We start from the raw sequence: 72,089 nt of genomic DNA, 5'->3' as shown, positions 1-72,089 counted from the left end.
TAAATCAATATTATAAATATTGAGGCCCTTCATTTTACCCTTGTTGACTGCATTTTTTAGAGCATATCCTGACCCTTAAACCATTAAGAGAAATAGAAAAGGGGAGAGAGGGTCCCCTTGTCTTATTCCTCTAAATGGGGTAAAAGTTTGTGAGGGAGTTCCATTGATAACTATAGCAAAGAAGGCTAGGATCTTGTGAACCCATTTTTCAGCAAATCCATAGGCTAGAAGTAGGTGAAACATATTTCCAGTTCAATTGATAAAAAAAATTAGAGAGGTATAAATTTATCAGTATACCAAGCTTCTTGGTGATCTTTGGAGAGTAAATTAAGTCACGGGAAAAGAGGATTCCATCAAGAATTTGTGTACCCTCAAGATATCCCATTTGTTTTAGGGAGATCATTTTGAGAAGAATAGGTTTATGTCTGTTAGTTATTAGTTTTGAGACAAATTTTTATATTATATTACAAAGTTCTATGGGCCTAAATAATTGCAGGGATTCACCTTTTTTATCTTTTGGGGCTGACACTATAAATGTAATGTTTAAGGCAGAGTAAATTGAGGTTGTTCTCCACAAGTTTTCCACTAGTTCCCATATGTCTTCTCCAATTATTGGCCAACAAGCCTAGAAGAAATCAATTATAAATCCATTAAGTCTTGGCAATTTTCATTTACTCATTTCCATTACTACTTGTTAGACCTATGTTTTTGAGATTTTGTTGAGCTAGAAAGTGTTTTGTTTGCATGTTATAAAAGTTGGAATGTGTGGTCCAATCTTTCTTATGGTAGGACGCCTATCTAGAGCTAGTTTAGTTAGCAATTATTTGTCGAAGGAAATGAAATATTTTGTATGTTTATGATTTTCCATTCTATTTCCCTATGAATCTTTGATGCAGGTGATCCTATTATGATGTCTATATTGAATCTTTGATTTATGGAAAAACTTTGTATATTTTCCCCTTCTATGACCCATTAGACCAATGATTTTTGTTTCCAAAGGATCTCCTCTTATTGATATCTTTTCTCTAGTTGTGTTTGTATTTTTGTCTCCTTTTTGCTAAATTCTCTATTCTCCCTTCTTTCATTATTTGATCTTGAATTTCTATCATTTGTTGATTAAGAAGGGTTTTGGTCTCTTGCATGTTTCAAACTCTTTTTTGTTCTAATCTTTTAGATGATTTTTAACTTTTTTTAGGTGCTATTGAAAGTTCTACATAATTGTTCCTTGAATGATTAGTGCTTCACTCCACCATTTTGCATCATTGTCTTTCAATGAGGGATGTCTTAACCCAAATGCTTCAAACTTGATGGATTTGTATAATGGGCTACTTTTCCAGTCTATTGATAAACATATTGGCCAATGGTCTAATTTGTGGCTTGGAAGAACTTGTGCTTTCATTTGTATACCTCTAAAAACCAACAATTGTGATATGAGAAACCTATCTAGTCTTGAAGCAATTTGAGCATTGCCTCCTCTTCTATTGTTCCAAGCGTAGTTTCCATTTGGTGTTTTTATACTTTACTAGTTTTAGCTCTTCAATTAATTCTTTGAAATGTCATGATTTCCCATCCAACCTACATATTCCTCCTATTTTTCCCTACAACAATTTTATTAAATTGAGATTGCTATTAACCAGATTTATGCTTCCAACTATGATTACAAGTTTTTGATATTTTTGAGAAAGAGCATTTTTTATTGTTGGATAGTAGGACCTGTTAGCTCTACTACAAACTTCAGCATTTGGAGAGCCAAAGTTCAGATCGGCCGTGTGTTTATGCTCAGAAAAGGTAGCCTGCAGCAGTCTTTTCTTCCATTCCCCTTCATGTCCCTTCTACTCCATAGCCCCGCTATCTCTATTTTTATCTTCTATAACCTCTTCATTCCCCGTTTAAATCCCTCCGAAATCCGTCAAAGCCCCTGTTTAGCCCCAGTCCTTAATTGTGAAGCGCAAAGCCTCCATAGGACCCTACCATATAGCCTTGGCGCTTTCATTCCTCATCGCTATCGGAGCTTTCAGCAGGTCTCTCATAAGTCGGGTGTCTAGCAATCGTCGATGGCCGATTGCCGATTGCCCCTCGGATGCGATATTACGATAAATGATTGTGCAATGGTGTATCGGGTCCGGGCCTTTATCACTATCGGCAATCGGATATGAATAAAGGCTACACCCCTTGGGTCCAGCCGATGCGATATCACAATGCCCCTTCTTCAGTCTTAAATATGGTTAAAACCTCTATCGGGTCCGTGGGTTAGTCGCAGGTTGCAATCGGAGCTTTTCAGCAAGTCTAGTTCAGCCTCATCGATTGCCGATTGCCGACCGCCCACATCAGACGTGATGTGATTATAAGCCACTGTTAATGACTCCGTCGGGTCCGTATCACCATCGCAATCGGCGCTTTCAATACGACAAGGTCTTTTCCATCATAGCGATGCGATATTGGCTGCCGGATCCGATGGAGCTCACTGATCCCGTGCATAAAGTTTCAGGTCCGCATGCCCGCCTTCGATAGTGTATTTTCCATATTGTATAGCTTTCCCCACAAGACCGATCTCCACCGTCCGTTCATTCAATCCAACGGCCTTCATTCCTCCATTCATATTACCCCCGATAGCTCCCTCCGATTCAATCTCCACCGTTCTTCTGTTGGATCTGACAGCCAATAGTTGTTTTTGTCGTATGCATGCCTCTACCATGTTGCCTATACCACTCCTGACTGTCCACTGCCGCCGAAGGAAAATGACAGCCAGCTACCTGCACCCAGCTCAATGATTCTCCAACAACCGCATTCAACTAACAGAGTGGCCGAAGATTGAAAAGGATAACCTTGAGCAGATCGCAACATTTATCAGTTATGGGGCGCCATTCAGTTAATACGCCACCTGCCCAAGCAGGACCGCAGAGCACCAGAGAGGGTCAAATCCATTTAAACACAGCCAGATTTGTATCATAGGGCGATTTCAAAATGTAAATGCGGTTGGTGACCATTTATGGGCTCCTCCACGCATGGGTAGCAGAGATATTTTGTAATGTAACACCATATATACCCAGAAGAGAGATGTAATAGATTGATGAGTGTTAGATGAAGAGAACCCTGTTGTAAGGTTCAACTTCTGGAGACTGTAACTACTTTGTAACCTACAGCGTCTGGTCTTCATTTCCAGCTAATACAAGCTTCTTTTGCTGTTTATTGCTCACTTTCCACTTCTCTTTCTTGTTCCAGGCTGTGCCTGTTTGCATTTGTTCTATTGCTATGAATGTTTAGTATCAGAGGAGCTGTCATCCCACCTCTGTGTTAGGATTTAGCATGTATCATAGAATATGTGTGCAGGTTTCTGTTGTTTAATGCATAGAGAGCTGTCATCGTGTCTGTGCATTAGAAACTAGATTTACAGACCTCTTAACTGGTTGCAGCCGGCCATCATAGGGTCCTGTGCATCTACTGGTGTGGTCAGTCTTCTCCATTATCACCTTATCCTCAAACTGTGAGTAATAGGTGGTTAAAAGCCTTGTAGTTTGGGGGTGTTCACCCATGTCTGGGGTCAATCAGAGTAGAAGTGGTTATCTGGCTTGAATATGCAACATTTGTTCCATTGATCCACCATTTATCCAACTGTATTTGGTTGAATTTATAATGTTCCTGAGCATCATTGATTTACAACCTAGGTAAGTTTCTTGGGGTGATAACATTAATGGCGTCGTTGCCGGGGAGAAGAGAATCAAAGCTCAGCTTCTCTGGGAGATGACACAGCTTCAAGCTTTGATGACAGACAAGGTTTGAACACAGATTTTGGTTGTAATCATCTGTCTGGCGACTCCATTGGAGGAAGGCCATCCTTTGGCGACTCCACATTGAAGTTCTGGTGCAGTTCGTGAAACATGCTCGGAGAAATCTTCAGAAATCACTAGCTGACCAGTTCTTGATCCTGAGAAGACCGTTAAGTAGAAGAAAATATTGCAAAAGGAGCATCAGGGTCAGGTAAGCCTTAAATAAGTTTATGTATCTCTGCTGTTGAAGTATTTCCTTCAGGGATTCATTCAGCTCCTTCCCCATTCAGTTCCCTTTCAGACCTCAGTTGAAAGAAAATTTCCATGTTGTCCATCGTATTCCTCTATTTCTGTCAACCTTTTCATTGATATCTAGGTTATCAGCATAAAAATAAATGTCTTTCCATTGATTATTTCCTCTCAGCCTACCAGTATTCTTTCATATACCTCAGTCATGGCAAGCCAGCAAGCTCCCACAAAAATAGAAAAAATCATTGCTGCTAGGTATAGACCCCTGGTCTTGCCTGTCCCATTACATGCCATGCCTGCAGGAGATTATCAAGAATACATGCCTAAGTTTACTGGTACAGAAGGAGTATCAGCAGAAGAGCACCTCGAGTCTTTTTATAATTATGCTGATAACCTGGACATCTATGAAGAGGATGTATGGATGAGGGTGTTTATCCAAAGCCTAGAGGGAGATGCTAAAAAATGGTTCAATGAACTAGCCCCTAGGTCTATTGTAGACATTGAGGCCCTAGATGAGGTATTTTTAAAGTACTGGGGGAATAAGGAAGACCGGCTCTATGATAATACGGAGTTTGGAAACTCGCAGAGGGATGGGCTCTCATCATCATCAGATCATGAGATCGACGAAATGGCCAGGATGATAGAGCTATTGGCCTTTGAAATTTCCAGGTTAAGAGTTGCGCAGCATTCAGAAGAAGAGCAGTTTGATGAGGAGGAGGAGGTCCATGGTTTGGAAGACAAGGGCAATGCCCCCTTCTTAACCAGAGCTGCTTATGAAGAAGCTTTATCCAGAGGCGCTGCTTATCAGTTTGTTGTACCTGCAGAACAACAAGCTTATCAGCGGAGGCAGCTAGCAGCAGATCCTTCCGTCCTCGAAGAGTCTGAGCCCGAAGCCAGCTCAACTTCCCATGACTACGCAGATCTGCAATTTGAGCAACCTGCCGATGTCCCCGCACCAGTAATCAAGAAGGGAGAAGAATGCTCCCCATCATCTTATGTTTCTCTGTCTGCTCAAGTAGAATTCCCTCAAAGTTGCTCCTTGAACACTGAGGCAGCAAGTAATTTAATGCTCAAGGCTGAAGCTGATCATCTCAGTCTTGATATTCTAATGTCTGCTCAGATGGCCTCCACACAGAATGAAAGGGCAGTTTATCAGAAGACAGAAGGAGAAGATGCGCAGTCTTGGGACTCCTCCTTGGATGAGGATTGTCCAAGGAAATATTCAGGAGCAGAAAACGTTTCTGTGTTCCCTACACATGAACATATTGGTACACCATCCATATTTATTGTGCAGGCCACAGAAAACAAATACAGGTACACGGTAGCCATGATTATTCAGCAGGTGTACAGAGGCTCCTGTAAAGAGCATTCAAGGAGGAGAATATACAGAAAGGGAATGAAGTGCAAACCTCTTCTACCTTACAAGCTCAAATGTCCCAAACTTTTTGAGGTAGAGGATCAAATAAATCCTGTCCTGCTGATCTATGATGAACCGGGCTGAGAGCAGGAGAAACAGTTTTGGTTGCCCTGCAAATGGGCATATTTTGAAGTTTAAGTTTTCAGGCTTGAATATTTGTAATTAAGTTCTTTTACAATTTTATGTTGTATGCTTGGCTGACTCCATGCCCAATGGACACCAGGCAAATGTTTTTTAAGCTTGTTTTGTATGAAGGCATTGGTCTACAGTTCTTGAGACCTCACAGGGAGGATCTCATCCCCAGAAGGAGCCAGTGTTAGCTCTACTACAAACTTCAGCATTTGGAGAGCCAAAGTTCAAATCGGCCATGTGTTTATGCTCAGAAAAGGTAGCCCGCAGTAGTCTTTTCTTCCATTCCCCTTCATGTCCCTTCTACTCCATAACCCCGCTATCTCTATTTTTATCTTCTGTAACCTCTTCATTCCCCGTTTAAATCCCTCCAAAATCCGTCAAAGCCCCTGTTTAGCCCCAGTCCTTAATTGTGAAGCACAAAGCCTCCATAGGACCCTACCATATAGCCTTGGCCCTTTCATTCCTCATCGCTATCGGAGCTTTCAGCAAGTCTCTCATAAGTCGGGTGTCTAGCAATCACCAATGGCCGATTGCCGATTGCCCCTCGGATGCGATATTACGATAAATGATTGTGCAATGGTGTATCGGGTCCGGGCCTTTATCACTATCGCCAATTGGATATGAATAAAGGCTACACCCCTTGGGTCCAGCCGATGCGATATCGCGATGCCCCTTCTTCAGTCTTAAATATGGTTAAAACCTCTATCGGGTCCGTGGGTTAGTCGCAGGTCGCAATCGAAGCTTTTCAGCAAGTCTAGTTCAGCCTCATCGATCGTCGATTGCCGACCGCCCATATCGGACGCGAAGTGATTATAAGCCACTGTTAATGACTCCGTCGAGTCCATAGCACCATCGCAATCGGCGCTTTCAATACGACAAGGTCTTTTCCATCATAGCGATGCGATATTGGCTGCCGGATCCAATGGAGCTCACTGATCCCGTGCATAAAGTTTCAAGTCCGCAGGCCCACCTTCGATAGTGTATTTTCCATATTGTATAGCTTTCCCCGCAAGACCGATCTCCACCGTCCGTTCATTCAATCCAACGGCCCTCATTCCTCCATTCATATTACCCCCGATAGCTCCCTCCAATTCAATCTCCACTGTTCTTCTGTTGGATCTGACAGCCAATAGTTGTTTTTGTCATATGCACGCCTCTGCCATGTTGCATGTACCACTCCCGACTGTCCACTGCCGCCAAAGGAAAATGACAGCCAGCTACCTACACCCAGCTCAATGATTCTCCAACAACCGCATTCAACTAACAGAGTGGCCGAAGATTGAAAAGGATAACCTTGAGCAGATTGCAGCATTTATCAGTTATGGGGCGTCGTTCAATTAATACGCCACCTGCCCAAGCAGGACCGCAGAGCACCAGAGAGGGTCAAATCCATTTAAACACAGCCATATTTGTATCATAGGGTGATTTCAAAATGTAAATGCCGTTGGTGACCATTTATGGGCTCCTCCACGCATGGGTAGCAGAGATATTTTGTAATGTAACACCATATATACCCAGAAGAGAGATGTAATAGATTGATGAGTGTTAGATGAAGAGAACCCTGTTGTAAGGTTCAACTTCTGGAGACTGTAACTACTTTGTAACCTGCAGCATCTGGTCTTCATTTCCAGCTAATACAAGCTTCTTTTGTTGTTTATTGCTCACTTTCCACTTCTCTTTCTTGTTCCAGGCTGTGCCTGTTTGCATTTGTTCTATTGCTGTGAATGTTTAGCATCAGAGGGGCTGTCATCCCACCTCTGTGTTAGGATTTAGCATGTATCATAGAACATGTGTGCAGGTTTCTGTTGTTTAATGCATAGAGAGCTATCATCCTGTCTGTGCATTAGAAACTAGATTTACAGACCTCTTAACTGGTTGCAGCCGGCCATCACAGGGTCCTGTGCATCTGCTGGTGTGGTCAGTCTTCTCCATTATCACCTTATCCTCAAACTGTGAGTAATAGGTGGTTAAAAGCCTTGTAGTCTAGGGGTGTTCACCGATGTCTGGGGTCAATCAGAGTAGAAGTGGTTATCTGGCTTGAATATGCAGCATTTGTTCCATTCATCCACCATTTATCCAACTATATTTGGTTGAATTTATAATGTTCCTAAGCATCATTGATTTACAACCTAGGTGAGTTTCTTGGGGTGATAACAGGACCATATACTTTGGTTATACGGTTGTTGATGTCCTTTTGAACTTAGCAGAGATGGATTTAGAAGTGGTTGGATAGTAGGACCATATACTTTGGTTATGCAGTTGTTGATGTCCTTTTGAACTTAGCAAAGATGGATTTAGAAGTGGCTGCAAAATCCTATACAATGGTCTCCCTTACATTCCACCAAATATCTATACTATTTGATCCACCCTGAGCATCAAAATATCCTATGACAACCTTTTAAAATTTAAAATTTTACATCTTAGTTATTTTTATTTTTTAATATTTAATAAATATAAAATTAAAATAATTTTTTATTAATTAAACTAAATAATACTATATTAAAACTTAACTCATTTCATAATACTAAATTTTATAATCTATTAAATAAAAATATATTAAAAACTTCTCATTTTATAATACCAAATTTTATAATCTATTAAATAATAATATATTGAAAATTTAATTATTTTATAATATAAAAAATTATATTATATTACATTGGTATCGTGAAATCTAATTCCATTAAAGTACAATAAGATTCTATTAAAATAAATCAAAATAAATTTAATAAACATTCTGCTGAATATATTAATGATTCAATTCCCTTTTCACAATTAAAATGTGTGATTATGTTGATTAGATTATGATAAAGATAAAATAATTAAGGGAATCATTCTGGGTATAAGGGGCTGAAGGAACGGTGAGCAGGGGCGAGCAGGAGCAGAGTTTCCGGGGCTGGAGGAGTTTCAGGAGCAGAGCTTCCGGGCCAGAGAATCGCAGAGGCAGGGTTTTTGGGGCGGTCGGGAGGCCATGCTCGTTCTCAAAGTGTAATTTCTTATTCGGAAGGTGGAGAAGAGAGCTATAGATCACATAGTCGCAGAAGAGAACTGATCACATTGACCGCTGACTTCTCCAACAACAATTATGCATCTTAGCGACCTTCGGAGGTCGCATAGTCGCAGCTGAAGGAAGGGCGAGCAGGGGCGAGCTGGAGCAGAGTTTCCAGGACTGGAGGAGTTTCAGGAGCAGATTTTCCGGGCCAGATAATCGCAGAGGCGCGGTTTTTGTGGCGGATGAAATTTGTCGGTTAGTGACTCCAGAGAAATCGCAGAGGCAGGATTTTTGGGGCGGAGGAAATTTGCCGTGACACAAGCGGAGGGTAGAAGTAGAAGGGTTGGAGGGCAATAGCGGAAGGGTGAGTAGACGCGGTAGGGCGAGCAGGAGCGGCGAACAGGGGCGAGCAGGAGCGAGAGCAGGAGGGCAAGCAGGAGGGCAGAAGCAGAAGGGCGAGCAGACGTGGTAGGGCGAGCAGAAGCGTGAGCAGGAGGGCGAGCAGAAGCGGCAAGCAGGGGCGGAGCGTAGAAGCGGAAGGGACGAGCAGGAGGGCGAGCAGGAGTGGCAAGCAGGGGCGAGTAGGAGGGCAGAAGTGGAAGGGCGAGCAGACACGGTAGGGCGAACAGGAGCGTGAGCAGGAGGGCGGGCAGAAGTGGCGAGCAAGAGCTGGGGTGAGGTGGCTCCCCTTGCCGCCTCTGCCCCTGGTGACGCCTCTACTCCGGTGGGTCTTCTCCTTCTCGGCGGCAGTTAGGTCTGTTGTGGCCATAGCATATCTGTTGGAGCGTTGAGGGAATAGCGGTGCCTTTGCCCTGTTTCGTGCCGCTTCTATGGATGTCCCCATTGGTCTTTTTTGCAGGCAGATGCGGCTGATTGTGGCAGCGTTCTTCCTCTGTTTCTCGTCTGAATCGGGTGGAGAGTTTGAGGGGGCAGGGAAGGAGTGGCTTCTTTTGCTGCTCTCTTCCTCATTTCATGCCTCTCCCTCCATTTTGGGTGGACAGTTCTTGCTGCTCTTTCTTCAGATGCTTATCTGCTTGGTTTCTTGGTGCCTCTTCTGCACCTTATAGATGGATTGCCCTGTCTGGGGGGCAATATTGGCCTTTCGGGGCTTTATTTGGGATCTATTTTAGCAGATTTGCATGTGGCTCGGTCCATGTTTCTGCATACGCTTCATGCATTTGCTCTATGTAATCTCCTTATATGAATGTTTATGCATATGCTTCTTGCATTTGCTCTATGTAATCTTTTTATATGAATATATTACGCTTTTTCTTTCTGAAAAAAAAAAAAAAAATAATAACAATAATAATAATAATAATAATTAAATTAAAAAATAATGTAATAATAAGAATCAATTTAATTAAAAAATATCAATGTTTTTTTTTTTGTAAGCTTGGGAGGACTACCAGTGACTTTATATGAAGGAGTGCCTTAACAACCTTCTATCCAAGTCCCCTTGGACTAATAACAATCAAAATTGAATAATATAATGAAAATGAAATTAATTTCAAAATATCATTTTATATATTCATCTTAAAATCTAATTCAAATTAAAGTGAATAAAAATGTTCCTATTAAAATTTTGGTTAAAAAATTAATTTTAAATTGGATACCATTTTACCTAATTCAAATTAAAATAAATAAAAACATCTTTATTAAAACTTTTTCCAAAGCCTCTAACCCCAAGGGAATTATGTCAAATTAAATTAATTAAAGAAAATCAACAATATATCTTATTCCATTTAAGAATATCTACCATCTATCCATCATAACATATTGGACAAACTCATTAAAATAACACAATTTAAAAAACCAATCTTTTTCAATATAAAATTTATAGGGGAGGGACGCCATTACCTGTGCACCCTCCCCTCCACCTCAGCATTGACCACATGGACACCTGCCAATGGTGTATGACACATGATGATTCATGCCTGCCATGTGTTGTGGTGGCTGGGAGAATCTATGTTACCGCCTAAATCATTGTTTAGGGTTTCATTGATATTGTTTTCTCCGATATCTACACTGCCCCGTGTTGTTTTGTTCGGGTCTGGTGATTGGGCGATGCGCTCTGCCAACGATGGCTTGGGACAACTCCAATACCTATGTGACTTGTCTGCCATTCTTGACCTGCTCACCCGACGAGGTTGCTTGCTCTGTCTCGTTAGCGATTTAGGGTTTATGATGTGGTTATTTGATTGCACCTGCCATTGCGATCTGTTCATCTAGTGAGGTTGTTTGCTCTCTCTCGTTAGTAGTTTAGGGTTTATGTTGTGGTTTTTTTATTTTTCTTGTCATTGCGACCTTCTCACCCAGCGAGGTTGCTTGCTCTGTCCCGTTAGCAGTTTAGGGTTTATGCCATGGTTGTTTGATTACGCCTGTCATTGACGTTCAGGGTTTAGGCTTTTGTTATGTTCTCGTGGCCTGTACAAAATTCTAACTAGTTCGAGGTCCATGAAGGAGCTAGTGCGAAATTCTAACCAGTTCGAGGTCCATGAAGATAAATTTAGGTAAATTCCTAAATACATGGGTTTTTTTTCCAAATTACCTGTAATTTGTTTGTATGTTTTTGCCATCTGCTAATTTTTTTGTTTTGGTTGCAAGTTTGGCGAGGTCCGAGGGAAGTTTCGACATGGTGGTGGCTTCTACGTCTATCCGATAGGATTCTAAATCCTACCAGCCACTGTGTTTTTCAACACCTAAAATTTATGTTGGGATTTTTGTTTTTTTTGCTCTTGTTGCACTGTTGTGTTTGTGAACACTTGAATTTGTTGGGAAATGAAATCTTATCGCATGTTTTCTGCAATTTCTTATGGATTTTATTGATTCTGGTAGCTTTGGAAGTGCATTGATGTAAAAATCAAGCTCTAACAGAAGAATCATTGTAAAGCCCTGTTGGGAAGAAGCTTTGGTTGGATTTTAGACCCATCTTGTTCTCCTCTATAGTAGCTACATGTTTCCCACCTTCCCACCTTCACGATGGTGAGAACCACCATTGTGCTTAACATCCATTCCCTGCAACTTCATTCATTCGGCAATTTGGTTTTTCACTAGACCTCCGATTTGTTGAATATTACTTTTCTACCACATTTTGCTCCTCATATTTTTTTCTTTTTCTTTTCTGGTGTGGTTGTCCACTTGCGCTCGATGCTACCATTTGAATCGTGTTATCACTGACTCATTGAGTAATTTGGATTTGTTTGCTCGATGTTTATATAGGAAGATACTTTAGCATTGTGCAATTTTAGAAATGTTAAGATGACTGTAGTAAAAAGGAGTCATCATACTCGCATACTCGCATGTCGTGCATTTCTTTTGAACTCTGTGTGCATTGAAGTTCCAAAAATCATGCCCACCTCTGTCAGTGAAGGTCGTAACTCATTTGAAATTCCCATAGGTTTATTTCTCCTTTCATGTATTCTCATATTCCCCTAGTTTCCATCCACGTTTCTGCATTAAAACATACAGTGCATGCAAACTCTATCTTGAGGTATTTTTGTGGAGGTTTATCCCTTTAAGTCGAACATTTGTTATTTATATGTTCTATTCCACTCTCTATGGTTGTGGCTATAGGCTATTATCGTTCATGACACCATCATCCAAGAGCCCCTTCTGTTAAATTTATACTTCATGAAATTGTTATATTAGGTTCCATCTCTTGTGATACACCGATGAATTTCTCATCACATGCCACAAAATTTTGATGTGGTTTTTTGACTTTCTTCTTCATCTCGAAAAAAATTCTCATCACAGCCATATCGTATGTATGTTATGGATGAGACTTAGGCCCTCGAGACTTCCCAATCTCGGGCTTGAACAAGGTATCTCACCCGAAAAAGGAAGCTCGACATCATAATTTGTTCATTCACCTTCCTTTCACTTAGAAAACCCCAAGACTCTCTTTTACTATAGTCACACTCCTAGTGTATCTGTTATAATCTGATTCTCATGCGTTGTTTGCTTGACCCTTTCATTGGAATTCAAAACTACTATCTCTGCAAGCTATATGGACACTAGGATGAAGTTGTTCCCATGTTTACAGATTATTTTCTTGTTGAAATATAATGTTCAAAGTAAAACAAACTCCCCTTATAAATGGAACAAGTGGAGTCTCTCTATTTATATCTTCCTCCCTGTTAGAATACACAATTGGAGTATTGACATGGAAAGTAACTTTTGTTCTATGAATATCAGAACAATTCTAGTCCATTTTATTTGAATTTGACTAATAATGTTAATCTCCATGAAAATATATAAGATGGCAAATTTGCATGTGCATTATGTTTCTTTATTTCTATTTATGGTATAATGTGCTTAAATGGGTGCTCACTAGCTTTGGTTTGGGGTCTCTCTTTTGCTTTTTTCCCTTTATCTTCGTGGCATGTTGATATCCTTTAAACTCAAGGTCCTCTCTCAGAATCCTTCTATTAGAGCCATTAAGGAATTGTCTCATGTTTACAAAATGATTAAAGGATAAATGGGTGCATTGTGTTTTTCGATTCACTTATAGTTAAAAGATGTAATTTCACTTAGTGTTTGGGTTGGAACAAATGTACAATTGAAAGATGTTTGGGTTGGAACGAATGTACTTGTGTATTGTTGTTTCATTCCTTTGTGGCATCTCGCTTGTGGAGAAATCTGGATTTTATGTCATTTTGGAAATGGTTCTGGTCAGATTTAGTATGTTGTCTTATTGAGTTGATATGAGATGGATCTAAGTTGTCCTGTTGTAAATTGACATCTTGATGATAGCTTTGTCTCCATATTTGTTGTTGTATTGAATGTTGGTTTATAAGGGAAATTCAATTCCCAGAGTGCATTGCCCATTTGTATTGTGTTTTATTTGGAAGTGCACTGATTTAAAAAGGTAAACTGATGCTGATAAAATCCTGGTCTACCAACCCATTTTGCATTGTATATTCATTTATAAGAGTCATTCAATGTCCATAGTTGGTAGAATTGGAGGTAAATTGATTTGTAAGAGAAAATTTGCATTGTGTTTGGATTTGAAGTAAGTTGGGTTTCAAAGGAAATTCAATGCCAAAAGTGCATTACCCATTTGTATTATGTTTTAATTGGACATACATTTTTTATAAAGGTATTTTGATGCTCAAAGTGGGTAGTCCAACCCACTTGCATTGTGTTTTAATTAATTTATCTATTGTTTGGAATAAATTGTGTGATAATATGGAGATACTTCACATTCAGAGGTTTCACATTTGGACTTCTTAGATAGATACTTTAAATGTAGTGACTGCATTAATCTGTGAAATTCATTTTTTGATTCACTTACAGTTAAAAGATGTAATTTCACTTAATGTTTGGGTTGGAATGAATGTACTTGTGTATTGTTGTTTCATTCCTTTGTGGCATCTGGTTTGTGGAGAAATTTGGATGTTATGTCATTTTGGAAATGGTTTTGGTTCTCGTCGGATTTAGTCTGTTGTCTTATTGAGTTGATATCAGATGGATCTAATTTGTCCTTTTGTAAATTGTCGTCTTGAGGATAGCTTTGTCTCCATATTTGTTGATGTATTGAATGTTGGTTTATAAGGTAAATTCAATACCCAGAGTGCATTGCCCATTTGTATAGTGTTTTATTTGGAAGTGCATTGATTTAAAAAGGTAAACTGACGCTGATAGAAATTTTGTCTACCAGCCCCTTTTGCATTGTATATTCATTTATAAGAGTCATTCAATGTCCATAGTTGGTAGAATTGGAGGTAAATTGATTTGTAAGAGAAACTTTGCATTGTGTTTGGATTCGCAGTAAGTTGGGTTACAAGGGAAATTCAATGCCAAGAGTGCATTACCCATTTATATTATGTTTTAATTGGAGCTACATTGATTTATAAAGGTATTTTTATGCTCATAGTGGGAAGTCCAACCCATTTGCATTGTGTTTTAATTCATTTATCTAGTTTTTAGAATAGAGTGTGTGATAATATGCAAAGATTTCACATTCAAAGGTTTCACATTCAAACTTCTTAGACAGATACTTTAAATGCAGTGACTACATTAATCTATGAAATTCATTTTCCAATTCACTTATAGTTAAAAGATGTAATTTCACTTAATGTCTGGGTTGGAACGAATGTATAGTTGAAAGATGTTTGGGTTGGAATGAATGTACTTGTGTATTGTTGTTTCATTCCTTTGTGGCATCTAGTTTGTGGAGAAATTTGGATTTTATGTCATTTTGGAAATGGTTTTGGTTCTGGTCAGATTTAGTCTATTGTCTTATTGAGTTGATATCATATGGATCTAAGTTCTCCTTTTGTAAATTATCATCTTGAGTATAGCTCCGTCTCCATATTTGTTGATGTATTGAATGTTGGTTTATAAGGGAAATTCAATGCCCAGAGTGCATTTCCCATTTGTATTGTGTTTTATTTGGTAGTGCATTGATTTAAAAAGGTAAACAAGGAAAAAATGCTTCTGCTTTACTACAAGCAATTATCAACATGTATGTTAGTATCCTTGAAAAATCAAATATACATAATCATTTTGTTGTATGTCTTCAAAATTATCAGTGATTGTTATTTTGATAAGTTGTTTTTACACTTAAAATACCATGATTGTATTTGTACTTGGAAAACTACTATCGGTTTCCACCTTCTTCTGGTACTATGAGAAGATCTGGTATTTACTGTTGTTTGAATTAATATGTTTAGAATCCTGTTTGTTATCACAATTGGATTCATTCATGGCCCACACTGTCTCACCAAGTGGACTTGCATTGTCAATCATGTAGTTTAAGTAGTGTTTGCCTTATGTTGCTTTCAAGTTGAAAAGAACTTTTGAGTAATAAGAAACTTCCATTGTAGTGGAAGTTTCTCCTGCAATATTTGATCGAGGATAGCTCTGTGTCAATATTGTAGGATTTTCTAGGTGTTTTCATATATTCTAGTCTCTGCCAACAACAATGGTCTGAGTTACCATAACCAACCTGAGAACATATTGAAGGGATTGGTTGTTTGCCTACAAAGTAATGAACTATGAGATGAGGTCAACATTTGGTATTCTCAAGGATGCACTGATGGGAGTGGGCTCATGTGTTTAGTAGGATGTATTTGAGAGTTATATTGTTGGAGGATAATGTAGTTCAAGTAGTGTTTGCCTTATGTTGCTTTCAAGTTGAAAATAACTTTTGAGTAATAAGAAACTTCTACTATGTTAGTACCCTTGAAAAAGAAAATATACAGAATCATTTTGTTGTATGTCTTCAAAATTATCAGTGATTATTGTTTTGATAACCTTTTTTTACACTTAAAATACCATGACTGTATTTGTACTTGGAAAACTATTGTTGATTTCCGCCTTCTTCTGGCATTATGAGAAGATCTGGTAGTTACTGTTGTTTGAATTAATTTTTTTAGAATCCCGTTTGTTATCGCAATTGAATTCATTCATGGCCCATGTTATCTCACCAAGTGGGCTTGCAGTGTCAATCATGTAGTTAAAGTAGTGTTTTCCTTATGTTGCTTTCCACCTTCTTCTGGTACTATGAGAAGATATGGTAATTACTATTGTTTGAATTAATTTGTTTAGAATCTTGTTTGTTATCGTGATTGAATTCATTCATGGCTCACGCTATCTCACCAAGTGGAATTGCATTGTCAATCATGTAGTTCAACTAGTGTTTTCCTTATGTTGCTTTCAAGTTAAAAAGAACTTTTGAGTAATAAGAAACTTCCATTGAAGTGGAAGATTCTCCTGCAAGGTTTGATCCAGGATTGCTAGTGCCAATATTGTAGGCTTGTCTTGGTGTTTTCATATATTCTAGCCTCTTCCAACAACAATGGTCTAAGTTCCCATAACCAACCTGAGAACATATTGAAGGGAATGATGTTTGCCTACACAGTAGTGAACTCTAAGATGAGGTCAACATACTGATGGGAGTGGGCTCATATGTTTGATAGGATATATTTGAGAGATATACTATTGGAGGATTATGTGATGATTTTGGGCTTGGATTTTATGAGGACAACACAAACATTTCCTTTCTTGGAGAAGGATAAACTTTTTATCATTAGAGACCATGGAGCTCAAATAGTGCCAATGGTGAAGAAGAGTAGTGTGGGATATCATTCAACAGTATTCACAATTGTGTTTTATTAGATAGATCCCCAGTTACATAAGTTTGAGAAGGGGTCAACCCTATATCATGATCAATAAGAAAGGGATAAAGTGGACATGCCTACATGAGCATCTTAAATTGATAGTATGACTCAATTTGTAGGTTGGGTAGGAGAATTTGGATCTTAAATTCAGACCACAGAGATAATGCCTTCTAGGTCTGTTCTTCGATCTTCAAGAAGACTCTTTGCGATTCACAAAATACACAGAGATTGAAGATGATCTTCGCTTCTTTCTCACTATTAAGACTTGGATTTTGGACCTTGAAGATAACTCCCTTTATAAAGACTATATCTACAAACTATGATTCGGTCAAGTACAAAGTGTTAAACTCGGCTAGAAGAATCAGTCCTGTTGTTACTAACTCCTTGATTAGGATTTCGACTTTCATGCCCAGCTTTTGATTTAATGTCTCAAGGAGCTTGGTCCTGGGAATACTTATGATTTTTGAAGAAATGAAGCCAATGCAAGACTTCTTTTCAGAAGATTAGACTATTTTTTTTATCAGTCCCTTATGGGTTGTTCCTATTCATTTAGGGTCCTTCTTGAGCTTTTGTATAAAAGTAATGTGGGGTTTTAGTGGGTCCCCAAAGGCTATCAGTAAGGTATAAAGGTACGAACGTTGTATCAAGCCTGCCATGTAACTGAATCAATTTGCTCGGGTCTCTAGCTGTACTAGGTTTGTTTACAAGGAAGTTCTAATTGCCAGTTATAAGAGTGATTTGATTAGCAACAAGTTTCTAATGCTTCGGTGTCTGGATTTTATACTGGATCCTCATCAATGGGTGTAATAGTGACTAGCTCTCGATCTTCCTTTCAATAGAGCATGTAGTTCCCAAGGGAGCTTCTATCCATAAGATTCAGTTATGGCAACCAAGTGTCTTCACCAACAGTGTGATGTCAGAGTGAGAGGCCCGAGTTCTTCTTCTAATGAGGATGATTTTAGTGCATAAGTGGATGATAGAGATCCTAAGGGTATTGTGGATTATTGCAAATATGTGATGGGGATATATGATCTTCAATTGATTGAGAAATGGCTTGCAAAGATGAGTTGTTTGAAGATAGAGATTGAAGGAGTGAGGAGATACACGAGGAAAAGACGTTCGTTAGATACCTTAGTTGCTTGGAGTCAAAGGAGTGACTTTTGAGTCTTCCTACTTATATAAAATCTTTTGTGCGAGGGATGACTGACTGCCTTAGCTTAGAATTTTCTCCATCAAGATTTGATCCCGGATTGCTAGTGTCAGTATTGTAGGCTTGTCTTGGTGTTTTCATATATTCTAGCCTCTGCCAACAGTAATAGTCTGAGTTACCATAACCAACCTGAGAACATATTGAAGGGAATGATGATCACATTAATTGACCAATTTCAATCTAATTGTAATACTTCAGAATTTTATGAGGAAGACATAACATTTCATTCAAATATTCAGCACAAGATTAATGTCTCATAGGTTTTGTTGTAGCTAGCCATACTAGCCAATACTCATCATTATGGTTGTGTCATATTTTCCAGTCAACTTAAAATGATTTAGAATATAGAAAAATAGAAAAAATATATATTTTCATGAAAATGAAACTGTAAGGACTGAAATAAAAAACTGTGAGAATTGAAAATAGAATTGTAAGAAAAATTTGTTATAACTGAAATAAATAACCTAGATATACTGTCAAATGTTTTGTGATGGTTTCTCTCCAAGGCTGGTGAATAGTTTGAATGCATAACATGCAACTTCAGCAGTGGTTGAACTTCTTTTATAGTTTTTTGCACTTGAATTTAATTGGTGGTAAGGATGGACATGGATTGCAATGGATTCATTTTGAATGTGTGATCTATATTTAATTTGATATGTTCCAATGGTTGGGAATTTGTTATTTGTTAATCCATGTGCTTTGATCTGTTTTAATGAGAAATAGAATGGGTTGGGTATCATTTATTGAAGTAATTGGGTTGGGTGTCATTTATTGAACATGTGCTTTCATCTATTTTAATGAGAAATAAAATGGGTTGGGTGTCATTTATTGAACACAGTGGGTTTAAATGTCGAACAACACAACAGTTATGGTTGACATACATTCACTTTTATTATGTGCAGGTATGGATATTTATTTAGGATACATATCTGATGAGTGGGGGTTGAAGTGACTGCTACTTTGTACTTCTGGAATATACCATTTTGGAAGGATTATGGTTTTAACAATGTAAACTTTGAAACGGGAACTATAAACTCAAAACGGGAACTCTGGCCAAAAAACCCCAAAAAAACATCAAAAACAGTGCTAAAAACGAAAAGTGTTGATGCTGGAATAATACCTATTTTTTTCTTGGGTAAATTTTCAACATGTTTTAAAAATGGTGGTGAAAACCAAATTTTTGCACAAAAATTATCCAAAAAACACCCTCAAAAAGAATAGTGTTGATTCTGGAAGAACACTTTTTTTTTCGAATGTAAAATTTCAACATTTCGAAATAATGGCGTAAAATATTTTTTCATGACCCCGAAAAACATTAAATTTTAAAAAAATAATGAAAACATAAAATAAAATTAAAAATTAAAACAATGAAAAAACACAAAACAAAAAAAAAAAGTTTAAAAATATAACAAAACATAAATTAAGATATATAATAAAAACAAAACACAAAATAAAAATATAAAACTTTAAAAAAAAAAATAAAAAAAAAAAAATTGATCATAAAAAATGTAAAAAAAAAAAAAAATTAATGGTAAAAATTAAAAAACTAAAAAAATTATAAACAAATAAATAGTGAAAATAAAAAATAAAAAACCAACAAAAAATTGGCAAAAGAAAAAAAAAAAAAAAAATATGGAAAAGAAAAAAAAAACATTTTAAAAAAAACTAAGAATTAAGTAGGTAAAAATAGAAAAAAAAAAACATTTTAAAAAAAACTAAGAATTAAGTAGGTAAAAATAGAAAAAAAAAATAAGAAAAAACAAAAAAAATTAAAAAAAAACTAGATTTAAAAAAATTGAAAATTAACAAAAATAAAAAATAAAAAAAGTTAAAAAAAAATTATCTCACAAATCGACCCCCCGCCCCCCGGCCGCCCATGGTGGCGCGGCCGTGGGCGGAGGTGCCTGCGGGCAGGCCCTTTGCCCACGGCCGCGCCACCATGGGCGGCCGGGGGGCGGTGGCAAAAGAAATTTAATTTTTTTTAATAAAAAATAATTAATTCCGTTAAAAAAAATTTAAATTTTAAATTTTTTTTTTTAATAATTTTTTTAAATACGAAAATTAAAAAAAATTATAATTTTTTTAATTAAAAAAAAAGTTTGTTTAATAAAAATTATAATTATAATGTTTATTTTAATTTTTTTTTTTAATAATTTTTTTAAATATGAAAATTAAAAAAATTTATAATTTTTTTAATTAAAAAAAAATTGTTTAATAAAAATTATAATTATAATATTTATTTAAAAATTATAATGTTTAAAAAAAATTATAATTTTTTTAATTAAAAAAAAAAAGTTTGTTTAAAAAAAAATAATGATTTTTTTAATTAAAAAAAAAAGGTTTGTTTAAGAAACAAATTAATTTTTATTTTTATTTTTTTTAAATAAAAATGTTAGTTTTAAAAAAAATAATTATTATTAACTTATAAAAAAATAAAAAAATAAAAAATATGCATTTTTTGGGTTTTTTTGTTTTTTGTTTTTTTTTTTTAATTTGAATTTAAAAAAAAAAATCAAAAATAGGTATTTTTTTGATAAATTGTAAATGTTTTTTTTTTATTTTTTTATTTATTTTTTCATTTGAAAAGACATATATTTTCCGCCATTTTAATATTTTTTGGGGTTTTTTTTTTATAATTTGATTTTATTTTTGTTTTTTTAAATATTAATTTTACTAGTTTTTTCATTTTTTCGTTAATTTTCTATTTTTTTTAAACTAGTTTGTTTTTAATTTTTTATTTTTTTCCCTAGTTTTGCTAATGTTTTTTCTTAATTTCTCTATTTTTACTTACTTAATTTTATATATATATATATATATATATATATATATATATATATATATATATATATATATATTTTATTTTTTATTTTTTCCAAATTCTTTTAGGGTTTATGAGATAATTTTTTTTAACATTTTTTATTTTTTATTTTTCTTTTTTTTATATATATTTTTTTATATTTGTTTTTTACAGACAATTATTTCATTTGGATTGAAAATTTAATTAACAATGTATAAATATGTAGAATATCGAAAATGCAAAATATCGACATTCTTCTTTAAATATGCAAAACAATAAAAACCTCACTACAAAAAGATTTAAAAAAAAAAATTAAAAACAAGATAATATGAAGAAGAAGGCCACTTCCAAAATTATTAATTTTAAAAAATAATTATTTACATTCCATACAATAAAAAAATTTAAAGTCAAAAAATAGGTCTTTTAAAAAAAAGGGTGCGATGCAGAATAACCACTTTTTTAAATCAGCATGAAAATCACTACCATTCACTACCATTCTAAAACTTAATGCACATGAAAAAAATTAAAGTTCCAAAAATCATGTTCTAAAAAAAACATTCTGCATCACCACTTTTGAAAATCGGGTCATTTTTTTGCTATCTCTACGAAACGGGTAACAGTATCAGTTCCCGTTTCAAAGTTTACATTGTTTTTTATATGTTTTCTAGTTGGGTCAATATTATTTTTACTCTTAAGTATTAAGATACTATTTATGGATAGTTGTGGGCCCAGTCAATGTTTTAGGAAATTTTAGACATAAATTAAAACATATTTGCACTTAATGTTATTTATTTTTGTTTAAAGATTAGTTGCAAAAGTCTCAATTTCGGGTGTTTTGGTGGGACCAGTACTATATCAATTACTGATCCCTGCACAACATTAGACATCTCTGCCCGAGATTCACATGGTGGGTGCCAAACTTTCTTTCAAGTAATATTAAATAAAAAGACAGTTACAAACTAATTGCAAATGTAAATCAATAATGCCATAGAGATGATTCAATTATTGCCTTGAAGAGAGCAGACAATGTGTTGAATATATGCCGCAATACTCTTTGCATCCTGTTTCAAAACATATAAATCATAGTTTTGTTCAAACAATAATCTCAGCCACTTTACCGCTTTACAATATTTGACAAGAATCTGGTAGGATGCCTTTGCCCAATCTCTGAGTATATCACACTCCCCTGTAACAATCAAAAGTAGAGTGGTGTCAACCAAAGTTAGGTAATTGTGGGAGGTGGAGGCAGAGTTGTCTTGGCCAAAGCCTAGTAATTGGTGGAGGCAGTGAGAATATTGCAAAAAGGGTGATCCTTATCAACCCAGTCTGCCATTATCATACTTCGAACACATCATTTCAAGTCTAGTAATTAAATTTCCGGCTAATGCATTTTCTCCACCGATGAAAGGTTGCACCATTTCCACCACTGATTTTTGGAGGATTCCAATCGCTACTCTTCACAGTCACATGATCCACAATAATTCCACCCGCGCTCTCCTCCACTAAAAAAATTGCAAAGAAATCTAAGTGGGACTGAAGCCACAAGGAGTCCGTTCTGTTATATCTAGTACCCTTTCTATTGTTGGAAAGGTGGAGGAGACAAAGCATGAATTCACACATAAAACACGAGCTGCTAGCCTTCTATTGATCACACAAAACATGATGCTTACAATGAACCTGATGAAGGGTATTTATCCTTTTCAACTAGGGACTCACCTTGACATGCATGCACATGCAACCACACGACTATCACTTAACTTGACTTGACTCAAAACTCAATCACTCAGTTAACTGACTCTCTATGTTTAGCCAACTCCTCATGCAGGAGTAATTATCTTATTTTAACACTCCCCCTTAATTACGACTGCTAAACTAAAACATGACTCATGACAACTCAAACATGCCTGCTGGTCTATGTCTCAGCTAGGCTTACAACACCCAAGTTTCTTCTATGAAACTCAAACACATATTGTGCTAATGAATTAGTAAATATATCAGCCAATTGATCACTAGATTTACAAGGCTTCAAGTGAACTTCTCCATTGCTCACAAGTTCTCTAATAAAGTGATATCTAGTATCAATATGTTTGCTCTTCTGATGAAACACACTATTCTTGGATAGTGTAATCGTTGAGGTGTTGTCACAATATATTGTTGTTGATCCTTGTTGTTTCTACTTGATTCCATCAAATACTCTTCTTAACCAAACTGATTGATGTTGCTGCTACATAATCTGCTTCCGCCGACAAAAAGTGTCACAATGGGCTGCTTCTTAGATGCCCATGAAATCACACTTGAACCAAGGTGGAACACATAACCAAAAGTGCTCTTCCTATCATCCAAACTGCCTGCAAAAACACAATATGTGTATCCAATCAAATCCTTCTTTTCTTTGCTTGCATACATTATGCCACAATCTCTAGTTCCTGCTATATATCTCAAAAAAAAAATCCTTCACTCCAATGTGTGTCTTTTGGAGTCTCCATAAATCTGGAAATCAAACTCACTCCTTGCAGGATATCTGGTCTTGTAGCTATGAGATACATGAGACTGCCAACCAATCTTTTGAATAGAGTTGGATTAACATATGATCCTTCATCATCCTTGCTTAACTTTGTACCTGTTGCAACTGGTGTAGGGACAGGTTTGCAATTTTCCATCCTGAATCTTTTCAACAAATCTTTGGCATATTTATTTTGACAAATAAAAATTCCCTTTTCAGATTGCTCAACTTTTATGCCAATAAAATATTTCATGGGACCAAGATTTGCCATCTCAAATTCTTTCATCATGGCTGCTTTAAATTCATCTATCTCAAAATCACCTGTAAAAATCATGTCATCAACATATAAGCAAACAATCAAAATCTGTCCATGCTCATTTACCTTTGTGTACAAGGTAGGCTCAATGTTGCTTCTGCAAAATCCATTCTTGATCATGTAGCTGTCAATTCTGCTATACCAAGCTCTAGGCGCTTGCTTGAGTCCATAGAGCGCTTTCTTCAACCTGTAAACTTTCTCTTCATTACTCTCAACTTCATATCCTGGAGGTTGCTGCACATAAATTTCTTCTTCTATAATTCCATTCAAAAAGGCTGATTTCACATCCATATGATATACTTTCCACTTGTTCTAAGTTGTTGTGGCTAGAACTTCTCTTACGGTATCCAATCTGGCTACCGGAGCAAACGTTTCTCCAAAATCTATTCCCGGTTGCTGCGAGAATCCTTTTGCTACAAGTCTAGCTTTGAATCTATAAATTTCACCTTTCTCATTCAACTTTGTCTTGTACACCCAATGCACACCAATGAGATTTTTATCCTTTGGTAAATCAACCAAATCCCATGTGTCATTCTTTTCAATAGCCTCAATTTCTTCATCCATGGCTTGCACCCAATTTTCATCTCTGATTGCTTCTTCAAACGGAGAAGGTTGGAATGAAAACAATGCAAAATTTGAACTAACATCCAAATCATCATAAATATCTTTCAAACTTCTCATCTTTCTCTTACCATTGCTTGATTCATCACCTCATTGATTTCTAGGAGAATATTGATAGCTTGATCTGCTTGAAGATCCATGCTACTCTGAAAATCATGGAGTCCTTGTTGGTGTGTCTCTGTTTGGTGTCTTCAACTGTGATTCTTGTTGCTCCTTTTTTGCTACATCATCATCTTCCATCAATGGCACTTGTGCATCAAATGTTCTTTCTACAGTTCCATTCCATGACTCTTGTTCTTTGAACACAACATCTCTGCTAATTATAGTCTTCTTTGTGACAAGGTTATACAATTTGTAAGCTTTTGATTGCTCATTATAACTAGTGAATATGCATTTTTCACTTTTATCATCCAATTTTCCTCTTCGCTCCTTAGGCACATGTGCATAAGCTACACATCCAAATAATCTGAGATGAGAAACGCTACAATACATACCTGACCATGCTTGCTCTGGTACTCTGTTCATAACACTCTTGGTAGGAGATCTATTGATCACATAAATAACACATGCAATTTCTTTTGCCCAATACTCATTAGACATTTTTTTGTCTTTCAACATGCTTCTTACCATGTTCATAATTATCCTATTCTTTCTCTATGCTACACCATTATGTTGCAATGTGTACCTAGTTGTAAACTATCTTCTGATTCCATGTTGTTTGCAGTAATCATGGAATGCCTTTGATTCATATTCTTCACCACGATCTGACCTCAATATCTTGATCTGTCGATCACTTTGTTTCTTTGCTAAGGCTTTGAATTCTTTGAACTTTTCAAAAGTTTCAGACTTTTGCTTCAAGAAGTAAACCCAAGTCTTTCTATTATAGTCATCAATGAAGGTGAGGAAGTAACAACTTCTACCAATCCACTGTGTCCTCATAGGTCCACACAAGTCTATATGCACTAGCTCAAGAGGTTGCTTTGCTCTGTATGCAACTCCCTTTGGAAAACTTTCACGGTGTTGCTTTCCCAAGATGCAACACTCACAAGTACTAGTAGGTTCTTTGATGGGAGGTAATCCTCTAACCATATGTTTCTGTTGCAACAATCTTAAACCAGAAAAGTGCAAGTGTCCAAATCGAAAGTGTCATAACCAATAATCATCAGAACATGCAACTATAAAAGAACTCACCTGACCACTGTAATTCATAATTAGAGGAAAGAGTATGTTCCTCGTCATCTGCACCTTTTCTATCAACTGCTTGCTTGGGGGCTTGTCATATATAACACATTCTTGACCTTGAAAGATAACTCTGTATCCTTTATGTGTCAATTGACCAACACTTATCAAATTATGTTTGAGACTAGGAACATAATATACCTCTGAGATTGTCTTCGGCTCCCCTGCTTGGTCAGAATGTTGACCACTCTTTTTCCATCTACTTCCATAGTCTTGTCAATCCCCAACTTTACCTCTATTTTCATAGATTGATCAAAATTTGCAACCAAATCCTTGTTGCCTGTCATGTGGTTACTGCAACCATTGTCTAATAGCCACACACTAGCAGAAGGTTCATGCATGGTATGACAAGCTAGGAACATGGAGTTAGTACTCTCTGTAGTGACATTAGCTTTCTTGTTCCCTTGATCAACTATTTTTTTCCTACAATCACAAGCACAATGACCAAATTTATTGCAATGATAACATCTCACCTTTGATTTCTCAAATCTTTGATTATTATTGAAGCTTCTGTAGTTGCTTCCACTTTCATGTTCATGCTCTTCTCGGCCATCTCTCTGACCACCATATCTTCCGCTTCGTCCTCTGCCTCTTGTTCTACTTCTGCCTTGACCTATGTCTCTCGGAATAGAAACCTGACTTTTGAAAGCAGTCTCTAAAGTGGAATCCTTATCTCTATCTATCCTTTCCTCATGCGATAGAAGTGATCCCATCAGCTCATCAACTATCAATGATGCCAAATCCTTAGCTTCTTCTATGGCTGCTACCACAACATCAAATTGGGTAGACAAAGATCTTAGGATCTTCTCAAGCATTGTTTGATCTTGATTTCTTCACCATAAATCTTTCACTGATTTATGACAGTAATGACCCGATTCATGAAAGAATCGATGTCCTCTGCCTCCTTCATCTACAGACTTTCAAAATCTCTTCTAGTATTCTACAACTTAACAATATTGACTTTGGCCATACCTGTATAGTTTGTCGCCAAAGTATCCCATGCTACTTTTGTTGAAGACATGATCATAATCTTCTGGAACACTGCTCGGTCCACTCCCTGTTGAATAAGTTGCAACGCTTATGCATTATTCTTCTTGTCTGTCTTCCATTTTTCTCTCTTTGCTTCATCTTTAGGTTCTGAAAACCCAAATTGAACATAATCCCAGACATCATGTGCCTGCAACATGGTCGCCATCTTAATGGCCCACACATCATAATCCTTCCCTGTAAACGGTGAGAATTGGGGCTGGAAATTTGAGAAAGCCATCTTTCTCCAAAAAATTTTGTTTAAAAAACCCTAAAATTTTATTTAAAAAAAACCTTTGCAAAAACCCTTAATTATTTTTTATATATAAAAGAAATCTTTATATATATATAAAACAAAACCTTTATAATCCACCCTTCACGAATTCACAAAATAACTCTTTTAATAATAACTCAACCCTATGGAAACCTTCACGTGAACCTTAAAGTTTTAATGAAAATACAATAACTTAATCGTTCACTTGAATTTTAAAATGGTCGACTTCCAATTTTGAAGCTACATTATCTCTAACGCGTTTCTCCTGAGGATGGCTAGCAATAAAATGGAGTGCACGATAGGGAGCAGCGTGTTAATGCTGAAACGCTTTAAAATTTAACATAACTCGCGTGCATTCAAATCGATGAATTTTTTTAGTTTTTTCTGAACGCGTTACAACTCCTTGTGTATAACAGTAGGATGCATTAATATAGATGGGAGTAGTCCAACAAGGTGGAGGAATTGCCCGGTTTTCATCACTGCCTAGGAAAAACACTGGCTTCGGCCATCGGAAATTCCTCCAACCTCCACCACTCTCCACGAGCTCTGCCACCCTCCACCACCTTTCCGCATTAAAGTCCTGATTTGATCGGAGCTGGTCTGACAAAATTCGCGCCGCGGGGAGTTAATGCGCGTTTCAATTCGAAATTTTCCAAACACCCAAGGAGGAAAACTGAAAGAGGCATTTCGGATTCTGTAGGAGGAGGGCGTTGGAGTGTTGTGGTGTACATAAGACCGGGTGCTAGAGGAGTGTGTTATAGAGAAAGCATGGGAAGAAGCCAAATTCATCCAAGCCCACGTGATCCGAACCAGATTCAATGCAGATACAGTTTTAGCAACTAAGCTTTTGGGACTGTATTCCAAGTGCGGGAATTTGGTGGAAGCTCGCCAAGTGTTCAATGGAATGTTTGAACCAAATGTAGCCTCATGGACTGCTATGATCAGTGCTTACTCTGGGTATGGATATGGTGAGAAGGCGCTGAAGTTGTTTTATGAGATGCAAAACAAGAACCTGTATATAAGTGGCCACAACAAATAGCATTCTGGAGTCTGGACTACAAAATTGTGATTACAACAAGGCTGTAGAGCCCTTCTAAAGTTGGCTGCCATGTAAAAATCCAGTGAGAGTTGAAGGCATTCACTCAACTTTCTGCATCTTTGAGTCATCAGTCCCCTCTTGTTGTGTATATATACAAAATGCAATGATTGCTGGATATATACAAAATGGGTATCTTGATGAAGCAGTGAAGCTGTTTCAAGGAATGCCATTTCGAGATATTGTCTCGTGGAATACAATGGTTGCAGGTTATGTACAGAGTGGGCATTTCTATGAGGCATTGACACTTTTTCAGGAACTGCAATTGACTGATATGAAGCCAGACTTGGACACATTTGCCGGTGTGCTTCCAGCATGTGCCAATTTGGTAGCTCTGGGACATGGCAAGTTGGTCCACAATTGTATAGTTAAAAATGGATTTCAATCTGATCATGATGATTTTATGGGTATCATAGAACTTAAGAAGTAAGATAGTGCTGCAAGTCATAAAACATAAGTGTAAGATGGTTTTTGGCTCTCGAGTGCTTGAAATATCTATAATTTTGACTTTGAGTTGGCAAAGCTCAGGGCTTCAACATAAGTTCATGCTCCCATAGCTTTGCTGCATTTTATTTTTCAGTAAGTGATTGGGGGTAAAAATAATATCAATATCTTACTGAAATTTCACAGGGATTTCGTTAAACATGGAGTCTTCTTCCTCCCTGCTTTGTACAATGTAGACCATGCTTAACTGAAGGCAATGGCCACGTGCATTTCTGGTAAGGTGTGCCTTTGCTTCCAATGTCATAGCCAAGGGCCTGAAATATGGCTTATGGGTTGCATAGAATACACATACTGAAATAATTACTTGAAACAGGCAATTGTCTGCATAGTTCCTTCCATGGATGAATATAAAGCTACTCTGTATCTGTACATTAACTTTATCCATTGGGGAATATTTGTTTGATGAACAAGACTCTAACGGTGAGATTTGTGTGAAGCCTTCTTAAAATTCTGGAATGCTAAAGTATTGATTACAAATGACCTCACATCATCCATAAGGTTTAAATGGGGCATCAAGTAACTACGGCAGCAATTATACTTGAAAATGTGCTAATTAAACAATTAGCTACTTAATAGTGAGAAACATGCATCCCAGGTTTTCTCCTACAAGTAAAAAAAACAACCTCTACCTACATATGCCTCGTTCCACCATTAGTGGTTTTGATGTGACAGTAGGTTGTCTCCTACTGTGTCATTGCTTAGTAAGAAATCCTTTTTTATGTAGCATTAAGGAGCTGATCAGTTGAACTTGGAACATAAGGCTCATGTTAGATATAAGTAAATTGGTTTCTCAGATTTTGAACCGGTGAGACTCACGGTCGCAACATAACTCCAGACTTATTTTCATGTTCTCTCTGTAGCTAGAGAGGCAGGGGATGTGTCCTTATTTCCTCCTGAAAATGGGGATGTCTGGGAAACATCCCCCATGGCTATCCCTTGTGCAAACTGGAAGCAGTTTCGCGCTGGTTCCCCCAAAAATTATTCACTAACTAGTTCAGCATTCAAACCATGACAAATGCCAAATATTATCTATTCAGTGGGTTATAATTTTGTGTTAAACACAACTAGCCTATGTCAGATTCCATGTTCATTTTGTATGGGTTTACCAGCAAATCCTTTTTTCGTCTGGAATGGGGTCAAGCTCTTGGGAAATTGCTTTGGGGATAACGTGAGGCCCTGAACAGGGTCAATTTCTTGGGAAATGTCACTTGAGGGATATAGTAAAGCCCTGAATGGGGTCAATATCTTAAGACATGTCATTTCAGTGTATAAAGTAAAGCCGTGAAAGATTCGTATAAAAGCCTACTTATTCTTAAGGGACCTATGATAAAAATACATGACAAGCAGTTGAAGACCAATTACCGTTTGTGCATTAGCAACCAATCAACCCATGATAGCATTTGAGCTGGGCAACTAAAACTAAAAAGAATTAGTTATCGCTCGCCATGAGAAATCTATTGGGAAGTGAATGTTTCAACATAAGAAGACTATTGTAGTGAGAGAGGAGTTAGAAAACAAAAGAAAATATAACTTCTTAAAGTCTTAGAAGCTAGATGAGAGAACAGGGACTTAGTTTTCTTGCTCTACATGTTTGGCAGCTCCTTTGAGAAACCATGGTCCACGGCTAAGGGACAAAAGCCATGTAATAGTACTTAGTAGTAGATGATAAGAATGTTGTGTTGTTTTCTTCTTTTGCATGTGTTATTAAATAAAAATCATTGTGGTTATTTGTTGTATGTGTGTTTTAAATGCTTATACTAACACTGAAAATTAGTTGGATTTGTCTTCTAAAAGCCAGATCAGTTTTGGTATCCGAGCACATTACAAAACTTAAGAAATACATCAAGTGATATACCAGAACAGGTCGATCATTTAAATAGATTTTATCATTGAGATCATCATAGAAACTTTGCTAGTGGAGAAGAGCTCATAAATACGAGTTATTAGGTTATAGAAGGCCAAGAGTGTGGACCATTGAAACAACCAGTGGGATCATTGAGATCATCATAACAACTTTGCTAATGGAGAAGTGCTCATAAATACATGTTATTATGGTATTTGCAGGGCATGTGATGAGCACTTCTCCATTCTTAATCATAAATGAGATCTGTAAAACACATTCTTGATAAAATATCTGGCTGAAATTCTGATTAAACTCATTTTTCAATACGCACCAAGTATATCTCAAAGGACATTATAAATTAAACATAATACATTAACACGATCCAAAGAATCCTACAAAAGCACTGAGAAATATGCAAACTCTTGAAGCAATGAATCTGTAATAAACAAAATATGCAGAAATACCCGGAGATCTTGGATACATATGTAAGATTTAGGAGTACTTGACTGTTTGATTGATAAATAATAAACAAAACACCTCCAAAATCATGACCTTGAGCCAAAGATTTTGAAATATAAAACATTAAATTTCATTGCATGAAACAAGGACCTGTATATAAGTGGCCACAACAAATAGCATTCTGGAGTCTGGACTACAAAATTGTGATTACAACAAGGCTGTAGAGCCCTTCTAAAGTTGCCTGCCATGCAAAAATCTAGTGAGAGTTGAAGGCATTTACTCAGCTTTCTGCATCTTTGAGTCATCAGTCCCCTCTTGTTGTGTCAGATTCCTTGAAATTATCTACAAATTCAAAAGGATGATTTGCTTTGCAGGAATCCAAAGGTTTTTTCTATAGTTTCTCTCCAATATGGTCTTGAGTATAAGCTCAATCCTCAAGGCAGAAGTTGTTCCTGATCTAGGAATGGTGACACATGCTATACTTTGTTTGTATTGTTTCTTTTCCTCCAGTTTTATTTGAGGCATCAGAAATGGTGAATAACATCTAATGGCTTTGAAAATGTGAGTTTTGTCCACATGGATGGTGTGTTGATTCACATGATTTACAGAACTTATTAACCTTCTAATCAATGCACCCAAAACAGGTCCTTATATGAAAGATAAAATCATTTCGATCTAGGAAAAGCTAAGAAACTTCTTCCTACTGCAATATGTTTGTAGTGGCACAATCAATTTCAAGATAGATCTAGAAAAAGAAATGATATTTTTCAAAAAATTAGAGACAGAAAATATTATATAGAACAATATCCAAAAGAAAATTATTCTATTAGAACAGAATTGAACATAACAGTCCAATTTGAATATGCTAATAAGTTAATAACATGATCCTCTAATATATAGAAATTATAATTTTACCAATATCTATCATCTGCAAAAAGATTAGGATATTTCAGAAAAGATGAAACCATATTTTATTTTTTCATCACTCAAGGATTAAGATAAATTACAAAAAGGGGAACAATAGTAGGCTCAGCGCAACCATTAAGGCACTTGGCCCCAAATCTCTACCAAAATAGTAGATTCACAGGGACCAGATAAACTCAGGTTGTGAACTAGAAAATACTATGCCATCACAATGCCTAACTGACAAAAAAAAAAAATCAAAGAGGCCAAAGAAGCCAAAATAGACCAAGTTTACATGTTCATCCAGAAGCTTGAGAACTTGGTCAATGGTGATTACAGGTAGTCGGAAAACCATCGTTTTCATGTGGTTGACCTTGTCCATATATGGTAGGTGAAACTAAACTTATCACTCAAGTGGAGGTTGTTGGAAAATCCATCCATTCATTGGTCTATGCAGTGGCCACACATTTATGGAGTAACTACATCATCACTTGGACTAGGGTGGGGGAGAAGCATGAAAATAAGCCTTGGCATTTCAGAAAGAAATCTGGAATGGAGTTTTGGTTTCTTGCAACTAGTTGATATGAGAGTAGGTTGGTCCAAGAGCAGCATTCATACTACCTTGGAAAATCTAGGGTAAGTTGGCAAACATACTTAGGAAAGTTTTCGTTGTGTAGTTGGAGATTCAAACTAATTCTATTTTGGCTAAGATTCATGTTTGATGTTTAAAATTTTGTTCTACAGTTTCATGGTGCTGTATTTCAGAATATATATCTGCTGTATTTTCTTTTTCCCTGAAAAATAAAACTTATATTTTCATAGTGAAGTGAAATATACATTGTCAGACCAGGTTTGAAACCTGATCTAATCTGGATAATGATCCAAGAAGAAAATGACCAAAAGGATAAACTGTAATAGACAATTAAACATCTTTATCAAGATAATCGTTCATCTCAAAACTTCCTTTCTTTAAAGATGGAACTCCATCACTTGAATTTCCTGCCCATCTAGGATTTCATAGATGCCAAGAGAAACAGATGGCAATTGTAGAGTCTCTTTAGAAAGCTGATCTCCTTTTGAGTTCAATTCCCTCAGGATATGCTTGGCAGAAAACCATTTCATCTTATTTATTTCACTACGGATATTCCATAGGATATGTTCTAGACAAAGGGCTTCAATGAAAACTTTTCTATCCAACCAATCAATGACAAGCTTTGAATCTCCCATGATTTGCAGCTTAAAATGTTTTTAAAATTGGTGACATAAAACAAGGTCCACAAAGCCATAAATTCTGCTTCAGTGTTTGTATCAAAACCAGGGGAATATCGAATAGGCATATGATGATTCTGATGAAAGAAGATAATGACACCAACATCGCAGCATGGGGATGTGTTAGTTTTTGTAGCAGCGGACAGGTGTTCTGGTCACAGATTGTGTATAAGAGACTAAGGAACACGAGATCTCCAAAACCTAGAAAAGGTTTTGAGAGAAAAGACTTGGAGATGCCTTAATTAACATAATTAGCCATAATTAAAATATTCCTAAGTCTAACCTAGGAAAATTGGTTAATTAAAGAGAATTAATTAAGGAAGTTTGATTTTGCTCCAGAGACTTCCATGGATGAAGTCAAGATGATCTTGGTCATTGGTTGAGATGTAATCATGGCCGTTGAGACTCCAACAAGAGATTATAAGAGCATGTCGAAGGGCTTGAAGATAGATACAATTGGTAAGTTGAGCAGTTTGACTTACCCAGTTGCAATACTCAACAAGGGCACAATTGAATCTAGGGAAAGGATCAGAGTGAGAGATCCACAAAGATTTGAGAGCAGGAGTTTGGAGGAATTTTCGTTAGTATTTTCCAGTGTCCAAGATACAAGAAAGAGGAGGCTGAATACAGTAGTGCAAGTTAGCCAGATTTCCCGGTGCGAGTTGCCGGAGGAGCCATGTTTCAGTTGCAAGTTGTCGAATTAGGGTCCCGAGGCAAAGCGAGTGGGTTCTAGAGGCAGAGGGAAGCTAAACGTCTCACCTAGAAGCATTTCTGGGGCTGTACAGTTTTTATTCAGCCAGGCATTGCGCATTTTTGGGCTTCAGTGTGAGTGGCAAGGGAGAGTGCAAGCAGGCTAGGAGAGACTAGATCAATTGCAAAAGGAGACAAGGGTGTCTTCCAGATTATTTTGTCAGTAGTATATTGCTAGAGCTTTGCCAGATTAGCAAGAAGATCTTTGTACTCTTGAATTTGCTGAAGAATTAATAAAACCCTCGTCTACTGCACTAGTTTTCCCTTCGGGGTTTTTCCAGGAACAATTGTCCAAAAACAACAGTGTCAATTTTTGTATGTGTGCATCTATTTCTGAATTTCCTTAGTATACTGGAATCTGTCGTGATACAGATTGTTGAATTTATTGTTACAGACCTAGCTACATTTATTTCGTTGTTTCAGTAAGATCAATATGTCATTGAGTAATTTCTGGGTTCATATATTTGCATTCATAACAGATATCATATACTTTTATACTAAGAACTAGCATACTAAAAAATTTACAACACTTGAGTGCTAAAGATTTATAAGCAGTATAGTAAACTAAAATATTAAAAGCTAACAAAATCAAATCTTCAAGAAGTGCTTAATACAACGTTCTCTGAAGAATTTAAGGCTTGCCACCAAACATATATACTCTACGATGAAGTATCATTTTCGAAAGTAATTTATCTGATTCAGATTCATAAATAGAATCTCTCGACACAGTAGTTCTTGAAAAAATTAAGTGCATTAGCAACACAGAGCAGATATACACAAGTTTGTCATTATTTCAGCCTGGGTATAATCCATTTTTAAGTAGCATATCACCAAAAATCCCCACAAGAACACTGTCGTCCTTGAAATTATGGAAACGTTTAGTATATCTCATAATGATATCTCGTAAAGCAATCTTGGAAATGAACTTAGTGGCAGAATGACAGTCACCACCCACTCGAAGGTTTTTAACAATTCTAATGGTTGTCCCATGATATGTGTTGATAAGCCCAAATACAATTGCCAACTTCTCACTATGGTGGAAGAGAACATGTTCCTTCTGCTCCTCTTCCACATCATGCAGCACAAACTCTGTGTCCGGCACATATCCTGCCTCTTTCATATACCCAAACAACCTTTCCAACTTTGCAAAAATGTCCTGCATCTGTAAGTTTGATCTGTTTCCTGCCATGAAAACATAAACCCTGTTATTTACCTCAATCCAGCTGCATCCTGGCATCTTTTTTACCCCCTATCTTTCATCATTTTCCGGACATTTTCTGCATCATCCCACCTACCTGCCGCTGCATAGATGTTTGCCAGTTGCACATACGGTGACGCATTTTCAGGATCTAACTCAAAAAGTAGTTGCACCATAGATTCTCCTAGTTCTATATTCTTATGGACCTTACAGGCACCTAGTAAAGATCTCCACACAGCTGGTCCAAGATTTATTGGCATTTTGTCAATAAAGACTTGCACCTCATCCAGATGCCCAACACGACCAAGGAGGTCAACCATGCACATATAGTGCTCAAGCTTTGGTTCCATGTGATAATTCTGACTCATGCAATGAAAATATTTCCAGCCATCCTTCACCAAGCCTCCATGGCTGCAAGCAGACAAGACACCAACAAAGGTTACATTGTCTAGCATGGTGCCAGCCTCTTTCATTTCTTCAAAGAGTAAGAGGGTCTCCCTACCATGACCATGCATTGCATATCCTAATATCATTGCATTCCATGACACCACATCACGTCTAGGCATTCTATCAAAAACCCGACGTGCATCCTTTATAGTACCACATTTGGAATACATGTCTACCAGGGCACTACCCACAAAATCATCATGATCAGATTGAAATCCATTTTTAACTATACAATTGTGGACCAACTTGCCATGTCCCAGAGCTACCAAATTGGCACATGCTGGAAGCACACCGGCAAATGTGTCCAAGTCTGGCTTCATATCAGTTGATTGCAGTTCCTGAAAAAGTGTCAATGCCTCATAGAAATGCCCACTCTGTACATAACCTACAACCATTGTATTCCATGATACAATATCTCGTTCTGGCATTCCTTGAAACAACTTCACTGCTTCATCAAGATACCCATTTTGTATATATCCAGCAATCATTGCATTTTGTATATATACACAACAAGAGGGGATTGATGACTCAAAGATGCAGAAAGCTGAGTGAATGCCTTCAACTCTCACTAGATTTTTACATGGCAGCCAACTTTAGAAGGGCTCTACAGCCTTGCTATAATCACAATTTTGTAGTCCAGACTCCAGAATGCTATTTGTTGTGGCCACTTATATACAGGTCCTTGTTTTGCATCTCATAAACAACTTCAGCGCCTTCTTACCATATCCATACCCAGAGTAAGCACCGATCATAGCAGTCCATGAGGCTACATTCGGTTCAAACATTCCATCGAACACTTGGCGAGCTTCGACCAAATTCCCGCACTTGGAATATAGTCCCAAAAGCTTAGTTGCTAAAACTGTATCTGCGTTGAATCTGGTTTGGATCATGTGGGCTTGGATGAATTTGGCTTCTTCCCATGCTTTCTCCATAACACACTCCTCTAGCACCCAGTCGTACGTACACCACACCACTCCAACGCTCTCCTCCTGCAGAATCCGAAATGCCTCTTACAGTTTTCCTCCCTGGGTGTTGCATACTCTCCGCGCTTCTCCGAATGGTAAAGGTGTTGCCTTCATTGAGCCAATGCTGAACGCGCAGGTACATTCTTCGAATGGTAAAGACGCGGTTTGCAAAATTTCGAATTGAAATGCGCATTAACTCCCCGCGGCGCAGAGCTACCAAATTGGCACATGCTAGAAGCACACCGGAAAATGTGTCCAAGTCTGGCTTCATATCAGTTGATTGCAGTTCCTGAAAAAGTGTCAACGCCTCATAGAAATACCCACTCTGTACATAACCTACAACCATTGTACCCCACGATACAATATCTCGTTCTCGCATTCCTTGAAACAACGTCACTACTTCATCAAGATACCCATTTTGTATATATCCAGCAATCATTGCATTTTGTATATATACACAACAAGAGGGGACCGATGAATCAAAGATGCAGAAAGCTGAGTGAATGCCTTCAACTCTCACTGGATTTTTACATGGTATCCAACTTTAGAAGGGCTCTACAGCCTTGTTGTAATCACAATTTTGTAGTCCAGACTCCAGAATGCTATTTGTTGTGGCCACTTATACATAGGTCCTTGTTTTGCATCTCATAAAACAACTTCAGCGCCTTCTCACCATATCCATACCTAGAGTAAGCACCGATCATAGCAGTCCATGAGGCTACATTCAATTCAAACATTCCATCAAACACTTGGCGAGCTTCCACCAAATTCCCACACTTGGAATATAGTCCCAAAAGCTTAGTTGCTAAAACTATATCTGCGTTGAATCTGTTTCGGATCATGTGGGCTTGGATGAATTTGGCTTCTTCCCATGCTTTCTCCATAACACACTCCTCTAGCACCCAGTCGTACGTACACCACACCACTCCAATTCTCTCCTCCTGCAGAATCCGAAATGCCTCTTTCAGTTTTCCTCCCTGGGTGTTGCCTTCATTGCGCCAATGCTGAACGCGCAGGTACATTCTCCAAATGGTAAAGACGCGGTTTGCAAAATTTTGAATTGAAATGCGCATTAACTCCCCGCGGCGCGAATTCTGTCAAACCAGCTCCAATCAAATCAGGACTTTAATGCGGAAAGGTGGTGGAGGGTGGCGGAGCTCGCGGAGGGTGGTGGAGGGCGAAGGAATTGCCGATGGCTGGAGTTGGACATTTTTCCAGGCGGCGACAGAAACCGGGCAATTCTTCCGCCTTGTTAAACTACTCCATATAGATGCCTTAATGCTCAAACTGCGAGAAAAAAATAGATTTCTCTTCTCACACGGATTGCATCAGTTTTTCCTCGTTTTTTTGTAACTTGGCTCCAATACCAATTTGTTGAAAAAGTGGAAGAGACAAAACATAAATTCGCACCTAAAACAATAATGGTTGGTTTTCTATTGATCACATAAAACATGATGCTTACAATGAACCCGGTGAAAGATATTTATAATTTTCCATTAGTGACTTGCCTTGAAATACATGCACATGCAACCACACATCTATCACTTAACTCGACTTGACTCAAAACTCAAACACTCAATCACTCAGTTAACTCTTTATGTTTAGCCAACTTCTCATGTAAAAATAATTATCTTATTTTAACATCTATTTCGCAATGAGAATGGCAGCAATGACCTTTTCTACAATTGTTTGTGGCGTATTCTACCCCTTGACTTGCAATGGGATTTAATATCACTCTTTTGAAGTCCAACCAGAAATCACAGGCCTTGCAGGCAGGAAAATTCAAAATCTAAAATTCAAATTGGGCAATGGACATGCGTACATATGGCATCCATCAAGATTGTTTATGGAATTTAGCATCCATATATCCATCAGGATCAGCTACAATGTGTCTGCAATGTGTCATTTGGGCAAGAGCTAACCAACCTACTATCAGGCCTTTAATGCGCCCGATAGCGACCAGTCACCATACATACGCATGCTATGCGGCATCCGTTGATGTGACACGCTGACCGACCGGTAAACATGGTTCACCATTTAATATAGATGCCCATACATTTAGAAGCATACATACATCGTGGTGGATTTGCCGTGAACTGAAATGGAATGGCGCCTGGAATTTCAAATTTCAAGTTTGCGTGCGGAATTTCTGCAGCAGGTTTTTGAATAGGGATGCAATGGATTTTTATTTCATTTTCCTCCTGGATTGATTGATGAACTCCGCCTCTCGCGCACGGGTGTCGCACCTTGAGCAGAAGGCACGAGGAACCAGAAGCTCGTTCTCTTGGCAGATGACAAGCTCCTCTCCAATGTATGGGCAGTTATCACGGTGGAGAGTTACAACTATCATGTCTGGGGCAAGCTCGTGGGCACTACCTTTGCGCTATCAAATGTGATGATAAAATTGCCACAAATCCCACCGGGATGTAAAAGGACATGCTTTTGAAAGCATTGGAGAGGGCCACGTCTGGAAACAGAGCTACCATAAATGCCTGAAATTCCTCTAAATTTAGCGATGTTGATTTCCCTTTGCTGAGCAGCTTTAGCTTCCTTCGGATGCGGTCCATTTTGAGCCGGGTCGGGGGCTGAGGTAGCCATTTATGCTGAATTTTGGAGGCGAAAGCATCGTTGGAAGAGGAGAGAAGGGTGTAGACACTAGTGGAGGCATGTAAAAGTTGATACAAATAAGGGCCTCGGAAGGCGTATTGAGTTAAACTCATGCATTCTTGCCATGGCTGACTAAAATGAACGACAACTTTCTAAGCTCGTTTTCCACTCTCTTGGAGGGGGGTGATCCCATTCTCTATATGATGTCGAACCCAGTTAAACAAAGAATTCGGCTCTGCTCAGTAGCGTGCACAAACTTTGTTGATTACATCTATTTAGTTGATGTGATATTTAAGTTAAACAAAGCATTCGTCTCTACTCAGTAGCGTGCACAAACTTTGTTGATTACATCTATTTAGTAGCTGTGAAATTTAAGTTAAACAAAGCATTCGTCTCTGCTCAGTAGCGTGCACAAACTTTGTTGATTACATCTATTTAGTTGCTATGAAATTTAAGTTAAACAAAGCTTTTGGCTTTGCTCAGTAGCATGAATAAACTTTGTTGATTACATCTATTTAGTAGTTGTGAAATTTAAGTTGTTTCCAGTGTGTCCTGGAAAATTCTAAGGGTTCCTTTCGAAAACTTTATATATTTGTCTTGTGTTTGTTTGTAAATTTAATAGTTGCTTTGTGTCGAGCTTATGTGAATTTTTCTGGGCATATTTAAATGATAGGATACTTCGAAATATTCAAATAATAGCGTTTTGACAAAATTTCACATATGTGGAAGGTGAACTAATAGATGAGACATTAAAATTTCAAGTAAAGTGTTTCAGTGTGAACCATATTTCTCTTTCATCGGCTGGCCACATTAAATTTCCAGTAAAGTGTTTCAATGTGAACCATATCTCTCAGTTCCCTCACTCATTGGTTGTCAGTGGTTTCTAAGATTTAAACATTAAATAATCTTCATTTCTTTTGGAAAGAAATTCCATCCAACCTTCCCAAATCCCTTGTTTCGGGTCTCTAGGATATTTTTTTAAAGATGGTTATGAACGAGGACCCTCTTCGTATTGCCTTTGCTTTATACTTGAGTTTGACATCATCCATATTTAAGGGGAAAATAAGTTGCATGGAACAAGGCCGTCCAGGACCCTCATCGCTTCTGCTCTAGGTCTCACTTTAAAATAATAAAAGATAACCTTTGGAAAAGAGACTCCAGTTGGGTGCTAGCCGAGGTCGTAAATTTCCCTTTCTTTTCAATCTTTGGAGTAACTAACAAAGAGGGCAGAATGGGTTTTCCATTCCTTTCATAATAGGGAAAAAGACTTCTTTTGTCTAAATAAAAAGTAACACGTCAAAGCGTTTTCCTTTTTGAAACCACACTGTAATGGAAAAAAAAGGGTTTTTATATATCTCCAGGACTCTCATCGCTTTTGCTATATATTTAGACGTTAAAATAACAATAAATAACTTTTTGAAAAGACACTGTTTGGCGTTTACGGAGGTCGTAAGTTTCCAATTTTTTTGAACTTTGGAGTGACGAAGAGGGCAAAATCCCTTTTCCATTTCAATACAAATAGGTGAAAGATCCTTCTTTGGTGTAAATAAAAAGTACAGGTAAAGCAGTTTCTTTTTTAAACCACATGGTAATGCGTATATCTACGTAAAAAAGATTCATATATTAATATTTTTTTAAATAATAAAAATTATGTGAATTTTTTTCAAAATATGAATGAAATACTCAAAAATGATTAATTAAATTAATTCTTTTTGGATATATATATTATTTGAATAGTTATAAATAGATGATTGTAATTTATTATCTCTTTAATTTATAATATATATGTATCTAATAAATTATTTATTAATGAATTATTTATTAATGAAATTGATTTATTTTAATCTTAATATTATTATACTTTTTAAATTCATAAATTTTTATTGAATATTATGTATATATACAATTTTGTGAAGGAGGTCTCTACTAAGTATCGAGCTCCAAAAATTTCAGGACTCAAAATCTCACCATGAGTGAGAAAATCATTGATAGTAAAAGTCACCAAATAATATAAAGTTTATCCTATAAAAAATAAAATTAAAAAAATCCTAGAGTTCCATATATGCCTCAATTGAATTTTGATATACAATAAGATTTTTTTATGACAACTCAAGGAGATCCTTGGTGGTGTAGGTGTTGTTACTCTACTAGGAAAAGAACAAACATTAAATAAAATTTTACAGCTCTATAGACTCTTCTTTCCTTTCCAATTACAAATGGAGTTAACAAGTTTCAAGTCATGGGAGACTCCAAAACCGTGATTCATAAGAAAACAAAAAATAATCACTATGGAGAATGTTTGTATTATCCCTATCCTACGAGAAATTCAAGAAATGTGGTTTTCATTCAAACACGTCCTTTCTCTCTTTTTTTTCAGAAAGAAAAGCATCACTAGCATTTGCACCACATGTTGCAAAGGAAACGCCGTAAGGCAATGGCATAATAAATAATTGCGTAGAAGAAAAAGTCAAAATTTTATGCAATTTTGTTTCTTTATTAGTTTTTATTTTTATGTTATGTTTTAAGGGGACCTGGGATTTAAGGTTTGATTCATGAGTCTATTTAATGTAGAACTTCATTTCTCTGTATGTATGTATATATGTATATGCTAATACTCTTCAGATAAGGTAAAAGGTGAAGCAAGTATATCATACATTTTCTCCATTTATTATAGAGCTCCTGAGCTTATATTGTGAAGCAAATATATCATACATTTTCTCCATTTATTATAGAGCTCTTGAGCTTATATTTGGAGCCACTGAGTATACTTCTGATATTGATATCTGGTCCATGGGTTGAGTTGTGTCTTGGTTGAGCTACTTCTTGGTCAGGTAAGTGGGTTTTCAGCTTCAGAGTACAGTCTTACCTCTGCATATCATGCATGAATACCGAATTTGCAGTTTGTAATATTCTCAATGACATCATTCTTACATATATTTGAGGAAATTTTACCAAATTTGTACCAAAAGACGGTGTAGCATGCTGATCATTCTCACCACGCAGAAAACTTGCAATCGTGTTTGTGTGTTATATCAAGTAAGGTATTATAGGCACACACAGATTTCTGATTTTCCTTTTCCCTTTACAGGCTCTCTTAAGCTCCCACCAGGATCAGATTTCATCCTTAGCTATCACTACCCAGTCTGTGGGGTGGCCCAAAAGGTCTTTTGATCATTAGTGTGAAAGCTACATACAGTTTGACAAAGATACGTAAATTACTGTTATCAAACTCTGGGAATTTAGGATTTTATTTTTTATGTAGTTGGAAAGGTTTCTTAGTGAATGTTCAGTAATATGGTTAAACTATTAATAGTCATACTTCAAAAAATCACTTCTGAACGGTCCAAGTAGTGACCTACTAAATCAGGAATAAAAGGCCCAATTCAACTTCAATTCAACATCAATGCATGAATAACTACACTGTTGCAGTAAGTTATGTAAGCCCAAATCTAAACCAATTATTTTCCCTGTATGTGTTATGCATAGAGCAATGCTTATTTCTCAGAAATGTCCAACGCTGTTGCAGTAAGTTATGTAAGCCCAATTGTAAATGAATTATTTTCCTTGTACGCGTTATGCATAGAGAAATGCTTATTTCTCATGTCCAGTGAAAGTTTTGGTAGCATTAAAATCTCAATATTTTTGACCTATAATTAGATGAAAAAGTTCATATTAAGTGTCACCATCAATTAAAAAAAATATATAACTGATTTATGTCTGCCCCTTCATATTTAATTAAGAAATTATAAAAGCAACATTTATTTCTCTACCCTACTTCATTTCCCTTTCATGCCTTTCATTGAAGAAAAGCTAATAGAAAAAAAATTGTGAATTACATAAAAGTTCAGTCAAGTTTGCAATCTTGATTTCCTTTTCATACATTTAGATTGAACAAAAGCTGGATAAAATAATTGATAAAACTTTTGTGATCCTGCACTAAAGTTCAGTGAATAATGCAATCCAGAACAGAGTTATCACCATTTGGTTCCTTTTGTGACACCAGTGGAAGTGTCTCTACTTCATGACAACAACTGTTTTTTCTTTGCTTCTAGTACAGGTCCTTTGTCCAAAAAAAGTTTCCATGACCTGTCCCTTAAGCTACCAACGACTTAATTCAGAAGCTACAGCGGTATTCCAAAGCCTTTCCTGCATAGAACAAAGGCAGACATATAAAGTAATATAACACAAACATAAATAATGTTGTTATTTGCACAACACTGTGAAGGTACTACATTTGGCTATAAACAAAGTCAAAAAATCAATAGAGAAAGCACAAAATCATTGCCATTGCATGAACCTGCATGAAATCATTAGCCATCCAAGATGTTTCCTCAAGAACAAAATCCCAATGAGATTTCCTTCGTGGAGGCTCCAGAAAAGGTTATTAGCAGATTCTGTGTTCTTTCTCAGTCTATAGCCTGCATGTCAGGCAAATTTGGCATTAAAACAATATTTCACGGCATAGCTAACAATGCTGAGATAGAGTAGTCTCCTAGAGAACGAATATATTAAATATCTATTAAAATTTTTGAAAGCATTTAACCATAAACCTCTATAATACTTACTTTGATCAATTTGGCCTCTTCCAAAATGATATCTTCATGTGCTCTTTTTGCTGCAGCCGATTAGTTTGAATTCTTCTCCATTTCCAAAGGAAGAGCAACTCCTGGGTATTTACTATTTACTACTCACAATACCAGATAAGATGGTAACTTTTGATTGTGGAAGCATAGACATTTTTTGGAAACTAGATATGCCACCCGCTTGACTCTCAACCTCCTTTTCTAGTACAAAAGAGGAATTTTCATTCCTTTTACATCCTGAATATTTGTGATCTTCGGTGCTAGCGGGTAATCCTTCTTCAGTCTTTATCTTAACATCAGTGACCCCTAAAAGTTTATCTTCATACATAGAATTGGCTCTGCTCCTCGTATGCAAATCCTTATAATTTGATGAAGATGTTTCCTTTGTATTGTCCAAACTTGTACTTTCTAGTAACCTCTCAGACATTGAATGTTTCTTACAGGCACATTCATTAAAGTCAGGGTTCTCATGTGTATGAGATGAATTAGTTCCTGATATGTTCAGTTTGCCAACATCAACTGCAGTTGTGGATGAACGATGTTGACTATTTTCCTGTTCAACATGTACATTCTCCTCATCTTCAATCAACCATCATACCTCCTATTCAGACTTGGTTCCAATACAATAGCATTCTGGACAAATTTATCTATACCCAATTTATCATTTTCTTGGCATGATGTTTGATATGTCTCTTCACTAACCACCATCGATGCTGCAACATTTCTTGGAACTGCGTCTTGAGCCACATTGACCTCTTTAGGATGCTGATGGCTTTGGATATTGTCAGAACTTATATCAACCTTAATGCCAATATGATTTCCTTCATTGTGGATATATGGTAGCATCCCTATGAGTGTCCTGCCTCTGTAGCCCACTCAAATCAGTTCCCAAATGGTTTTCATGCATAAGTGCTTCTCGCATTCCATTCTTATTGAAGGGCGTGGACTTTGAAATATTGGTTGATGAAATATTACAATTTTTGTCTGCATGTATCTCAACCTCTGTATCTTTGACTTCTCCAAGGCCTTTTAAACCAGTGGGAAAATTTGGAGATCTATCACTAATAATGACTTTAACATTATCCTTTATTGAGGAGTGTCCAGTATAACGATTTGATTTATGCCTATTTCTTCTTGCATATAGCCTTTAGCTCCCATGCGTACACCCCCCTGAGTATTTTGATTCTTTTACATGTGTTTGAATCCGACTTCCATCCAGCTGTGATGTCTGCTTTCCTGTGCAACATGTCCTTTCCCATCACAACATGATGTGATTCTTTCATCATCCACGACTTCTGTATCACCAACAAAATTGCCTGCTGTGTTTAATTAGTTGCCAAGAAAAGTCCCAGGTCTTCTATTGCTTTCGGCAAAATCTCCAATTGGTAAGGCATTCAAAGAAAAGCTACCTTTTGATTCACTGCAAAGTATCATTGAATGGTTTATTGGCTACCATAAGAGTTTATGTAACTAAGTATTGGTTGTGCTCCATCACAAAAGCAGAGATTTTGCAAATTCGTAGAGACAATAAAAACAAAGCTAAGCAGGTGATAAGCCTGAAGAAAACCTTGTCAGGTACTACTCAGCCAATGGATCCCTTGGTGATGGAGAGAGAAAACCAATAGAGTTCGTCTCTCCAAATTTGAAATCCGAAAATTTTCCTCTTGAAAAGAATAAAGCAAGATGTAAGCTACAGCAAAGCAAATAACCCTCACTAAGCATGGACTGTAAATTCAAGGAAAATGAATAAGAGATGAGACCTTCTCCAGTGATTCCATCTCCCGCCTCCGTTCTTCACGAACAAAAAACTCCTACCTGATTTCATGGTAATCATTTCTCTAGTGGATCAGTGAATAGAATAACACCGTTAAAAGAAAGCTTTGGGACTATAAAAATGGTATACAAACAAAATCACTGCTCACGAAGAGAAACCGAAGCTGTGGTGCTTGTATGAACAGTGGCGGGAGATGTGGTTATAACATTTCAGAACCAACTAAAACGTTTATTTGCTATTGTCCCGATGGCACCTCGCATACAGAGATATGCCCACCAATAGCATTGCTACTTTTCCTGAACCCCTTCTCCCAATTCGATTACGAGACCCAATGCTTAAATTATCACAATCTATAAAAATGTTTTAAATGTTCCCTCCATTCTGCACTCTTGAACCCATGGACATATGTGTATGTGTTTCCCTATATTGCCAAGTATTCCCCCTCTTTGCAAAAACTATCGATTTTGCTTTTACTCATAATAGTTGTTATGACCGCGTTGCAGGTCATAAAAACAGGCCCGCCATTGTAATAGGTAAATATAATTCTTCCTAGTATTCGGTATCTCCACGGTGATTTAGTACTGAATTTGTATCTTTCTTTTCATTATTTTCTTCGGCGTTGGACAAAGGATCACATTCATATCTATCTGCTGGTGTCACCACAGGTTGCTCCACTGGAGGAATTGCTTTGGTAGCAATAGCGGTACTGTTATTAGGGTATTGTCTGAAAAAAAGAAAAAGTTCTAGGAATTTCTGCAAATATGAGAGAAAGGACATGGAAGCGTGTGTGTGCTTGGGCGCGAGACAGGCCATTTGCCAATATTCTCTTACGAAGCACTTCGCCAGTCAACAAATTGCTTCCACGAGGAGAACGAAATTGGGGTTGGAGGGCTCGGGTCGGTCTATCTGGGTAAGCTTAGCGACGGAAGAACTGTGGCGGTAAAGAGACTTTCTCATGATAACTCCAGGAGGGTCGATCAGTTCGATCAGTTCATCAATGAGGTTAAGATTTTTTCGACTTTGAATCATCCACACATTGTCCGGCTTTATGGCTGCACCCCTGCACACAGCCCACAGCTGCTGCTCGTATACGAATTTGCCCCAAACGGAACCCTAGCTGATCATCTTCATGGCGATCGCAAAGACCCCAAGGGATTACCATGGAATACTCGCTTTAATATTGCTGTTCAAACTGCGCAGGCCTTGGCTTTTCTTCACAGTGTTCATCCGCCTATATTGCACAGAGATGTGAAATCCTCAAACATTCTCTTGGGAGAAAATTTTATTGCCAAAGTGGCTGATTTTGGGCTTTGCAGACTTGTGCCTGTAGATGCCTCACATGTCACCACCTCTCCACAGGGCACACCAAGCTACCTTGATCCAGTGTATTATCAGTGCTATCAGCTGACAGAGAAATCCGATGTGTACAGCTTCGGGGTCGTTTTGGTGGAGATCATTTCTGCCAGATTAGCAGTGGACACCAATCGGAAGACCAGGGAAATCAACCTTGCTACCATGGCAATAGCTAAGATTCAAGAAGGGGCTTTGCATGAGCTTGTGGATCCGCAGCTCAATATCGAAAAGAACCATGAGGCGAAGGCCATGGTATGTGCCGTTTCCGAATTAGCGTTCAGATGCCTGGCGTCAGAAAGAGATGACAGACCACACATGGAGCAAGTTGTTACTGAGTTTGAGGAAATCAGACATTTGTGTGTTGGCAGTTCAAATGGTCCAGGTGAACAAGAGGAAGGATACCTTTCCAACATCAAACAGCTGAGCACAGCGCCAATATCTCCCACCTCTGTTGAAGACACGTGGCGCACCAGAAGCTTCACTCCCAAGCAGTGCATAATTTCTCCCTTGGAACTTCGTATGCATAGTGTTTAATTTGCAGTTTTCAGATTTGGCGCACCAGAAGCTTCACTCCCAAGCAGTGCATAATTTCTCCCTTGGAACTTCGTATGCATAGTGTTTAATTTGCAGTTTTCAGATTTGCTCCAGAATCTGGCTTTCTGACCTTAACCCAGGATGTAAAAAGACCACAGCTAATTAACATTCCCGGCTAGCTGGACTGTATAATGGCCGGGAGGCATAACCGCATGCTATTAAGGTAGGGCAGAGAATAATGAGATTTGAATAACTGGGTATATTAGAAATTGAACCAAACCTGTTTCATATTACATGCTGTTTGAGGAAATTTTTGTAGGAAAGAAATATGGAGCCTCCCAATGTTATAATATAAACAACATTTGTTTGTATTTACATAAAAGTTCGGTCAAGTTTGCAATCACTGCTACCTGAGCTCTGCTTGAGTCATGTATCTCAACCTCTGTATCTTTGACTTCTCCAAGGCCCTTTAAACCAGTGGGCAAAGACCATTTACGTTGGTGTCACCATCAATTAAAAAAAATTATAACTGATTTATGTCGCCCCTTTCATATTTAATTAAGAAATTATAAAAGAAACATTTATCACCATTTGGTTCCTTTTGTGACACTAGTGGACTACTACCCTGCTGCAAAGGAGACATCACCCCTGCATGAGAGTGTCTCCACTTCATGCCAAAACTTCATGACAGCAGCAGCAACTGCATGAGAATTTTTTGTTTGCTTCTGGTACAGGTCCTTTGTCCAAAAAAAATCTCCATGACCTGTCTCTTGAGCTACCGAATGACTTACTTGAGCAGCTGCAACCATCTTCCAAATCCTCGTGTTTATGTGTTATATCAAGTAAAGTATTATAGGCACACACAGATTTCTGATTTTCCTTTTCTCTTTACAGGCTCTCTTAAGCTCCCACTAGGATCAGATTTCATCCTTAGCTATCACTACCCAGTCTGTGGGGTGGCCCAAAAGGTCTTTTGATCATTAGTGTGAAAGCTACATACAGTTTGACAAAAATACATAGATCACTATTATCAAACTCTGGGAATTTAGGATTTTATTTTTCATGCAATTGGAAAATATTAACGCTAAACAGTAAGGTTTCTTTGTGAATGTTCAGTAATATGGTTAAACTGTTAATAGTCATACTTCAAAAAATCACTTCTGAACGGTCCAAGTAGTGACCTACTAAATCAGGAATAAAAGGCCCAATTCAACTTCAATTCAACATCAATGCATGAATAACTAGGCCGTTGCAGTAAGTTCTGTGAGCCCAATTGTAAACGAATTATTTTCCTTGTATGCGTTATGCATAGAGCAATGCTTGTTTCTTAGAAATGTCCAACGCTGTTGCAGTAAGTTATGTAATCCCAATTGTAAATGAATTATTTTCCTTGTATGCGTTATGAATAGAGAAATGCTTATTTCTCATGTCCAGTAAAAGTTTTGGTAGCATTAAAAACTCAATATTTTTAACCTGTAATTAGATGAAAAAGTTCATGTTAATGCTTATTTCTCATGTCAAGTAAAAGTTTTGGTAACATTAAAAACTCAATATTTTTAACCTATAATTAGATGAAAAAGTTCATATTAGGTGTCACCGTCAATTGAAAAAAAAATATAACTGATTTATGTCTGCCCCTTCATATTTAATTAAGAAATTATAAAAGCAACATTTATTTCTCTACCCTACTTCATTTCCCTTTCGTGCCTTTCGTTGCAGAAAAGCTAATAGAAAAAAAATTGTGAATTACATAAAAGTTCAGTCAAGTTTGCAATCTTGATTTCCTTTTCATACATTTAAATTGAACAAAAGCTGGATAAAACAATTGGTAAAACTTTAGTCATATATGTGATCCTGCACTAAAGTTCAGTGAATAATGCAATCCAGAACAGAGTTATCACCATTTGGTTCCTTTTGTGACAGCAGTGAAAGTGTTCATGACAACAGCTGCAATTGCATGAGCATTTTTTCTTTGCTTCTTGTACAGGGCCTTTGTCCAAAAAAAAGTCTCCATGACCTGTCCCTTAGGCTATCCAACGACCTAATTCAGCAGCTACAGCGGTATTCCAAAGCCTTTCCTGCATAGAACAAAGGCAGACATATAAGTAATATAACACAAACATAAATAATGTTGTTATTTACACAATACTGTGAAGGTATTTACGTTTGGTTATAAACAAAGTCAAAAAATCAATACAGAAAGTAGAAAATCATTGCCACTGCATGAAATCATTAGCCATCCAAGACGTTTCCTCAATGACAAAATCCTAATGAGATTTCCTTAGTGGAGGCTCCAGAAAAGGTTTTGAATTAGCAGATTCTGTGTTCTTTCTCAGTCTAGCCTGCATGTCAAGCAAATTTGGCATTAAAACAATATTTCACGACATAGCTAACAATGCTGAGATAGAGTAGTCTCCTATAGAATGAATATATTAAATATCTATTAAAAAGTTTGAAAGCATTTAACCATAAACCTCCATATTTACTTTGATCAATTTGGCCTCTTCCAAAATGATATCTTCATGTGCTCTTTTTGTTGCAGCCGATAAATTTGAATTCTTCTCCATTTCCAAAGGAAGAGCAACTCCTGGGTATTTACTATTTACTACTCACAATACCAGATAAGATGGTAACTTTTGATTGTGGAAGCATAGACATTTTTAGGGAACTAGATATGCCAATCGCTTGACTCTCAACCTCCTTTTCTAGTACAAAAGAGGAATTTTCTTTCCTTTTACATCCTAAATATTTGTGATCTTCGGTGCTAGCAGGTAATCCTTCTTCAATCTTTATCTTAACATCAGTGACCCCTAAAAGTTTATCTTCATACATAGAATTGGCTCTGCTCCTCGTATGCAAATCCTTATAATTTGATGAAGATGTTTCCTTTATATTGTCCAAACTTGTACTTTCTGGTAACCTCTCAAACATTGAATGTTTCTCACAGGCACATTCATTAAAGTCACGTTTCTCATGTGTATGAGATGAATTAGTTCCTGATATGTTCAGTTTGCCAACATCAACTGCAGTTGTGGATGAATGATGTTGACTATTGTCCTGTTCAACATGTACATTCTTCTCATCTTCAATTATGCAACCATCATACCTCCTATTCAGACTTGGTTCCAATACAACAGCATTCTGGACAAATTTATCTATACCCACTTTATCATTTTCTTGGCATGAAGTTTGATATGTCTCTTCACTAACCACCATCGATGCTGCAACATTTCTTGGAACTGCGTCTTGAGCCACACTGACCTCTTTAGGATGTTGATGGCTTTGGATATTGTCAGAACTTATATCAGCCTTAATGCCAATATGATTTCCTTCATTGTGGATATATTGTAGCATCCCTATGAGTGTCCTGCCTCTGTAGCCCACCCAAATCAGTTCCCGAATGGTTTTCATGAATAAGTGCTTCTCGCATTCCATTCTTATTGAAGGGCGTGGACTTTGAAATATTGGTGGATGAAATATTACAATTTTTGCATGTATCTCAACCTCTGTGTCTTTGACTTCTCCAAGGCCTTTTAAACCAGTGGGAAAATTTGGAGATCTATTACTAATAATAACTTTAACATTATCCTTTATTGAGGAGTGTCCAGTATAATGATTGATTCATGACTATTTCTTCTTGCATATAGCCTTTAACTCCCATGCATACACCCCCTGAGTATTTTGATTCCTTTAAATGTGTTTGAATCCGACTTCCATCCAGCTGTGATGCCTGCTTTCCTGTGCAACATGTCCTTTCCCATCACAACATGATGTGATTCTTTCAGCATCCATGACTTCTGTATCACCAGCAAAATTGCCTGCTGTGTTTAATTCGTTGCCAAGAAAAGTCCCAGGTCTTCTATTGCTTTCGGCAAAATCTCCAATTGGTAAGGCATTCAAAGCAAAGCTACCTTTTGATTCACTGCAAAGTATCATTGAATGGTTTATTGGCTACCATAAGAGTTTATGTAACTAAGTATTGGTTGTGCTCCATCACAAAAGCAGAGATTTTGCAAATTCGTAGAGACAATAAAAAGAAAACTGAGCAGGTAATAAGCCTGAAAAAAACTTGTTATGTACTACTCAGCCAGTGGATCCATTGGTGATGGAGACAGAAAACCAATAGAGTTCGTCTCTCCAAATTTGAAATCCGGAAAATTTCCTCCTTGAAAAGAATAAAACAAGATGTAAGCTACAGCAAAGCAAAGAACCCTCACTAAACATGGATTGTAAATTCAAGGGAAATGAATAAGAGATGAGACCTTCTCCAGTGATTCCATTTCCCGCCTCCGTTCTTCACGAACAAAAAACTCCTACCTGATTTCATGGTAATCATTTCTCTAGTGGATCAGTGAAGAGAACAACACCGTTAAAAAAAAAGCTTTGGGACCATAAAAAATGGTATACAAACAAAATCATTGCTAATGTAAGCTACAACAAAGCAAATAACCCTCACTAAGCATGGCCTGTAAATTCAAGCGAAATGAATAAGAAATGAGACCACCTACAGGAATTTCAGTTCCCTCCTCCGTTCTTCTGCCTGGTTATTGCAAGGAGACGAGACTCCACTATACCTCGACGTCCACAGCTTGCTGCCCTTCGTTGCCAGTTTGTGTTGAAGCTGTGTGGTGGGGGTCAGCAGACACGGAACTCGTTCCTGTGACCTCTGCACGCTCCTTTGGCTTGCATCCCTACACAAACAAGAAAACCAGTCACAAAAAACAATAACCCTAAAAACAGAAAACAAGCAAGAAACCCTGGCAAGTAAGTGGTTTTGTCTTCCTCGACAGTCCAACCAGCTTTTGTACACAGTCCAACCAGCGTTTGTACACAGGAAACCGATGTAGAGAAAAACTACCAACGCATACGTGACCCTCCTCATCCTCCTGCAGCAAAGGCGTTTGCCTCTGCCCTCCTCTACATGCCCCTCACCCTCCTCTGCAGCAACCGCGGCTATCCGCGTGCACGACGGACCGAGTACACTGACAAAATGGTAGGGTTTACCTAATTTTTTAATTAATTAATTACTTTAACAGTTTTTAATTAAATTGGACGGCATATTATTGTTTAATCGTCTAACAAATGAATCTAACGGTTAAGATTAAGACAGAGAAGCATCTGGGGGAGTTGATTTCAGAGGGAAACGCCTTACGGCGTAAATATTTATATTAAGGAAATATATTTAACATCATAAAACTGATGGGTCTTAAGAAAACAAGACCGCGATAGGGAGAGCCATTGTTTAAGAGAGATAACAGCATAGCCTCATTGCTGAAGCGATACATAGAAACATATTGAGGCAAAAGGACTCATTGCAGAAGCGATACATAGGAACATATTGAGGCAAAAAGACATCATCACTAATGAGACATATAGCACATCTGATCAGAGCCTTCAAAAACAAAATTGTAAACTTTATACCCTTCAGACAAGAAGCTGTCATGAGGAAGGAGGATAGAGTGCCGAGACTGAAGATAGGACAAAATTGGAGGAAATGTTAGAGTCTTCAAAAACTTTTAGATTTCTCCATTTCCAGAGGCACCAGATTGTTGTGGGGAGGATTGGGCGTTTGATTGCATTCTGTCCTCCCCACCAGGCGAAGGCTGCATCAACCGAAGAGAAGTTAGGGAGCTGAAAGGAAAAAAACGATGCAATATCATACCAGACTTGTAGAGAGATCCTGCAATTGAAGAACATGTGGAAATTCGTTTCCTCCTCCATCTTACAGAAAACGCATCTGCTGGGGCCTTGCCAGGAGCGCTTCCTCAAATTTTCCCAAGATAAATTCTTGTTGTGAAAGACGAGCCAGGAGAAGAGGATCAGTTTGAGGGGACAGGCAAGCTTCCACCATAACACCGGGAAAATCTTTCTGGCCGGCATGATTTTCTTTGATATGAGATCCAAGTAGATGACCCTGACGGAAGCTTGAGAGTTTGAGAGAGGTAACGACCAAACCAGGTGGTCATCAAACCCGGCCTGCTTCAGACCTGCTTGATCAATGGATGATATGAGGTTATCCCATAGGGAAACCAAAGCCTGAGGGACACCAAGGTCCGCAACATTCATGAGCAAAGGATAGGGGCCATTCCATCTATCAATAATTCTGTCCCAAGTGAAAAAACCAGACCTGTGGAGATGGAAAAGAAGAGGATCCGGGACCTGTAGATTTCCTTTGAGTCCAGCAAAAAGGTCAAGGCCGATGAAGATCTTTCTACCAGAAAAAATGCTCCATTTAAGGTTGTCAAGAAAGTACTGCTCAATTCTTCTGAAACTCAGCCAGATCGCCGATCCCTGTTTGATTCCAAGAGAGCCAGACCTGAACCAAAACTCCAAACTTCTGCCTTTCTGATATTTTTGGCGAATAATAGCGCTCCATGGATTTGAGTTGAAGATGCCTCTCCATAAGGATTTGCAGAGAAGGGCCTTTCCAAAGATCCTTATATCCATCAGACCCCAACCACCCAGATTTTTTGGCAGAGATAAAAAATCCAGTTTTGAAAGATGAAATTTTCTTCTTTCCGCTTTTGCCCCCCAGATGAAATTGGCAGTGATTCTGTTCATGGCATGAATGATGCTGGCTGGGAGAAGAAAGAGGTGGGCCCAGTAGACTGATAGCTGCATCAAAACTGATTGGGCGAGAACGACCCTTCCACCCAGAGATAAGGATCTGAATTCCCAAAGTGAGATTTTGCTGTGAAAACGATCAATAAGCCACCTCCAATCATCCTTTGAATATGCCTTTGGCTTAAGGCGAAAGCCCAAATACTTGATACCATCGGATATTGGCTTTGAGTTAATCCCAAAGAGCTGGCAGATCCAAGAAATGAAGGCCTCATCTGATTCATTATGAAAAAGGATCGATTTTGACTTATTGATAGCGAGCCCGGATGCTTTTTGGAACCGATCAAGAATAGATTTGATACAGATCCAGGAGACTTTAGAGAGCATAGCAAAAAGCAGAACGTCGTCCACGAAGAAGTTATGAGATATATGAATATGTTTGCAGATTCTGATCGGAACATATTCCTTTGTCTCCACTGCACGATTGATATGCAAGCTCAGGGGATTAATAGCCAGAATGAAGAGAAGAGGCGACAGTGGGCATCCCTGTCGCAGGCCTCTTTCCGCCTGAAAGAAAGGAGAGGGGACTCCATTAACCAAAACAACATAATTTACGTTTACAAAACAGGCCATGATCCATCGAATCGGCCCCTGCTCCAGGCCGATTTTTGCGAGGAGAGATTGCAGATATCCCCAATCCAGAACATCGTATGCCCTCTGAAGGTCAATTTTCAAGATAGCTGCATTTGTTTTGTTCACAGACATAGAGTGAATGCATTCTTGTGTACTGGCAACTGCATCAAGAATATTACGACCCTTTAAGAACGCATGTTGGTTAGGAGAGAGGGAAGAAGCCAGAGTCCCTTTTATTCTCTCTGCAATAATATTTGAGATAATCTTGAAAGTTATGTTGCAAAGAGAAATGGGCCTAAAGTCCAGAAACGATTCAGGCTCTTCTTTTTTAGGGATAAGAGCGATGTAAGTGGATGAGGTGTGCGGATGAATAGTACCCGACAGTCTGGAGGCATCCACCATGCTGAGCAGGTCCTTTTTGAAAAGGTCAAAGAAATGTATGAGGAAGTCAATTGACCATCCATCAGGGCCAGGAGATTTATCCTTTTTGAATGATTTCATAACCTCAAGGAGCTCCTTTTCAGAAACAGGGCAGAACAGGGCTTCATTTTTCGCTTGATCAAACAACTGTGGCATTAAATCTATTCCCCATCTTATGTCATTGAAGGCAATCTCACCATTCCTGCCATATTGTTTTTTGAAGAAACCCAAAGCCGTCTTTGTTATATCCTCCTGAGAGACAACTAAATTGCCATGGTCGTCCTTTATACTCCATATGAAGTTCCTTTCTCTCCTAGCATCTGCAAATTTGTGAAAAAATTTCGTGTTTTTATCCCCATTCTTCATCCATAGAGCTCTGCTTTTAAGCCTCCATTTGGCTTCTTCCCGTTTCAGCAGAGAGATTTTTTCCTTTACCAGATTCCTGATGCGGCATTTCAAATCAAAAGAGCATGAGGAATAGTCTGTGGATGCCAGCACCCGATCCAATTCCTGTTGGATCCTTTGAAGGTCTTTTTTGTCCTTTTGATGTTTTTGAAATTGCCACTTTTTCACCAAGCCTCTTATCTCAACCAATTTTTCTCTGAAGGAGGAGAAAATAAGATCTTTTTCTCTGTCTTTTATCCTATTCCACGCATTCTGGATATATTCATTGAAAGCGGGGTCCTGAAGAAGGCCCCGGTCAAATTTGAAGGGATATCCTCTTCTGAAAAGCTTAGCATGCCAGGATATGAGAATAGGATTGTGATCCGAGATGAGGACATTTTCCACACTTAGCCGAGGCATACCAATCTTGTCGATGAGGCCAAAATGGACAAAAACTCGATCCAGTCTTTTAGCTATGTAAGCATCACCCACCCTGCCATTAGACCATGTCGGTTTCATAACTGCAGGAATAATGTCGATCATATTCCTATTGAGCATCTCAGAATTTATGAAATCCGCGAGACTATTGTTTAACTTTCCCTGTCCCCATATCTCATTTGAATTCAGGACCACGTTCATATCACCAACTATAAGGAGATTGCTGATATCGAGCAATTCTGAATCAAAAAATCTGTTCCAGAAAGATAAACGAGATTTGTAAGGAGCATATAGATTAAGAACATTTACTGGAAAATCCCACCCTCTGATAGAAGCCGAGATTATTATCCCAGCATAGCATTTATATGCTTTTGCTTTTACCCGTGAAGGATCCCATAGGGTGGCCATACCGCCAGACAGTCCATTTGCCTCTGTGGCAACCATGAACCAGGAGGGAAGCATTTTCTTGAAGTATGATAATGTGTCCTCCTTCTTGTGCCTTGTTTCCTGAATGAGGATAATAGTAGCTCTGGAATGAAAAAAGAAGTCTTTTAGCATTATGTATTTGGGGTCAACGCCAAGACCTCGAATATTGAAAGAAATGATTGGGATCATTTGGACGATTCTGCAGCCAGGCTCGCTCTAAGGGGCTGAGATTTAGACACATCTAGGATAGGAACATCGATGAGAGATAAGTTTTTGAAACCTTCATTTGAAGCTAAAGGTCTACCTCTAAAATGCCTACTCCCGCCTTTACATTTCTTACGGACTGTAATGTTTTTGGCCGAGTTGGGGCTAATGATAGGTATGAAATCAGGTTTATGGATTGTAAGCGGCTCTAATTCAAGAGAATCCTTATTAAGCATATGGTCCAAGTCACTGTCAAAAAGATTTACAGGAGACGATGACGGAGAGTTTAAAGGAGTCGGAGCTGCACATTTGGATTTCCCCTTATTATCAGGCCGACTAGGTAAGTCCGGAGATGAGGAGGAAATGGATATGGGAACAGAACCCACCGAAAAGGTTGCCCCCTTCGACGGCCCAGGAAGAGAGATGGGATTAAAGTCTTCTTGTTGCATGGAGGGGGGGGGGGAGGAACAGGGCTATCGTCCCTGGGTTCTGTAAATGGAGACTTATGGAGGTCAAACTTCATGCAGGATACAGGGCTGTCGGCAGATAATGGACATCCGGGGACTGATTGCATGCGCTCAGGAGGGGCGTCCATATGGGTGCGGTGATCTTGAAGAGGCCCCGGATTACAAGGACTGTTGGGCGGCATAGGCGATGAGATTGGAGAGGATTGGCTACCCTTTATGAAAGATTTTTTGATTAGTCATCTGTTTGCAAAAAGCTTTGCACTAGGACAGTTTTTAACCAGATGACCAGTTCTCCTGCAAGCAGCACACCTGAAAGGTATGCCCCAAAAATCCAGCCTTTGGTTAATGATCTGATTCTTCCAGCTGATTTCGATATGGTCAGGGTAGCCTCCCCTGAAAGACCTTTGAATGAGAATCCAGGCTATTCGTTTGTCTCTTTCACCTAGACACCAGGGGTCGACGTAGACAAAGCGGCCAATAGCGTTACCAATCATTTCCAAATATTCATTTGACCAAAGTTCCAAGGGCAAATTCGGGCATTTTACCCAAATTAAATTGTTTACAGGAGTGTTATTGAGCGGGTTGAAGCCTATGTACCATCTGTATAGGGCAAGAAAACTCCTCTTGTATACCCAAGGACGACGCTGGATGGCTTCTGCATCATCAGCATTTAAGAAGTTGAAGCAGTACCAGTCTTTCATGAGACTGGAAATTATCGGTACATAACCAATAACAGGTTTCCAGAAGTTAGCAAGCCATTTCCTCATGTCGCAATCAGACATTTCTGGAAAGTGCCATTTCCCGATGAGGGCCTTGTGCTGGAGATTATCAATTCTTTCGTCAAGCTGTGCTATGTCAATTCTTAAAGCCTGCGGGGGTGAGAAATTTTGGCCGGTTTATGCTGTTTGTTGTATTTACGGACCTTTTCCTTATTGGAGGGAATATCCTTTGATGTGGATGGTTTGATAACCAATTCCTCCATCGTGGCCAGGGTGGCAGCTGACCAGGCGTGTTCAGCCTCCACGGCAGCGTTGACAAGATCCTCCGATGCGATGGAGTCGTAGACTCCTTCCATGCACCGCCAAAGGAGGAAAACTCAGGAAGAGGCGAATTCCAGAAAGATCCGAGACAGAGAAGCGGATCAGAAGGGGCAGACTTTATCTACCACATTTACTGATCATCCTATGGGATATAAATGGGAAGCGTATGGTGCAGAGGAAAAAGGACATATGAAGAAGAGAACAAGAACAATCATTGTCAGGGATATTTGCGGGGATATAAATGGTCAAGGCATATGACCATGGCCAAGAAATAGAAGTAATGGAATGTTGTAAAGAGGTCCTTTTTGGAAAAAAAGAAATTATTAGAATTTTTGTTTTAGTTATTTGTCTAATTGTGAAAAATGCCTTGATCTTAGCTTTTTCTTTTAAGAAAGCCTATAAAATAAATTTGAGGTAAGGCCATGTATTTAAAGGAGGTAAAGGAAAACATTTGCCATAGGTGTAAGGAGGGTTCCTATTCTCTCATGAGATATTCATTGTGCAAAATTTGTATTCTCTTATGTGTGTTTTTGGGAAAAGTTTAATGGGAAATTTGGTTGTATGCATGCATAGTCTAAACATTAGAATGATATAGGATTTGGGGAATGAGGTAAATTGTCCTTGCATCATTTTGGTTTTCTTTATGAGTATGCTAGCAATTTTTGTCTTACCAAGAAGCATATTCTTAAGTGAGCTTCTAGCCTTGAATTTTGGATACCCTTCAATGGATTTCAACGTCTTTATCTTTAGTCATCTATCTCTTTGGACTCACAACTCTTTGGATTCTGGAAATCATATTAATTTTTGGTATTCATTGTATTCCTAGATGCATAATGGACCATAATTGTGACTATTGTTGTGCCTCTAAGGGTAAGATTTGGAACACACCTATTATAGATTGAGGTAAGCACATACTAACCCTTCGTGCTTGGGAGATGCAATCCTAAACTTCTATTTCATGTTTGGAAATGAAAAATATGGAACTCTATGCCTCCATTATTAACCCATTGAACATCCTAGTTAAATTTATTATAGATATTCCTCCTAGATACACGTCATTTCCACCTCACCCAAATTCCATGAGTGATAGTGTAGAGGTCATGGGTTTGACCTCCTAGGTTGAATCTAATGTTAGTTCTACGCTTTCTATGTCCTTGATCTCTTGGCTTTCATAGCACAATAGGTTGAAATTTACCCTATTTTGAAGCATAACCTACCTTAGATGGTAATCTTCTCATGATTTGCAAGTTGGGTACAACTGCTATCTTTAGCTACAAGTTCGAAAGTTTCTAGTTGAAATCCTTTACTAAAGTCTATAGCAATATATTTGCTAGAAAAAATATTGTTATGATTTCTCTCTATTTCTTCACCCTTAAAGTGGAATTATCTTGATGATATTCCTATTCCCTATAACAAATCAAAGCCCTAGAAGTGCAATGAAATGTTAAGAAATCTTATAAAACTAGGGGTGATGGAGAGAGCATTCACTCCAATATTAAATGTTGGAATCCATGATGTCATGTAGAGTCCTGCTAAGGGTGAAGAAATAGAAAGAAATCATAACACTATTTTTTCTAGCAAATATATTGCTATAGACTTTAGCAAATATATTTCTATGGAATTTACGATTGCAGACAAAAGTATCTTCCCTAGACCTAGTGGATTGGTCCAGAACAACATAAAGCAAATAATATAGAGTTTCCCTTAGAGAAATTGAAGAATGGAAAGAGGCTTTCTTAGAATCTGTCGCAAGATTTACTTTCATCCTTGCTTGTAAGCTCCAATCGTAGCTCCAAAAGCTATAATTAGAACTTGCACATAAAACAAAAAAAGCCAAAGATCCACAACATCTACATAGCATAATTCAATTACTCTATTCAATGAAGCAACAAGGAATTGAAATACTTGAATGTAAATGTAATATAACAGGAAAATAGGATACTCTTTCTATTAATAGAAATAGGAGAGAGCTTACAACCAAGAATAGTAGCTGATATTGAAAGGATAACAAGGTTGTACACTACATAGACACAAAGGTATTCCAAATTTTTTGTAGAGGGAGACTCTCAGTTCATCATCAACATGGTATATAAGATACCGAATGGTACCCCAATGGATAAAGTACCTAAGATTTGGCATTTAGAAACACGTGTTCGGTGAATAGTAAATAAAGTCGTTGATATTTTAGCTAATCATGGAAGTTTGGACTCCTCACGTGTTCGGTGAATAGTAAATAAAGTCGTTGATATTTTAGCTAATCATGGAAGTTTGGACTCCTCACCTGCACTATCCTCCACCTGGAAACACCTATAGAACTCCCCTCTTAAGGATACATGTGGGCGACTCTTATTGTACTCAGTATCATGCACATTTTACTGTCCAACTTTGAATGTTTACTAGTCCTCTAGACAACTTTCAAGCTCTTTACTTGTGCAAAGCTAAAACCAACTCCATTGTGGATTACTATACCCTTCCTCATGGAAAAATTTAGATTTGGCACATTTGTTGTTGGTTGTCAGAGTCTCCTATTTTATGCATAGGCCTTAACTCTTGCCATTATATTTGGGGTCTCCTGTTAGTCCAACTCCTCGAGCCTTAGCTTGACACTACTCTACTACCCTTGGCCAACATTCACAAATCTAAAATCGAATAACCTCCCCACAAGAAGTGGAGATATGGCAACAATTTCCATTTGACCGCCTGGAGAATAGGTTATACCTAGTAGTTACTTTCCCCTTGCAAGTTCAAAGCATGTGATGCATCCTTCAATCTTGGCTTCTTATGCCTACAAAAGGATTGCTCATTCTGGTGCTAGATGCCTTCTATTGATGTATTCTTAACGGTTTTGACTTGAGAAACATCCTTTGTGTGGTATTTTTTTTCATATCATATTTCTCTTATGGTATCTCATCGCTCATCATTCTCGTTTGGTGCACTTCTCATGATATTCGACTTGTTTCAGGTCCTATGTGGCCTTCCTCTAGTTAACTCTCCCATGTTGTTCCCCTTCCCTTGTTATTTTTTATGGGCTTAGGGCCCTCCTCATGCCCTCCTATTTTTGTTCTTCCTCCTTGTTCATTGACTAGTGTCTTTCTCCCTCCCCACTCTTGGCCTCCTTCGATTCCCAACCATCTGGCCATTTTCCTCCTCGCGTGGTCATTCTCTTTATAGTCATCGTCTGTTTCTTTCCTCTCCTAATTGCTTTCTCTCTTTTATCTATTGGATTCTCCACCATGACTCATCAGTGTGCGTGTGTCCGTAGAGGTAAAACCTACTACAAGGAACATGCCACTTAGGGAAACACGCGTACTCAACACCACCTAGAGGAAACTATGGCTCGGTTTCGTGACCTTACCCCACCATGCATCTAGGATGAGCTTACCCACATGGAGAGAGAAATATTCTCTCATCGACACCATCTCTCAAACATAGAGGCTCTCGCTGAGATGGAAAACTGGGTGCGGGATATCAAGCATATGCGAGAACATCTCAACTAGTACATGCACACTGTAGACTTATACTAGGATTTGAAATTCCTCCTCGATAGAATTCTACTGGATCGATCTGAACATTGGGTAGACCTCCTTCACTCTATCGAGCATTTGCAACACCACATGAAGGACCTAGATCAAAGACATCGAGCATCATCCCAACATCCCACCCTAGACTAAGAGCACCCCTGGCAACAACCAAGACCCCATCTAGATTGCAACTATGAATTATGATCCCTCTACTTTGTCTTATGTTATGCCTAGCATATTATCATTTTTTGGTATCAATGTGTATTATCATGGCCAATTTGAACCACTTTTAGTCTTTTTGGGTTTTTTTGAACATTATGTTCTTGTATGTCTCTCTACAAAGAGTGAACTTTTGGTTATGGTCCAATCTTCCTAGTGAAAAACACCCTATACACTTTTGTGAAATATCCATCAACCTCGAGTCGCGAGGGAGGTGGCATCCATCAAATATTTATGGAGGGTGGCGAGGTTTGTTGAAAAGTGTGCAACAAGAAATGCTAAATTTAGAATGTGTTAAAAATAGACCTGCTAAAAATAGCATGTCTAAAAATAGTAGTTTGGCCAGTGAGGTCATTGGCCACATTGGGTGAGAGGTGAAACTGCTAAAAATAGAAAGTTCTAAAAATAGCATTTCTGGGTCCCTTCCTATTTATAGCAGTCCCTAGTCTATCTATAGGAAATAAAATTAATTTTGGTCTTAACAGCAGTTGGAAATATTAATTAATTAATTCAGTTGAGTTAATTAGTTAAGGAAATTCAAATTTGAAGTCTTTGTGAGCATGCACATGAGTTGTCCCACTGATTGAGGAATTTATCCTTAATTTCCTCCACTGATTGAGGGAATAAGTATGAGTTCTATAATGAAAGAATCAATTGACTTAGTTCTAACTAGTCAAGTCCAGTTAGATTATTTTAACAAGTTGTTAAAATAATAAAATATAGTTTGTTAATGCTTGCATGCATGTGACAACTATTATTTTAGATAACTGAGAATTCACTCATGGATAACTGTTGCATGTCAGTTTTGTCAGAGACCCAGTTGAGATCAGATGTGGGACAGTGTACTATCAGATGCTTGACTATTTCTAGTAAGTAGTTTTTGCATGGTTGAGGAACTAGTGTCCTCAAAGATTGCGTAGCTGGACCATTGGCTAATTTGGTATGTTTGGAATTAATTGCATATGCTTTTGCTATTATTTCCTAAGCAAACTACGTAAGGAAATAGGGATTGGACCATAGGTAAAGCCTTTATATACAGGGCTTGGTTGGTTCATGAGATATATCTTCACATCTTCATAGTTCATTGAGAACTGGAAGCTTGAGAGCTGATTCTTTTTGTATTTTGAAGAGGATTTCCACTTGATTGATAATACATGGTTGGGGTTTTATGCTGATGCTTTCCATGAGATATATCTTGTGTTATGTGTGATTATTTCTTTTGATCAGTTATGCATGTTTCTACTTGATGTTGCTCATGAATTCGATTATGCTTCTGCTTAATGTTTTGTAGAAGTAGAACAAGTATTATGCTTTAGGACATTGCATATATCAGTTTGTTCTACAGGTGAAATTTCTACAAGGTTTTCTACCAAGCAGTCTGGGCTTGGTATAATTTTGGTGAGTTCAACTTGAGATTTGGGCATAAGAGTGGACAGTTCAGAGGGCACCCTGTTTGGGAAAGGTGGTGATTTCGTCGCCGATGTCCCCTCCTTCGCTTACCGGTGTGTATTTTGGTTAATTGCATGTTTGGTGTATGGTATCTAGATATCTCGAGCGGGAAAGGATTCATACCTTTGGTTCTGAAACCCATTTGTTGGTCCTACTGTGGATGGGTGGGTGTTCCTCCACGTTAGAGTGGAATTTGGCTCTCTGTCCTCAGTAGTTCTTTCTCAGGGTTCAACAATGTTTGGTGGTTTCTGTGGAGAGGGTATGTTGGACTTAGGGTGATTTGGCTAGTGGTCTTCTTACAAAGGGTGGGGGATGGTGAATTGTGGGTCTAGTTCCTTATTGCCAGTTTGGAATTGTGGTTCCCTATATTTATCCTCGATTCGTTGTTTGTGGTCATGATGGCGTGGGTGGGGCAATTCTATGCGATTGAAATTGTAGTTTGTGTAGCAACTCGTTGGTTAGCTTCGACCCTTCTCAGTGGTGTCAGTTCTTCCATAATGCGTTGGGTACCTCGTATTTTGTAGAAATTTTGAATAATTAAACACTTATTCACAGAGATTATCCTGATTATACACTATTGCAGAATACATGCATAATACATAACCTCCTCTACATTGATCATCAATTTAGCAGCATTAAAAACAATGAAACATCAATCGCATGCACACATTAACACAGTATGTAACCCGGGGAAAGCATGCAGTTGAAAACCCCACACTTTCTGTATATTATAATGATTGAGAACATGTAATAATACATAGTACAATACTCCTCACAAGTACTCAGTACTATCTCCACCTGTTACACACAAACTAGCTTAGATCTGATGCCTCAAATCTCCTCCACTGTTTTCCTGCCTCCACTGCGCAATCCTGCAAGAGAATAATGATGAATGACTGAAGCAAACTCGTATTTCCTTGGCTGAACCATGCAATCCTCATTGGAATTACTCAATCCCACTTTGTGCAAGATCTCATGCACAACTATAGTCACAACTGATAGCAATCTCAACCTCTAACACCTGTCTCCACTGAACTGTCCATGCACTGAGTTCACTGATGTATTCTTTAGTTGCTTTATGAGTTAATAATTAGTGAATTAATTTAAAAATTAATTCACATCACTCATCACTAGTGTATTCTGCAGTTAGACTAAATACAACTAGTTTTACCAAGTCAAACTGAACACGACTCCATCAACTCCACAATCAACTCCACCAAACTCAACCACATGAGTTCTAACTGAAGTCCTGCATGCAATAGCTCAACTGACCCACAAGAAAAGCGTATTTCCTTCTGACAATTGCATGTGCCAGATTTGTAGCTCAAACTGAAGTGCTCCAAGAGGATAAGATAATGTTTATAGTCCAAATATTATTATGAGCTAATAATATTTGACCGTTCTATTTTTAGCCTGGCAGTCTAAAAATAGAAACCACCCATATGTCTAAAAATAGATGATCTAAAAATGGAATGTACTTATTTAAGGGTGCAAGGTATCCATTTCCCATAATTGCAAATGTGAGCTATACACTCCAAGTGACCTCTGAAAATGTGAAAACTTCTTATTTCTTATACAGAGATAGACTGTAGGGGCATTCACCGGACATGTCACCTCTAAAGAGAGGATGAGTTCCAGAGGCTACCTGGCGCTCTACAGGCTCTGCCTAAAGAAATAACGAAGTAATCACTTAGAAGTCTTTGACATACACATACTTGAAGTTTGATGTCTTGCGGAATAAGACAAATAACTTTCTACAGCTGAATAGGTGATTATGTGTGTATGAAAGTTATGTATATTTGCTATTTAACACTTTACATCAGTTTTGTTTAGCATATCATCTTCAGCAAATAAAGACATCCAAATGATGAAGCAGTTCACCCCTTCTGGGCTATATCTGCTGGACCAAGCCTCTCAAACTAGGCTTGTCCTCTTGTATTAAAAATGCTACAAAGGCTAATACAAGAATATGAGTGTCTAGAAAGACAGATCTAACTGTAAATACAGAATCAGAAGATAGGAATTAGCTAAACATGCTCTTTCCCAAACACTAAACAGTGAAAAAGTACCTTATACAGTACTTTCCCCAATTGGCCCTGGTGGCCCTTTAAACTTGCATGGAGAATTTAGAGGTGAAGATGACCTCAATTGGTTCTAAAACCTCTGCGATTAGACTCAGAAGGTCGAAAATAGAAGACATAGGCTTTTGAATCACCAAAAATGGATGAACATAGCCCCCAAACAGCGCAAGCACTGAAATGGCCCTGGTGGCCCTGAAAGCTTCCCTGAAGCTAAACAGTGAGAAGAATGCCTCAAAAGGAAAAATGAGCTGTAGAAATGGATTGAGAATGCTGAAAAAGTTCAGGAATGACCTTCGTTCCACATTCACTGGCTGCACAATTTCCAATGCAACTCCCAAATTGATTTGGCCCTAATGGCTCCTGGAACTTCCACGAAGCAAAATCATCTGCAAACGACCTCAGATGGCTGTGAAACCTATGCCAATGGTTTCAGAAGGTCGAAGAGCCCCAAAATAAAATAAAAAATTCGTCCAAAAAGGACTTTCCTAGCCAAAGTTATGGCTCATTGAAGATTTCCTCCAGTTTGGCCTAGAATCACTCCAGCTAACTGTAGTGGAAGTTCAGTTAGCTCCGCCAATTATGGCGGGACTGCCCAAATTTGGCGGTCTGCCAAAATTCCCGCCAGTCTGACCGCCTGTTACGGGTTGCAGTTAGTGTGCATGTGAACGTGTTGGAGTGTCGGCTGTCTGCATTGGATTATGTGCCTGGCGGTGGGGGAGGAACGGTTAGTTAAGCCGTGTGTTACGCTGTTGCATTGAACAATACGTTAATGCCCACCGGTTGTTACCATATGTCCATGCCAACACAACCGTTAAACGGTTTCATATGGCGCGCGGTTTGTGGTTGGGGCCTGGTCTTCGGGCCACGGTCATATATCATGGGGGCTGGCCCTAAGAGGCCCCACCGAACACCCTAACAAGGTTCTTAAACCGTTTCTGCCGCCCATATCACATGACTCACGCCATTGGCGCAACGGTAAAACATTGCCTTTGCTCTGGGCAGGTCGCGGGTTCAAACCTCGTGCGCGACCAAACTTTTAATCCAACGACCCATACTTGCTGACGTCACCCTGGGCCACTCGGTGGCCTCCGGGCCTGCCACGTGGCATCTTACCATTCGCTGCCCAAAACGGAATATTCTATGTAATATTTTACTTTAAATTTTTTTGAAAAAAATTCAAAATTTCAATGTTATTGGGCAATTCTTCTTTTTGGCATAACTTTCTCATAGGACGACCGTTTTCTGAACTGTTCATAGTGCCGGAATCAGGAAGACAAGCTCTATCCATTCATTCAGGTTCAAACCAGTTTTGAGCACTTTCATTTTTTACCATTTTACGACACTTGGTCCTGAGCTCCTGATCAATAGAAGTCCATCTATTTTTACCAACATGACCAATCATCCACAAATAGCATCCTGCAACTCATAGACCATGATCCATATGTCTAAAAATAGACTTTGCGCCAAAAATAGCCTGCGGGCCCACTCAATGAAGGCGACTTCTTTCCACTAAGCTCCATCATCTTGTTGCATTCTCAACATATTTCTCGTTCTTCTTCACAGCTAAAGCTCAACTTGGATGGTTTGGAGGGTTGGGAGTCTCCCTTGCAGGTGGTAGTGGTGAACGCTAGCTCTGCCTGGGGTGGTAGCAATGCTGGTTGTTCGGGTCAGGCGGTCTTTAGGGCTCGCAGTGGTCGTGGTCGTGGTGGATCAGTGGCAGGCCGTAGGAGTCATACCTTGCGGAGCCAACAACGGGGTGGAGCGATACATTGTGCTAGCTAGGGGCGAGAGGGGATGGCGTGTAATTCGGGACATAGACAGAGACAAGAATTTTGTTTGGAAAACTGTCGGGGTTTGATTTAGTCAGTAGTGGAATTCCTGGAAACCTCGGAGTAGGTGCGACAGGAAAAGCATGTAGAGCTTATTGCGACATTGAACAAAATGCACTACTTCTAGTGCCATGTTCAAGAGTGCATCGTGGTGCTCTGGTGAGGCCATAACTTGTTATCCGAGAAGGTGGAGAAGTTGGAGACATGGATGGCTCACTTCGAAGAGCACGTCCAGTGCTCCTTCCACCCTCCTCCTCCTCCAGGAACAAATTCAAAAAACCCAACCTACATCACATCAGATGACTGTTTTACTTGTTTTGTGTGTTTACTGGTGCTTTTGGCCTCCTAAATTGTGGACTATGTATTTAGTTGTTTTTTTGTTTCTTTACCATATGCTGATCACAGTAGTCAACAAACATGGTTGAGGTGAGACAATCTGCATTTTTCTACTGATGTACCTCCTTTTTGAAGAATGAATAGAATTTTGACTTATTTCACATTTTTATATTTAGAAATATTTTTATTTTTAATTATTCTTTTATTAATTAAATTTATTAATTTTTAATACTTTTATTAATTATATGTTCTAAAATTCCCCTGATGGGGGTGGAATCAGAGGGTAACAGGTGGATTGAGAGTCATGCACACCACCTTGGACATGATTAGGGAGTAAATGCAGGGTGTCGTTTCTGCCCCCTCACATGCATAACCATATGACTCTATCTTGTGTAATGGAGAGGCTTTTAAGGAATGAAAAGTTGGCGAGTAGTGTTAGCAGTTTACAAAGTTGCACAGGGTGACCTCAGGTTGTTTTCCAATTTCCCTGCCGCAAGAGAGGAACCAGGGAGGAAATTTGAAGGGGAGAATTTTGGAAAGACAATGGACGAGGCCTAGGGAACATGCCCTAATGATAATTTCGGTAGAATGCAGAGGGGACTCGATCTTGGGGGTTGCATGGTGTATTGAGCTATAAACATTGTGGTGGAAGACTACAGAGGGTGTGCACAAATAAGGGAGTGTTGAGCTTCTTTGAATGATTTATCTAGAGGACATGGGCGTAGAGAAGGAAAAGTGGTGTGACTCACCACTCTAAACGAGACTGGGGAATCCCTTTCTATTTCTGGGCTTCACATAATCTACATGAATTTTCTTTTAATTTCCTCTAGTATATTTCTGTTAATATTTTTAAGGATTATTAAGCAAACCAAAATCCTCAAATAGGTCTTAAAGGCCCCTAGTGGCATTGTGTTAGTGTGGTCTCTAGTTTAGCTTTTACTACATGTCTTTGTTATTGGGCCATTCCCAGTTGTGAGAAGTGTAGTTGGACACGGTACCCTCTGTATAGCTAGTCATTCAGCTAGTCATTCTTGTGGACTCAAAGTTGGTCTAGTAAAATAAATTGGAGTCTACATGGTTGTAATAATTATTATAAATGTAATTAAAAGTGTATTTTTAAAATTATAAATAATGTTGATTTATCTTTTTAAATAAAAGATCAAAGTTTTATTAAAAGTTAGAAGATTACATTCTTAGTTAATTTATGAAGATTTTTGGAAAAATCACATTGCCAATATTTGGTCGACGCGTTTATCTTCAAGAAAAGATTACATTCTTATTAAAAAATTAAGATTAAGATTATGTGTTATATAGAAATATAATATACTTCATATTATTAATTTACTTATAAATACTATTTTAAAATTTAATAATCTAATCAAATTTAATTTACTTATAAATACTATTTTAAAATATAATAATCTAATCAAATCAAATTAAAATTTTTATTAATTTATTAAAATTTATTTTTTAAATATTTAAAAATAAAATAAATGGTTTTTTAAATGGTTTTAAGCAAGATTGTGATTTTTTGTTATTTAAAATGTTTTTTTTTAAATACATAAATAGATTCAGTGACCTAAAGAACTGGTGGGCAACTCAAATTCTACATATTAAACCAATTAAACTACAAAGTTTAAAAAACCTTTATTGAATTTTGATTAAAATTAAGGAGAAAAAATGTTAATAAAAAATTCATTTTATCTAATATTAAGTAAAATAATTTATATTTTAATTTTAAAAATATAATAAACAATAATTTAAAATAATTTTATAAAATAAAAGTAAAATAATTTATAATTAATAATTTATATTTTAATTTTAAAAATATAATAAACAATAATTTAAAATAATTTTATAAAATAAAAATAAAAGCATTCATTATTTCATACCCTAATTAGTAGAGATTATAATTATCAATCCAAAAATTTTATGCATATTTTTGTATGGTTGAGCTAATCATCAAATATTTAATTATAATAATTAACCATCAATTATTTAATTAAATAAAAATATGGTAATCTATAGGATCAACACACTTTATTTGTGAATTTTGATTAGTTCAAATTAATGCAAACTTTATTTAATATAAAGACATTAGCTTTGACACTCCATTTGCTCTAATAGTCATGATAAGATTACATTTAATGAAATTTATTAAAATATAAAAATGAGTATGAATTCTATTATGGTAGTGTGGTTTAACCCTATTTACAAAGAGTAAATGATTTGTAAGTGCAAATACGGATATTGTTGGGATTGAAAGGATGCAAGCTCCATAAATTTGATTAAATTTGAGATCTGTTTTCCATGGCACTTAGCATAAACATAAATGAGATCAGCAGCCTCATCACTTGGGATGGAGGTTGACCCATTGCTATAAGTAGAGAGTTGTGTGAGGTATTTATGATATACATGTTAAAAAATATGGGATTGATCATGGCCATAAATGGTTATTGAAATCCAACTCTTATTTTCTGTTTAAGTTTCCAACTAATAGAACGGAATTGAGCCAGTGATGTAGTACACGCTGAATTTAAACACAAATAAAGGTATACTAAATATTATTTTTTAGTTCATATGAAATCTATGGGAATATGGTAAGAGCAAACCTAATAAAGATACCGACCATGAAACCACTGATCATGTACTTCGGTGGATACGTTATAAGCCACTATCACATCTAGACCATTGATATTGTTCTTTTATCCATTCACAACCATCAATTTATTGGGGGGATCTCGTAACGTTCAAGTAGAGTATATGTATTATGAGGAATTAAACCACAAAATCAATCGATGTAATTCAGGTAGAGTATATGTATTATGAGGAATTAAACCACAAAATCAATCGATGTAATTCAGGAGAGCTCAATTCTATTGATGCTATTGTATGCAGTGTATTTCTTAGCGCGACACTCTGAATTTACTCAAATTGGTAACTGGCTGCTATCCAGTGTATTAAAGGCCCGATAGCAGGCTGGTTACCTCTTGCCATTCCAGGATCCATCGCCATGGGCCACACGCGCGCTCCTCCTCCGCGATGTAGAAGCGCTCTCATAACTGGAGCCAAGAGAGGCACGGCCGGGTGGGATATGGCCACAACTACAATATTCTCTACATTCCTTCACAGACCCAGCACCCCTCTCGGAGCTCGTTACTTCGTGCTCGAAAACACCAGCAATTGCAGAAGGTCCCATTCCTTTCGTCCCTGACTGGGAGGTAAGGGCTATCTTTTAAAAGAAAAAATAAATACTTTGCCAGAAAACCAGCCTCCAGGGTATTCAGGGAGCACAGTGCGCGGGTATTCAAAATTTAAATGGGAGGGACTATGTATTCGAAAGGAGTAGTCTTAATGGGCAAGAGCTAATCCAGAGGGAAAATGAAATAAAAATCCATTGCATCCCTATTCAAAAACTTGTTGCAGAAATTCCGTGCGCAAATTTGAAATTTGAAATCCCAGGCGCCATGGTGCGAAGGTAGCATTCACTCCATTTCAGTTCACGTCAAATCCACCACGATGTATGTATGCTTCTAAATGTATGGGCATATGTATGGTAACTGGCTGCTATCCGGTGTATTAAAGGCCCGATAGCAGACTGGTTAGCTGTTGCCATGTGTAATTGGCGGGTACAAAACCGTGTACCTACAGTGAAAAGACATGTCAATGATGGTATTCCTCAGGTTTTTCCGACTTTAACAGCGAGTCTTGCTATCGACCGGAACGGCAGCGTAAGGGGCCCACTGGCCACGACGAGGAGCTTGAGCAACCTGCAATCGAGATAAGCTCGGCCGATGGGGACGTTCGATCCTGCAGATAATAGTCAATTGAAACCCATTGAATTTACGATGAGAGCTCTAATTTAATTGAATTCTTAATGCAGTCGCATCGTTCTGCTGATGCTAGACATTTTGACCCGACATATCAAACGAGTGGCCGCAGAAGACGAATAGGGCTTCTCGATTTTTCAATTCACATTGTGATTAGGTGCCATTTTCAGCTTGTTGCCTTCTACGCCTTCGTGTCTGCTGTGCAGAGCCAATGATCAGTAATGGATGAGTGCTCCGTCGCCGCCCGACCTAATGTTCTCTTCAATTTTGACCCGCCGCCTTATTTATTTATCCTCATCCCGCACGAATCTATCTATTGTACACGGCAGCCGCCAGAAAACTTCAAAGTCAAAGGAACTTGGTAGATTTCTCATTTTTTTAGGTTTTGTCGTGATTTAGTTGATTGATATCCCTAAGGTTTAGATTTTACTAAACTTTTAGGTTAAAATATTATTGACAGCGCGCGAGGATAATTTGAGCCTAAATGATAAAAATACAGCAGCCGCCAGAAAGCTTCAAAGTCAAAGGAACTTAGTAGATTTCTCATTTTTTTAGGTTTTGTCGTGATTTAGTTGATTGAGATCCGTAAGGTTTAGATTTTACTAAACTTTTAGGTTAAAATATTATTGACAGCGCGCGAGGATAATTTGAGCCTAAATGATAAAAATTAACTAAAGGACTCTTAAAATTTATAAAGACAAAATTTAAATAAAATATTTTTAAAAAGGGTTGAACATAATTTTGTTATGTCATCTCGCAAGTAAATATATTTTCATTTATGACTTTAACCTAATTGAACTGATGTAATTTTGGGTCTCATAATTATTTTTAAATCCAAAATCTTAAAAAATCATGAAGTATTGAATTCCAATCAAATTTATTATTTTAATCCAATTTTAAACAAAAATATTAAAAACCATATTTATAAAGAAACATCATAAAATATTTAAACTATATTTTTAAAAATAATATATATATATATATATATATATATATATATATATATATATATATATTTATTTATTTTCTCGTGAGAATTTGATTTTTTTTTTTTTAATTTAAAACCTATCATGGGAGTTTTTTTATGGTGTAAATGGATTCAACGCCATCAAACTCTTCTAGGATGCCCAAAATCAAAATCATGTTAAAATTTCTATTGTTTTCCAAGAAAAAATGATACAAGGTAGATTTATTTTATTTAATACCTAACTCAGAAACAACAAACCCTAAATCAAATGAAAGATCCAATTAGGTTTCTCAATCTTTCAATGCAATTTCCAATGTTGGTGTCTACATCTCT

At 37.7% G+C, this 72,089-nt stretch overlaps 2 protein-coding genes and 2 pseudogenes across 2 annotated transcripts; 1 reads left to right on the top strand and 3 right to left on the bottom strand.

The window, feature by feature from the left end:
• Positions 1-34,283: 34,283 nt before the first annotated feature.
• LOC149166243 (putative pentatricopeptide repeat-containing protein At3g23330 pseudogene) lies at positions 34,284-35,623 on the bottom strand (annotated as a pseudogene).
• A 1,605-nt stretch (positions 35,624-37,228) lies between these two features.
• Positions 37,229-46,951, top strand: LOC149166242 (LEAF RUST 10 DISEASE-RESISTANCE LOCUS RECEPTOR-LIKE PROTEIN KINASE-like 1.4 pseudogene; annotated as a pseudogene).
• A 2,219-nt stretch (positions 46,952-49,170) lies between these two features.
• LOC149166241 (uncharacterized) lies at positions 49,171-50,600 on the bottom strand. Its single transcript, XM_089431310.1, has 2 exons — positions 49,438-50,600; positions 49,171-49,293 (listed from the first exon to the last, which is right to left on the bottom strand). Exon 1 carries the CDS (start codon positions 50,384-50,386, stop codon positions 49,550-49,552), a length of 837 nt encoding a protein of 278 aa, XP_089287436.1. The 5' UTR covers positions 50,387-50,600; the 3' UTR covers positions 49,171-49,293; positions 49,438-49,549.
• Positions 50,601-56,720: 6,120 nt separating this feature from the next.
• On the bottom strand, positions 56,721-57,266 carry LOC149166240 (uncharacterized). Its single transcript, XM_089430109.1, has one exon. It carries the CDS (start codon positions 57,264-57,266, stop codon positions 56,721-56,723), a length of 546 nt encoding a protein of 181 aa, XP_089286235.1.
• Positions 57,267-72,089: the final 14,823 nt, after the last annotated feature.

This window comes from Pinus tabuliformis, chromosome 5_1 (assembly GCF_031772625.1).
Source record: "Pinus tabuliformis cultivar Carrire ecotype Pingquan chromosome 5_1, CPIR1, whole genome shotgun sequence".
Classification (NCBI taxonomy): Eukaryota; Viridiplantae; Streptophyta; class Pinopsida; order Pinales; family Pinaceae; genus Pinus; species Pinus tabuliformis.
Note: the sequence above shows the minus strand (reverse complement) of the source record. Positions and strands in the feature narration are given on the sequence as shown.

Bases quoted from the DNA above. Each gene is read 5' to 3' on its own strand.
- LOC149166241 (XM_089431310.1), bottom strand. From the start codon at position 50,386: ATGGAATGCGAGAAGCACTTATTCATGAAAACCATTCGGGAACTGATT.
- LOC149166240 (XM_089430109.1), bottom strand. From the start codon at position 57,266: ATGTCTGATTGCGACATGAGGAAATGGCTTGCTAACTTCTGGAAACCT.